Genomic DNA, 57,715 nt, shown 5'->3' with positions numbered 1-57,715 from the left:
CTTGTCCGGCAGCTAGTGGTGTGCTAGACCTACTTTAACAACTCGAAATGTGTCACGCGCTGGCAGACGCCAAATAAACGATGATCACGCCACCTAGGTAGCAAGGAAGGTGAGGATGTGTGCAATGAGTATGTAACAGGTGCAGGCAGGAGAGTGGCACATGCTCCCAGCGATATCCGAGGAACGCTGCACCTGCAGTACAGTCTTCCATCAGGTGCATGGTGGGGCCGGGAAGTGGGTTTGCGCGGTGTACCTGCTGATCCTACGTCCTCAGGTGTAACAACGCTACAGTAAGGATCCTGCATTCTGGTTGATGTACAGGTGAAAAATGCTTAATATTAGTGGCGATTTGATGCTGAGGGGAACCGATGTCAAGGGTGGTGGGGTAGGGGGTAGGATCAGGAATACCCGAAGAAAAACTGCAAGTGGCCGTCTCTGTGAGCAGGTGTCACGTCAGGAGAGGATGTATATTCCCAGGCAAAATGATACCCCAGGACTCGACGATCTGTCACAGCAGTTGTGACAAGAATGTTCAGGGAGGGCTTGTGAGCGGGCCTCAACTGTCGGTCGTGGCAAGCCCAACGAGCCTACATTCCCCTGAACGTAGGAACAGTCTCGCACTTGTCTCGGGGCGGCCGGTACTGCAGTGGCACAACACCTCTTGTCACCACTGCAGTCACAACCAAGAGATCTCTGGTTCACATCTCATGTCGGGTACGACACTTCCGGCGTTGCCCGATTGACACTTATAACCGCTAACTGCCACTACACCTGCTTCATTAGCTCAGCCAGAGGTGGACAACAGCCTATCTAATCACAAGAGCGAGAATGAACACGAAAGTAACAATTTGTTTTGTTTATTACTTCTTACTCCTCGAGAAGCATAGGGCCTCAACAACACATCTCCAGCGGACCCGGTTTTGGGCAGCCCCCACCCCTCCTCAGTTGGGCCCATGTGGTTCCGATGTCCTTTGCCTCGCTCTCTACTGTTCTTTTCCAAGTCTGCTTTGGGCTCCCAACTCGAAGGTTCCAGTCAAGTGCCTGCCTGGCAATGGTGTCGGCTGGTTTGCGCAGGGTGTGTCCTGTCCAGCCTTATTTGTGCTTTTTGATGTCTTGGCTAGTGGCATTCTGGTTGGTTCTTTTCCACAGGCTGCTGTTGAAGATCTTTTCAGGCCATCTTATTCCCAGAATATGGCGTAGGCATCGGTTGGTAAAGGTCTGGAGCTTGTTGTTGATGGTGTTTGTCACTCTCCAGGTTTCACAACCATACAGTAGGACGGCCTTCTCATTGGTGTTGAAGGTACGGGTCTTACTGCGATAGGATAATGCTCGGGAGTTTCAGATGGGGTGTAGGCTATTGAAGCATGCCTGGCGTTGTTGATGCTCCCCAGATACACAAAGCGATCTGTTTCCAGGATGTACTTCTTCGGTCTTCTTTCTGTTTCTTTCTTCTTTCTGTTGTTAATCCAGTCTTCTTTGCTTCTTCTGTTAGCTTACTCAGCTTGCTTTGTGCATGTTGCTGCTCATGAGATATGAGACTAATGTCATCTGCAAAGTCCTCTAGCTGTGTGGTGAAGGTCCACTGGATACCGGTGTTGTTGTCTTTCCCATAATCAGGAAGATTGTTGGTGAAAATATTTAACCCTGTCTTACGCCGGTCTTAATTACAAAAGGTTTACTGAGTTTGCCTTTGTGGATAACTTGGCAGGACAAGTCTTCGTACAACCCATGGATAATGTTTATGACCTTAGGTGGAATGCCATAGTGGATCATCAACCTCCAGATGACGTCCCTGTCTACACTGTCAAATGCCTTCTCGAAGTCCACAAAAGTTAAATAGAGCGAGGACTGTCACTCAATAGACTGCTCAATGATGATACGGAGTGTGGCAATGTGGTCAGTGCATGACCTATCCTGGTGAAATCATGCTTGTTCTGGTCTCAGTCTCTTGTCTAGTGCCTTCTTGTCTAGTCTCTCTTGAATTACCCTTGTCAGGACTTTGCTGGGAATGGACAGCAGCATGAATCCCTGCCAGTTGTTGCACTGGTAGAGGTCTCCTTTCTTTGAAGAACTTGACCAGGTGGCCTAGTTTTCAGTCTGTTGGCACTAACTCTTGTTCCCAGATCTTGTGTAGGAGGGGATGTAAAATTGTTGCTGTTGCTTCTGGGTCTGCCTTTAGTGCTTCTGGGGTATGCCATCCAGACCTGCTGCTTTGCCACTTTTCATGCTTTTGATAGCTTTGATGATTTCTGTCTTAGTCGGAGGGCTGATGTTGATGTGGAGTTGTTTAGTTGCTGGTGGTATGTCAGGTAAAGATGGTGGACGAGGTCGGTTCAGGATCTCTTCGAGGTGTTTCATCCAGCGGTCTCTTTGTCCTGCATCACTTGTTATGATGTTCTTGCCGTCTTTGCCTTTCACCGGCTTAAGCTCCTCTAGAGAGGAATCTTCCCGACAAGGCCCTTGTTGTGGTTTCTATAACAGCCCTCTTTTTTTTTTTTAACATGAGTAGGGTGTTACCAAAGCAAAACCACAAACCTGGAGGGCCAGGGTGCAACATTTTAGTCTGGCATTTCCCCTGACAGACCTGCCAGGAGCACGGACATAGTTCTGTGGGTCGAAAAGGCGCGCAAGCCACCGCACCACTACAAGGTAAATTGCACCAATTGGTTGTGGGAAACTAACGATACAGAAATAAAATTCATTTCAAGAAAGAAGTTAAATACATGAAACAGTCGAAACAGAGACAGGACAGTTTGTTTGTTTGTTTGTTTGTTTGTGTTTTATGCCGTGCTAGCAACTATGGCTATATCACGGCAAAAAGTAGTTATAACTTTAAAGGTTTTGGAATAAAAACTTCCTAATTCTTATAAACATGATATATTTTTAAAGGCCAACATAATAAATAACCAAAATGTAAAAAAAGTGTGGGAAAGCATTAAAAGGGGTGTTGAAGCCCAAAAAGGTTACTATCACACCAAAAACAAGACAGGACAGTGTGGCTAGCCTTGCCATCGGACGGACACCCGAGCAAACAAACACACATTGTTTTCTCCCATAGTCACAGCACGTTGATCTGTGGTTACAGTAATTTTATCGTTAAGAACCCCTTTCTAAAGTCAGCGAATAGAACATAAAGCACTAAAATTTTCTCTCGGCCTTCTCGTAACGACACCATACAGCCGACGGTCATACAGAAGCCGAGCAGTCTCAGTTTTGATGACATTTCCCTGCAACCCTTTAAGCGTGGCATAAGGAATATATATATGCCAACACAATAGCAGCTACAATGACTAAACCACGGACGTGTGTAGGTGCTGTCTGCCGAGACCAACGCTGAGTCTCTTGCGAAGTTCTTCGCTGTTAGTCTCGGCGAGCCTAAACAAAGAATGTGACTAAACCGGAAGCTTTGTACACATCTGTCTCGTTTTAGAAGTGGTTAACTGAGGGGAAAAAAATCGCCTGAAAGCAGTCCAGTAATGCAAGTTGGTGAATAAACCGCTGTCTGTACCAACAGAATAGCAGCAGTGACGTATACATAAATCACCATCTGTACCAGCAACAGCGACGTATGAATGAATCACTAGCTATAAAAACACAGTCGTGGTTTGATGAGCGAGCAGCAAACTCAGCAGCAGAAGTGATAAATGAAAGAACTTCTGTTACAACATATAGGTAGCCGATTTTAGCAACGGTTAAGCGTGTTTAATGTTATGCCTGACAATCGTTGAAAGCAAAAATGTTGACAAAATTGTTTCAATCACGTGACCATTTACTGCTGACGATTGGTCACAACCTCCTGTTTGCTCTTTCCTGCCTTCTTTTATAATTTGATTCAAAGATAAAAGCTTCAAATGTCTGTAGCCATCGTTGCAAGTCTATGCCAAGTTGAACATATATAACGATATCTCTTTTAACAAGACAGGCCAACAGATCTGCTAGTGTGAGGGTCAGCATGAAAAACAAGGGTGTGTGTGGTGACTGTGTATGCAGGGGCATAAAAAGCGTGATTTCTCTCATGTCCACTGTAGCCACTTTCATCTCAGAGACATAAGTTGTATAAGAGCAGTCTGGGTCAAGAACACGGCTAATATAAGGCTTGACCAAGCTTTATCTCTGTGGAAACAGGTAGGGGCGTCGTTGGATATTGATGCGCTGAAGGTATACACGATCCCTTTTTATCACTTCGCCCCAATGTTGAAGTCTCTTCAAACTTCTCTGTTTATTTGCTCTTTTTTGAAACTGAAAAAATAGAGACAAATACACCAGCAGGAACATATATCAAATGTGTTCCCCTACACCAGCGTTCTCAACCTTTTACTTGTGACGCCCCACCGTTTGAGAACCGCGGCCCTACACCCTGCAGCTAGACAGCCATATATGTTCTTCGTCCGATGACCGCATCCTAACTATTCCTGTCTCCAGTTCAACATACAGTCATAGCTGATTTTTAGTTATTGTGCAGCAAAACAATGGCACGCTCTCCTTTTCCCTGTCCGCCACCTATACCACCCCTAAATCCTTTAAATGTACATTAAAAACACACCTCTTCCTTGATCGTTACTCCTAACAACAGTTCCTACAATGCTCTAGTATCGTACGGGTTCTCAAGCGATGTGATTACAAGGCAGTGGCGTAGGAAGATGTTCGGCGTTGGGGGGGCAAACTCCCTGCTGACAGTGAACGGCGTTCGCACTCGCACGGTGATGACCGTCTCCTGTCTACGTTCCCCTACCTTTCTTCTGTTCTTTGCTCTTTATGAGGAATTACGTCTCAAATATTGGGGGGGGGGGCAAAAGGATATTCCTGCCCCCCCTGTATTTTCCTTGGGGGGGCGGCTGCCCCCGCTGCCCCCCTGGTTCCTACGCCACTGCAAGGGGGGCGCTAAGGTGGTCATTTTTTTTTAAGTTTCTTATACCGGTATTAGTGAAATTAGCTTACATTAATTGCTGGCTAAGGGGGGGGGGGGGCGCGGACGTACCTTTCGTCAGGAGGGCATCACAAGTAAAAGGTTGAGAACCACTGCTATAGCTAGTACATCGATCTTCAACCCCGCCCCCTCAGTTCTTGTTACCCGATTCCTCTTTGCGTTTTGTATGTTTGTCTTCTGTTGTTTATCGTTCCGTGCTGGGATCGTCTGTTGTCCACGTCTGGTCGTAGCTCAAGCACTAACAGCATGGACCCTCGACAGCGAGTATGAACTACAAAACTCACGCTTGTGTTACAATTGCTTTCCTTATCCATACATCAAAAAAAGACGATTTAAAATGCATTTGTGTAAGAAAGTAAACACAAGAGACAGACATCGGCTTACTGAGCTCGAACGAATAATATGATGAACCCCGGTACGTGGAAAATATAAATAATGCGAACATGTCGCCAAACAGGTTGTAAGGCGATCGAAGGGAGAGAACTTAGTGAGGGTAAGAAGAGTTGTGTCCCGTGTGTTATGATGGGAGTATGGGCTGCTGTGAGTGTCGTGCACAACCACCACACGGCCAGGATACCAATAAGCTTTCGTGTTTATTTACATGGTAGGTCATCTTCCATATTTTTATTGTTATTTACTTAAAAGAAGTTTGTCGAATTCGTTAATATCGTGTATTAATACTTTTCTTCATAGGTCGTTGCAAAATCGCAAAACTCAGGACACAAACAGTTCGACCGAATAGTTTCAGTCTGCAAGGACTTTCAACATGGCCACAGTGCATTATTCTAGGCACAGAAAAATAGCCCTTTGTTAAAAAGCGGGAATACATTGATGTCGCTTCTTGTTACCAATTCGCAACACCTAAAAAAGCTAACTAGTTAAACATGCTAAGAAGTTCATTTAAAGTGTACGATCTTGGGTTTTGCTCAGTGGATGACGCAGCAGTCTTGTCTTGTGCTCGAGGGTCAGTTTGATGGGCTCAAATAACTCGAGATCAGCTGGAAACATGAGCGAAAGTCCCAGGACGCAGAGAAGGTCGAGCACAGACGAAGAGCCGGACCTGCCGAGCATTGTTGCCTACTTGATTCGAAGGTTAGCTTCTTTAATACTATTCGGCCAGGTGTGGACAAAAACATTTAACTGCTTGGCGAGCAAAACGACTCGATCAGTCGCGAAAATCTTTTTCGTTTCAGGCATTTAGGTTCAACCCAAGACATATTTCTTTTTTGAATATCATGCTACTTCTTCATTTCTCCATTAAATTGACATCCGTACCTGGATTGTTAGACTGTCTCATCTTTCCGTATTCAGTTTTGCGCTTGCTCGTGTATGTGTGTGCGTGTGACACTGTGTGTGCATCCATGCATGTATGTAATCATTGGGCTATGCGCAATGAGCATTCTTCTGAATGGATACCTGCGCATTACAAATAGACATCATCATCATCAATGTGCTCCCATTGTGAGGTCAGATGTGTCTCAAATAAACAAACTCCTTGAAGATTAAATCAGGAACTATAAATGCTTCGGCAGAATCTGTTAAAATAAAAATGTTGTTTTGGCTTTAATTAATCAGCTTGAACACATAAATAACCTCATAATACTTACCTCTTAAAATATTTTACATAATGGCACTGACTATTGAATAAATGCAACATTTGACTTTCGGTCATTGTCTATTTATGCAAAATATGATCAGTATCATATAAAACATTCAGATTTTGTATGTTAGTAGTGTCTTTTCATTTTTGAGAACACAGCTTTGATAGAAGGATGTACAAATAAAACAATGTTTTTTAACAAAGTTTTTTTGTACAGGGATTAAGTATAGCAGCAATTATTGTGCCTTCTGTTTCTGTAGTCTTATTATATGGATAATGGTTACAGGCGCTAATCTGGTCCTAACCCTTTTGATCATACAAGCCTTGTTCATGCCCAGTTTTGTTCTCAGTTGATCGGAAACTTCTTGTTCACTCAGGAAGACACAAGCAAGCACCCATGACCTCCACCAGGCATAATAGTCAGGTTAAGAGCAGATTTTGTACATGGTGAATGGGCACAGTGTTATAGTCATGAATTGTTGCCTATTTATAAAAGTATGAACATTATACCCAAACCCAAATATACTTTGTCAGTCACCATGAGAACGAACTGAAAATGTTGAATATTGTTTTCCTCACTTATGAAAAGAGAAAGATATAGAGATATAGAAAAAAAATAAAAAATAAACGAAAGCAATAAAATAAAGTTTTAAAATTCAGTTCTCTTTATGTTTATGTCATTTCTACTGTTCATCCTTCTCACTTTTATTTTTCTCTCTTTTTATTTTATGGAGAATACATTCAAGTGTCAGTCCTAATCCTGACAGTATGTTTCACCTCATCTTTCTCAACTCCAACAGCCATTTGATTGCTAAGGTAGAATCACAGTCTGTGATTTCCACCCCGCCTATTTCTGTGGCAGCAATTAGGGAAGACTAACTGCATGTAAAAGTCTGCATCCCAGGTACTCCTACCTTCCCTTTCCCTGGTGAAACCATTTTAAAAACTGCCCAGAAGAAGTTCTGCCTTTAAGAAGCAATTTGCTTCTCTTGTTATAAACAAATGACACGTACAGCTGCTTTTGACATGATCTTGTATTAATAAATTCTCAATGCTCACAGAGAACAGTTGACAAATGGTATTGATTAATACTTTAATTAAGCTCAGACTATATGAGATTTCAGGGCTACCTTAGAATAATGCACCCCCACATTTGCGAAAATCTGGTGCGTCAGTTGTTTATTCTTTCACAAATGTGATTTATTTGGGGAAGAAGCACAAAAATAAAAGTCTGATGAGATATATTCAAGTATCTGCCTGCCTACTTACAGTGAACGTCAATGCAACTATGAAATTGATAAAAAAATTATCTTTATTGTTTTAATATTGGTAGGAAAAAATTAAAAAACAAGGTTGAATAAAATCCTTTAAATTGGTAAATTAGTTCTGTGGTTTCAGTAGTTACTTTTCTTGACTTTTTAGATTGGCTCAAAGTACGTAGCACTTATGTTCAAAGGTCTTAGGGTGAAACTTGATGGTACCCTACACAGTTCAGAGAGGAAAAATGCAGCATTTTTTATATCTACGAGTATTCGTTTGCTTTGGAACTGCAGTCCTTTTAAGATGTTTACATGAAGTTTTGATATTTTAAGGCCAACTGATTAGATTAAAGATTACCCTGATTACTGATTAATAATTGTTTTTGCATTCTTTGTCCTGTGCCAAGGTTTTGGGTTAGGGTTATAAAGTTATTCACAAAAGCTTTTACAAAAATTTATACAGGTATATGTATGTTTCTGTGTGTGTGCGTGTGAATGAAACGACCATTGTTAGTCATTAAAGAATGTACTGCTGAAGCAAACAAAAAGTTTGTTTGGGAAGGACTGATATAACAGAAAAAAAGCATTATCTTTTTAATGAAAACCTGGGTTTGTAATTACAAAAAAATATAAGCTGCAATATTAAAAAAAATAATTTTGGTTTCATATGATTTATTATTATTTAGAAATATTGATTCAAGAACAGAGATATCCTGTATTGTACAAATTATTGACAATTTTAGGTATAATGAAATAATGGTATATTCTAGGTCTTATGGTATATATATCCTCCACACTAATGTTGATTTAAAAAAAATTGTAATATTGTTCTACTTTACACAGCACCATATTTTTGACATCATGTGTTGTATATATATCTATAATATTTTACTCCATAGTCAGAATATTGTTATTCTATTGTTTCCTTGTACCCATAAACCTTATAGTTTTAGCGTTATTTTACTACCCATATCACTGTACTTATATTAAAGCATCAATTTATTCCACACAGCTCTATAAAGAAGTTGACCTAAGCAGCACACACACATCTGGTGCAGAGTAAGCACATAAAATGAGTAACTAGCCTTAGTGTAAGGTGTGGATTAGAGAGGTTTGCTGCAAATGTGCATTTTTCCATAATGAGGATGGACGCAGCTGTTTGACTTGGTGTTTGATTCAGGGAAGCATAGACAGAAGTATTGTGGTGCAGGAATGTCCAAGTTAGCTTCTGTAGAATGTGGGGAAAGTTGTGTTGGTTAAAGAAGCAACTGCTATGTAAACTCAGACTGTGATTAGTTGCTGACATGCTGCAATTTGCTTGATTGTGAAGTCTTCACCAGTGCTTTTAAGGTTTAGACATGTACAGAATGTATGACAAGCACACTGTGAATATTCACTAAAATTGGTATAAGGAAAGTAAGACACGAAAAAAAACAATTCTGAAGGACGAGGAGAAATTATGGCTGAATTCCAGACATATGTGGACCAGCCTTTGATGTGTGTGAAATAAACATGGAGAAAAAAAAAAAAATAAAGAAAAAATCTGGAAAAAAGATTTTTGTGGCAGCTGAAAGTGGGCAAATGGACAAGATTGAAGCCAAACAAGACCATTGCACAGAGGTTTTGAAATTAGAAGTTATGGTTATGAGTATGAGCATGAGACCTAATGTTGTGAGGGACAGTATCATTTGCTTTATTTATGAGATTCTTTTCACAAAAAAGTGATTGTTTTTTTAACATTCTTGTTGGAATATAAAGACTGTAACATCAATTCAGCAGAAATATGTTCAGGAATCAGGTGCTTAGCAAGTTGTGTGCACGGGTGTTTTCAGAGGTTGCCCTCCTTATATGTGTATGTTTTAAACTAATACCTAAAGAAGTTCTCAAGATAAAGTACAAATAGTGGCTTTTCAGTAGATAGGTGAGGAAGATTTGGCTCAACAAGACGAAAGTTTGTAATGCTCTACTGCAAAGTTTTTGCTGAATAGTTCAGAAGACATTGCTATTTATTGCAGTCATAATACCTAAGAAAAATTTGAGACATGGTAATTGTTAGATTTCATTAAACTTTTGTGACTGTAAATGTAGAGAAGGAAATGCTTGTTCAATGAAACATGGTAAGTGCAGGTCATTGAGATATGGACTGCTTGAAGAATTGTTATTAATCTTTTTGATAAAGATTATTAGCTGCAGTGATAATAAGCAAATATTCTAATCACTAAACTACTGGATGCTCATGCAGTGAGCATGTACTGAGTCCAGACTCGGCATCTTTCTCTAGATAATTTAAATTACTAGAAATATACTATTTTGATTTAATATGTGGCATCTGGAAGAAAGTTTTTAATTTTTCTCACAGTGATCGTGTGTAGGACCTATAAAATACTGTGCACCTATATGATTTAAAGTACTAGAAAATATTATTTTGATCTGACTTAAGTGACTTATAAACACGGAGTTTTGAATTTTTCCCGAAAACAAAAAACACGTAATAGAGTTAGACACCATCGTAGACTACGGGAGGCAACAAGTACGTTTTGATCACCAAGCTGAGTAATAGTTGCTTCCCTTGTTTGCCGACATGGGCATGTAGCAGACGCAAGCAGCTTTTCGGCTGAGGTACAGTGATACGGTATCAGCTGTTGTAGTGGTGACGATGGATAATGTCATTAACATACGTGCAGAAAGCTAAATACCATAGCAGCTAAGGAGAGGACAGTGCACTTTCTCTCGTGCCAATAAAGCCCCCAGCAGTGATAGGTAAACTTGATGCCGACAGAGTATCGCGAATTGATTTTAATAGTCACCCAGAAAGGTCCTTATAGCAGGATCAGATTTAGTCGTAGTACCGACACCGGCCTCGCCCCAACACTTTATACACGGCATTGGCATTGTGGGGTTTGCAAGTGTTCTGCAGACATAAAGACTGCGACCTCCTGTGTGTTGGTGATGTCTGCAGATATTTTTTTTTAACCTTTTTCGCGATTGTAGTCCCAAAGGGTGAAAGTGTTACGTGGGTACCTCTCGCTCATATAGTACTTATTTTCATGATGGGTTAATGTGCTTATTGGTGTAACTGCGTAGCCCTGCTCAACCCTTGCCGTGCCCCTAGCGGTGCACGTACCGCCGAGAAGACACCGTAGCCGCTACCGGAAGTGACCTTTGCTGGAGGTCATATCACGGCTTGACCTCAAACAGTTAATGTAAACTGTGACCCCCGTGTTTTAATAAGGTTGTGATGCATGGGAAGCTTGTAGAAGCTTGCAAAGTTGGTTTTTTGTTTTGTTTTTGCAGACAGCAAAGGGTGGTTGCGGTGTGTTGCGGTGGTTGAGGGCGAGGCCGGGTCACGCGGGGTTGTGTTGTTGTGGCCACAAGGCATATCGTGCTGCGTGCCTCGTGCACGTGGCCTCCATGCACGCGCCTCGTGGCTTGATCACTGGCAGGAACCGTGCGGCATCCGCCTGCTAGCCTTATGACAGCCGCCTGCCACTCTTGCCGTCACACCGCTGCGTTAGCCAAGCACATTTTGGTCACCGTCATCTAATTTCGTCCACAAAATTAAGTGGCTCACATATGACAAGTGTTGGCAATAAAAGCTGCATGTGTTCGCTCTAACCGAATTTTGCTCAGTACGAGGAATTAAAAATAGTGCAAATAGTGCAGACTGCAGACGATTTTTTGCCCCAGGTGTGTTGTCTGCTTACATTGCTATATCATCAGGCTGATAGCGGGCAGATAATTAACCACACTGTCCGCGCATTATCGTGTCTCGACAGAGGTCACCACCTGCAGTTGGGGTCAGGAAGAACCGATAATCTGTAGAATGAAAGGTTAGCATCACTGTCCATGGCATGATGATATCGTCTGTAGCCGCCCCGGGCCTTGACCTCTCTAATTTGCGTAAGCTGCTCGCAACTAAGGAGCACGTGTACCAGAACAGCTGATTCCGTCGTGACCCAAATTACAGCGGGTGGGGTGGTGGACAAGTGGGTAGAGACCTTGTACCTTGGGAAATCGGTGACAGAATCAGCGCAGCATCACCAGTCGTCACTGTGGGTTTTATACATCGTCGCCAGTGCATGCTGGGCCTGCGAAGCTTTGTCAAGCACCGTCACGTACGGGCGGCGTGACCAGGACTGCGTGTATCTCCGCTCGCCTCCGCGACCTGCATCAATCTTTTCTGAGCTCCTGCTTGCCACTCCACGCCTGACGGTCTTTGTGGCAAAAGGAAAAACACAAGAGAAAGTACGGAGTTTCCGTCAGGAGAGGTTGGGACCGTTGACGGACGCAAATGCTCTTGGAACATTGATGATGACGTGACGAGGTGTGCACAGGTGTCGGGTGGATGGTTGGTCAAGCGGGAGGACCCCACGGTCCACGAAAGTACGGGTTGTGCGACTGGTATTCACCTAGTCATCTGTTTCATCGCCCCTGGTGTGTGGCTGCGCCAACTCGGTGCACCGTGCATTCTCCACCTGCAAGTGCGTCACGCCAAGTCACACCGACCGCCATACGTCGCACGGAGGAGGAATTGAACTCCCCCACCCCCTTCTTGTGTCACCAGTGTCATATCTTTGAAGAGGTGGTGGTAGGGTGAAGACGGGAAGCGAAATGTCTGGCACCGGAGTGCTGGAAGGTTAATCGAAGACACCCAGACGACAGCAAGGTGAGGCGCCAGCCATGTCGGCCTCTGACAGACGATGTCGGCCTAGCCTCAGGGGGTCGGCCATCAAGTGTGGCATCGCCAGCACCGACCCCAGCGTGCAGGGAGACTGCACTGCAGCATACAGACGAAGACAGTAGGTACCCGTTCCAGTCCTTAGCAACCTTAGTCATTATTTGATGTATCTCCCTGTGTCTCGGCCTGCTGACCTGCTGTTGACAATACTTGACAGTACGTGGCCAGAGAGAGAGAGACCGCTGCTCATAGGTTGGGAAAATAGACCCCCACCAAAAAATTTACATCTAGAGTTCTAGACCATTCATATGTATACCTATGAAAACAACAACACGCACACAACTGACAATTCATCTGTGAGCAGCTGGACTGCAGATGGCTTGAACGATTTCAGGTGTCTAATGCTGCTACAAACAGGCATAGCATAACATTTACTTGAACTTAATAACACAAATTCTCCCGTTAGTGTATGTTCAGGTATTGACAAAATGCGGGAAGCTTTTCTATTTGTTGATTATACAAAAATCCCTCTGCTTGATGCCGATTATATTAGAACAGATATGAACAGTGCTGCTCAGACTGTTGCTGTCATGGACAGACAGACTGCGGAACCAGCATACAAACGAGAAAGATAAAAGACTCAATAAATGACTGATAGAAACGGCCCAATATTGCTTTGCTGACTGAAAAACTATTTATTATTTACGCAGAAGGTACATTCTTTTATCCATTTGAGCTGGCAGTCCAAAACAGTCTTAGAGAACTGCTGACTGCTGTTGATGGAGCAAACCAGAAGGGAGCCCGGGGTTTGGTAGTTTGTAGTTACCGTGGTTGTGTGTCGCTGCTGTAGCTTCCATGGTCCCTGGCATCTTGACATGACTGTGCACGATGTGACCCATTGATGCACATAGCCTGGTGTAGTCGTGATGTTTACTGCTGTCTAGTTCTTGATGCACATAGCCTGGTGTAGTCGTGGTGTTTACTGCTGTCTAGTTGTTGATCTTGATACTCATAGCCTGGTGTAGTGGTGTTTACTGCTGTCTAGTTCTTGATACACATAGCCTGGTGTAGTCGTGGTGTTTACTGCTGTCTAGTTGTTGATCTTGATACTCATAGCCTGGTGTAGTGGTGTTTACTGCTGTCTAGTTCTTGATACTCATAGCCTGGTGTAGTGGTGTTTACTGCTGTCTAGTTCTTGATACACATAGCCTGGTGTAGTCGTGGTGTTTACTGCTGTCTAGTTCTTGATACACATAGCCTGGTGTAGTCGTGGTGTTTACTGTTGTCTAGTTCTTGATACACATAGCCAGGTGTAGTCGTGGTGTTTACTGTTGTCTAGTTCTTGAACACATAGCCTGGTGTAGTCGTGGTGTTTACTACTGTCTAGTTCTTGATACTCATAGCCTGGTGTAGTCGTGGTGTTTACTGCTGTCTAGTTCTTGATACACATAGCCTGGTGTAGTCGTGGTGTTTACTGCTGTCTAGTTGTTGATCTTGATACTCATAGCCTGGTGTAGTGGTGTTTACTGCTGTCTAGTTCTTGATACACATAGCCTGGTGTAGTGGTGTTTACTGCTGTCTAGTTGTTGATCTTGATACTCATAGCCTGGTGTAGTGGTGTTTACTGCTGTCTAGTTCTTGATACTCATAGCCTGGTGTAGTGGTGTTTACTGCTGTCTAGTTCTTGATACACATAGCCTGGTGTAGTCGTGGTGTTTACTGCTGTCTAGTTCTTGATACTCATAGCCTGGTGTAGTGGTGTTTACTGCTGTCTAGTTCTTGATACACATAGCCTGGTGTAGTCGTGGTGTTTACTGCTGTCTAGTTGTTGATCTTGATACTCATAGCCTGGTGTAGTGGTGTTTACTGCTGTCTAGTTCTTGATACTCATAGCCTGGTGTAGTGGTGTTTACTGCTGTCTAGTTCTTGATAACACATACCTGGTGTAGTCGTGGTGTTTACTGCTGTCTAGTTCTTGATACACATAGCCTGGTGTAGTCGTGGTGTTTACTGTTGTCTAGTTCTTGATACACATAGCCAGGTGTAGTCGTGGTGTTTACTGTTGTCTAGTTCTTGAACACATAGCCTGGTGTAGTCGTGGTGTTTACTGCTGTCTAGTTCTTGATACTCATAGCCTGGTGTAGTCGTGGTGTTTACTGCTGTCTAGTTCTTGATACACATAGCCTGGTAGTCGTGGTGTTTTACTGTGTCTAGTTCTTGAACACATAGCCTGGTGTAGTCGTGGTGTTTACTGCTGTCTAGTTCTTGATACTCATAGCCTGGTGTAGTCGTGGTGTTTACTGCTGTCTAGTTCTTGATACACATAGCCTGGTGTAGTCGTGGTGTTTACTGTGTCTAGTTCTTGAACACATAGCCTGGTGTAGTCGTGGTGTTTACTGCTGTCTAGTTCTTGCTGCACATAGCCTGGTGTAGTCGTGGTGTTTACTGCTGTCTAGTTCTTGACGGCGAGTACGTAGTCCATAGTGTCTTTATGCCATAGTAGTTATAGGATAGTACTCTTGTGTGTAACGTTCTTACGTAGAAAGCGCACACACACACAGAACTCTTGTGATGAGTTTGGCGAGCACCTGTGCAGTGTTGTGTCCAGACTACCGTGTACCTGGCGAGTGTTGGGCCCCTCGTGGCAGGTGCAAGAGATGAGTATCGGCGACAAAGCGCGCCGTCAAGTGGGGGAAGGGGGACTTTCAGGAGAGAGGTTCTCTTTTTCTCACAGAGAACTAGGGAGACGATGGTCTGATGATTCTGACACCATGCTACCGCGCCTTTTTTTCTTTTCCGGCCCCGCCAGCCTGGCATGTGGTCTGTGTGTTGTTTAATGAGCCACTGCAGCCACTTCTACTACTATCCTGCACCGGGATTCCCTTGTCCATCACTGACATGTTGTCAGCCTGAACGTCCGCTGTCTGGGACTCCCATCGCTCACTAATAAGGAAGTTCTTCATTTTAAAATTTACCTTCTGATTAAAAAAAACCCCTTAAATAATTTAGTTCATCACAGGTGACAGGTCAGGCAGGTCATGATAAACTCTCGTGAAATACAGAATTTAACTTGTTCCGGGAGTAGGGGTGGGTGGGAAAGAACGAGGTGAGCAGTAGAGGGGTCGAGTGACATGATGAACCACACCGTTAGAGACAACAGGCATGTGCCCTTGTGACATGATGAATCACACGGCTAGAGACAACAGGCATGTGACCTGATGACACAATAAACCAGACCACTAGAGACAACAGGCATGTGGCCTGATGACACAATAAACCAGACCACTAGAGACAACGAGCGGCCCGGTGGCGCAACGGTTAGCGCTGTTAGCGCCTGTCACCAATACAGTGAAGGTTGGCTGCCCTGAGTTCATTTCTCGTCTCGGGCACGCTGTTCTTTCTCTGCACGTGGCACCTGTTTACAGGGCTGGCTGCTCTCTGCCAAGGACGGTCCCAAGCCCGGCTGAAAAAGGAGGAGGGTTGGGCGTGGGGCCAGCACCCCCACCCCGTAAAAACAAATACTTGCTACTGAAACATCGACAACAGTTAACTGTAGTCGATGGCCTATGCCCCAGGAGGGGTGAAAGGGCCTTAAAAAAAAAAAAAAACTAGAGACAACAGGCATGTGGCCTTGTGACACGATGAACCACACGGGTAGAGACAACAAGTATACATCTTCACCAGATTTCGTAACTGAATCTTTAAGCTGCAGTTTCCTCTGGCCTTCTGCTTTGCCTGCTGAGACTCTTTGAGCTTGAAGATGAAGTTGTGGTAATTCATGGAGTTTGCTGGGTGTTGTGTGGACAGGGGTAGCCTGGCTGTGGTGATCTCAGAGGTATTATAGCCTTTGACCTTCGTTAGCTGGGGGTGGGAGGTCATGTCAGTTGTCAGGGGTGGAATTCAGCTGCAAGTGTGGATCCAGCTGATCGTGGAATTGTTGGGTGGAAGGGTGATTAATCTGTTGTTATATCTGTGCTAGCGTAGTAAGGTCAGTCCACTTCCAAGTGGACGGTCGCAGGCTCCTTTGGCACTACCTTTTGACCTTGTCTTTAAGAGCAGCAGAAGTAGATTGTGATTGTTTTACCAAGCTGTACCCTACACACAGTGAATCACTTTTTTTTTCATGAAAATATTATAATAATGCTGCATAAATATTAGTTGAAAAAGATTTCAGTAAAGTTTAAAAAAGACAAAAACTTAAATAGTTGCTCCTGCTAGAATAAAAATATATTCTCTCCAATTTTATTGTGAGTTGAATGATGCATATAAAACAGAACTGATCCCATCTGTCCTGTAACTCTACAAATCTTCAAAGGTCTTCCATTACAGCTATTGATATTTCACACCTTTCTGTTGTCTTCACTATCTAGTGGCAAATGTCATGTTGAAGTAGCCACCCCTTTACCCCCCCTCCCACAAAAAAAAAAAAAAAAATGGAAGGAAAGAAATTGTCAACATTTTAAAGTAAAGGTCCAGGCTTTGAGCTTTCAGAGTCACTGTATTATCCAAGCTCTTAGGGTTTGCCACTGCCACCGACAATCAGGTCATTCCAAGAAAGGCATTTTGATAGCAGGTGTGGAGCACAAGTCCCTGTGGCATGGTAATGTGATTGTCGTGGGATGGTGTTGACACCAAGGATTACCAGAGGGTGTTGTGGTTATTGTGGAATGGTGGTTTGATTACCATTGGCCATTGAAATTGCCATAGGATGTTGCTATAATTACCATGGGGTATGGCTTCAGTAGCTGTTGTATGTTGCTGTGATTGCAGTGGGCAGTGAAAAGATTATCATGGGGCATGGTTATAATTACCATAGGATGCTGTAGTAACTGTTAGATGTTGCTGTGATTGCAGTGGACAGATCAGCTTTATGTCATCAGAAGACTTTCCCTCAGACGAGGATTCCTCTGATCCAGATTACCTGCGCTCTTCATTGCCACCAGTTCGTAAGTTGTTTTGAGTTTATCAACTCTTTATGAAAAGCTTTACTACATGGCTTCTGTTTGCCTGTAGCTTGACCTTTGTTTACTTTGTGTAACTAGTTTTTCTGAATTACTGTAACTAGTTTGTTTTTTCTCCTAAAGAAAAACAATTCATGGACTGGCTTAACTCAATCTCCAGTTTCCAGCATGCGTGTTTGGGTAGGGAGATAGTGCTGGGGATAAAAAAACCGTTATCACTGGGCAAAGTTCAGGGTAAATGATTTTGTGTGCATACCTCATCCTCAGGTTGTCTTGGGGCGCCTCAAGGGATTTTACCGTAAATTCTCTCTGTAGCTACTGTCAATGCTTGTCCCATTAATAAAACGCCACAGCAAAAGTGTAGATGCAAAGCATAGACAGATTACTGCCATTAGAATACAGAAAAAGGAAGTGTGAAAATATCACACAATATAATGTGTTGGGGTAGGTGTGCGATTGAAGCAAGATGAAGATATCAAAACTCAGGCTTAAAAACGGTAAATAAAAACAATAGTTTTATAATAGTGTAGCTTCCATCTGGCCATTTATTTTAAAAATGGCTGTTGATCACAAACTGGCAAGCAAATCCATATAGACAGTCACAGACCTTCAACAGCTGTTGATCACATATTGGCAAGCAAATCCATATAGACAGTCACAGACCTTCAACAGCTGTTGATCACATATTGGCAAGCAAATCAATGTAGGCAGACTTTCAACAGCTGAAGACCACCCTGATACCTGACCATTGATTGAGAAAACAAATACCGACAGCTAGTAGAGATTGAACTGAAGATTTGTTAGGTCTTTACCATAGTGTTTAAAATCCTAATACTCGTTCATACTGTTCTATCATCTCTGATCATATAAATGCCCCACTACAATGACCTACCATAGCAAACAACAGTGTGGCGTACATATAATTAAATTGTATATTTAAAATGAAAGTTGTATAATTTTTCTCCTTTGTTACAGAATGAATTGCATAATACTGAATTCTATAATTATAAAATAATTCTATAGGCATGGAAAAGCTGCATAACTACATAACTATCCTATAATTTTAGAATGTGTTCTTTAGCTAAAGGATGAATCATATCTATAAAGAATGGGTTCTGTAGCTATAGAGAGAATTTGCATCAAAGTTTCCTTGATGTCCCATAGGATGTAATATTACACCTAACCCTGTGGTCCAACTCCTAGTAAAACTCTTGGTGTGCATCTGCCATCCCTACCAGAGATGAGGCTCATGGGAAATGCATCTGCTGTGTGCTAGGACTAGGGACAAATATCTTGCTAAGACTGTGTGGAGGTCTGCCATTTTCACACAGTGTGCCTATCAAAAGTAGTCTGCACAGGAGATGTCACTCCGCCAGAGCTGATAGATAGCAAGGCCAAAGGTGAAAAGTCAAAAGTGCACTGTTGTAGGGCAAGCCTGCCTGGCTTGGTGCTTGTGTACTGATGCTGTATGGTGCTTGTGTGGTGCCTGCCCATTACTGCCAGAGTCTTCTCCTGTTTTCCACTCCCCTCGTCTTCTCCTTGTCTGTATTTCACACATTTTCCTTTTCTCTAATTCTCTAAATGTACAATGTAAACATTTTATTCATGCATTTGAAGTGCATATTTATACAATATAGTCCTTGTGCTTCAGTGGAGCATCTATGAATATGCGGTTGTTGACAGACGTGTAGATAAAGAAGAGATTAAATGGACACTCTAAAGTCTAAACGATGCAGTGTTGAGGGTGTATGCTTGTAAATGATAACTGTTCTCATAAAAGACTTGTTGAAGTACCCTTATTAGTTTTCAATGACTAGGTTTTTAGGAACTCAAGAGGGGCTACATTTTCATCAACTTTTTTTTATCACATCAGTTGACATACTGATAATCTTTACGCTCACTATTTCTTGTCTCGTTTGCAGAGGACCCTTCTCCTGATGTGACCAGTATTGAGGTAATGGGACAAGCATTGAAAGTACTCAGCAATAATTAGATTAGATAACAACTACAGGACAAGCATGTGAAATCGTCTTTATTTTCTCTTTATGATAGTACTGACTAATAATAAGATCAGACAGAATGTAATGACTACTTCCATATATGTAGTTCTTAACTGGGTGAGTGAAATTAAATTTGTTGTACATTCTGTCCAAACTTGTTAGCAGAAGAAAGAAACAAAAGTAAACAGAAAGAAAACAAAGAATGTTCTGCTATTGTCTTTTTTCCACTTGGTCCACTTCCATATTTTTTCTCATCATTATTGTTACTTCTGTAGCCCATGGGGATCATTCACCAGCCCAGACTATCTGTTATATCTTATATATGTGTTATATTTATCTGTTATAAAGTCAAATGATGTAAAGCAGCAGATCTTGCTGGACTCGGGACGATGGGCTGCTACAAAGCAGACCCAGTACTCCATTCCAACCTTGACTCATTTAATACAGAGGGTGAGTGTGTGGACTAGAGTTTGCAGTTCTTTCTAAGAAATGGCGACATTTTGTGAGTTGTTCAGTTTAGAACAGGACTGCAAGCAAAATATTTCTAGTGAAAAGAAGTAGACTGGGAAAACAGCAGCCTAAATTTATTGTTGTCTGGAAAGAATGCAGCTATATTTGTAATGAATGTCTGTGTACAAGATTATGGACAAGAACAGATTACAGTAGATGATACATATTAAAGATTAGAAGCTGGTGTGGAAAACTGTATGATGCAGTTTGGCATCTGTGATGGTCCAGCATTGTTATATTCTTACTGTGTGCAAGCCAGTATAGCTTATCATTGACTGGTGGGAGAAGTGTTAAATCAGCGTGTTGACTGATGCCATGTTGAGTCCGTAGCTTAGAGGATTATTCGTATGAACTTGTGGATGTAGCTGGTACATGGCCTCAAGTTTTTGACCGATTCTCAGTTCAGGGAAGGCAGGTAGGATGAAAGACTCTGTATTGGGGAAGTAACTCCTTTTAGGAGGAGAAAACAATAGTGTCCAGATATTTTAATTTTATTATCAGAGGAGGAAGATAGAGAGCTCATACAGAAGATGGATAACATTTATGGTCGTCCAGGTCAAAGGCCATCAGTTACTGAGGTTTTTTAAAAATAAATTTTCAGAGGGAGATTGGAATGGACACACATCAGCACTTTTCTGCAGGAAACTGCTGCCTCATCAACTCTAGGTAAGTACAACAATTTGTGCCCTTTTCTTGCGTGGTGTGTGTGTGTGAGAGAGAGAGATTTGGTGGGTTCTCTTTTTGCACTTTGTCGCTCACCATGCTGGTAGAGTTGTTATCTTTTGAGACTTACTGCAGATTATGCCTTCACAACGTGTACAACTGATGCAGTCAAACAGTGCACTTCACATGGAGTTCTAGAAGATTGTGTAGACTGTAGAACATACCTTCTGAAGGTCGTACACCCGAGTGACTTTTAAAAAAAAATATTATTATTATATACACTAAAGGGAGACAACTGCAGATAATAATCAGTCTGAATGTGTATTGCAGATTTTTACCAAATAAGTGTAAGCAGGTGGCCCAGCTTTATCACAAAGTCTTTTGTGGTACCTATTCACAGGACGGAAATGTGTTTCTCACAGCTTGTCAGGGTCAGTTATTTTACTTGTATTATTTTGTTAAGTTTACTTATTGCCTTACTTGTGATGGAAGGCTGAATGATGTTTGTTGTGTTTGTCACTTTCTTTCATAAATCAGAGTACACCAGCACCGTTGTGTTTGTTACTTCTGTTGGAATCAAAGTACACCTGTTTGTGTATGTCAGTTCTGTTGGAATGAAAGCACTGTAAATTAGCGCTGTTGTGTTTTCAATTCTGTTGGAATCAAAGTACGCTTGCACTATTGTGCTTGTCAGTTCTTGTCACCCCAGTACACTAGCACTGTTTTCTATGTCATATGTATGACACCAAACTGCTTTATTACTTTCTCTAGGAAATCTAGTGTGCCTGTTAATCATTGTTAAGCAGAATGATGCCTATCATCGTGACAAGAGCCTTTCACATCAATCTCATGAATCTGCTGCTCAGAACTCTGTTACTTCTTGGCATGTCGGGCTGGAACAATCATGATACCAAGACAACACTCTATTACTCTGGGCATATGTTGCTACAAGACCAGACTGGTTGCAGAGACAACTTCAAGCAGCCTTTGTCAAAGCCTCTCTTTATGAAATGTACCCTTCAAGCATCTGGTGGCAAAAATGTCCTTTCAGGGTCCGACACAATATTTGACCTGCATCCCTGGAATTCTCTTCACATGTGATTGGTCAAGTGTACCCACACACACTATTTTGTTAATTGCACTACCTAGACAGTATTTACAGCACAGACCTTTCTCTCACCCCATCCCCCAACCAGCCTGTAAAACAACAGAAGGAAGAGGAGCCACTAGCCATCAGGCTTCAAGTTCACTAAAAAGGGATAATTCCAGCTGCAATAAGCTTGAAGCTATTGTGTCCTGCACCAGGTACAGGACCCACTAGAGCTATTGTGCTTCAATGCAGACCTATAATAACGACCTAGAAGTCCTATCAAGCAGACATAACGTTCAATACTTGTCCAATGGTGGCTGACATGGGGAGATAAACAGCAGTCCTGTGATGGCCTGGCACTGCATTGTGACAACTGTATTCCTAGACACAACACCACCTCCTCACTATCTGCTATCATATCTGCCTATCCATTTGGATGCTTGCTTGCACTAACCATAAACATTGTGTGAGTGTGACACTAGTGCTACAGCTGTATGCTCAGTTATCTCATGATAATGTCAGACGGTAAACTAAATTTGCTGTGAAATCTTTGTATTTTTCCAGATCAGAATGTGCGGCTGTTTAACACCCAAGGTTCAAAGTTTGAACTGTTTAAAACAATACATGCCAGAGATGTGGGCTGGAGTGTCCTAGATGTAGCATTCAGGTAAACATGTGTGCATGTGTGTGTGTGTGTATGCATGTGTGTGTCCACTCATGACAGTAGAGATACTGCGTTTTTTCCCTATATTTTCCAAATATTTTTTGTAGGACATCTGACATTAGGTTGTGTGTGTGCGTGTGTGTTGTGTGTGTGTGTGTGTGTGTGTGTTACAGTCCTGATGGAAGCCATCTGATTTACTCCAGCTGGTCAGACAGCAGTAAGTACCTAGTCTTTGATTTCAGGCAATAAAGCTACAATTCAAAAAACAACAAGAGGAAGCATAAGATTGCATGTTAGATCTTTAAAAAAAGTGCATTCTTGACTGGTAGGAAGCAGATATCTGTATGATTAGATCGTTGGCATCCTCACTTGGAGGTGCACTAGTTCAGTATCCCCTAAGAGCTTGACCTGAGAAAAACATGGTCTCTGTTACTTCACTCCTCCCCCATCACCCTCTCCACAAAGACTGAAAGGTTAGAGAACCATCCATACTGTTACATTACCTTTCTGCAGTGGTGGTCATAGTTGTGTACCTTGGATTGAAAATATAGGATATATTAAAAGACTAGGTACAAACTAACTGGCCATTGATTTGATCCAGACTAATTAGGTGCAAACTTATTGCAAACTTATTAGGTACAAAATAATTAGCAGCTGAACTGATGCATTTACTGAAGGGTGACTTACTACATAGGTACCAATGACTGCTAGACATGTACTGGTGACTGACTAGAAATGACTGTAGGCAGTCCAGATACATACTTATGATTGACTAGATGTGGGCTGGTGACTGACTGCATACTGATGTGAGACATCCTAGTAACAGTTGCTGATGATACTGGTGACAGATGACACACACTGGTGAGCAACTAGATATATACTGTTGATAGACTTGATACAAACTGGCAACAGACTGGATACATACGGGGAAATTGAGTAGGTACATATTGGTGACTTACTTGATGCATAGTGGTGACTGACTTTGTACAGCATGACTAGATTTCTTCTGGAAACAGACTAGATACATAGTGATGACAGACTTGATAGAGAATGGCAACAGACTAGATACATGGTGATGACAAGAAATTGATGATGATACAAACTGGAAACCAGACTAGATACACTGGCAAGATATAAACTAAGTGAAGTCCTAGAAACAAAGTAACTAGTTACTGCACTTTGTACTGGTGAAAGTCTAGATGCAAACTAGTGATGTACTAGACACAGACTGGGTTCAAACTGACTGGCAGCTGACATGAGAAGATGAGGTATTTATTATGAAAGCAACTGTCCACAGTCCACCTCTGCAACATCTATGGTGACCATGATGTTCACGAGCCCTTGCCACTTCATCCAGGAGAGAACAGCTTCTGCATCTTCTCCCTTATGTTCTCCTCTGATAATCGTGAAATTATTGGCGGGTCAGTAAATTCTCCTCTGATAATCATAAAATATTGGTGGGTCAGTATTTTTTTTTGCATTCTGGCAGTGTATATGTGTGTACATGTTTATGGTTTATGTTGGTGTCATTTTTTTTTGTTTCACATAAGTTTCATTTATCTTTTGATTGCAAGCCAGGTGTGTTACAAAGAATAGGCTGAGAGGTGATTTTTATCCCTTTGTTAACTGCTTATACTAGTCGAACAGATGACCTGCTACTAATGAGGATCCAGTAATTAGTAGGCATGGGAACCGGTTTTATTAACACATGTGTATAGAAGACATACACCCATCAGTCTACCTGAAGATGCAAGATTTTCTCTCTCTCTCTCACTCACATATACACACTAAAGTATTGAGTGACAGAGTGGTGGGGAGAGCTACAGTACTGAAGAGTAAAGTTTTGCTGGGCTTTCATTCATTTGTACAGAAACAAATGGAGGTAGTTGGGTGGGAAAGCAGAGTTAATTGAAAGGTAACTTTCAGTAAGTTTGCCCTGCTCCTCCTTCACTTAGGTTGAGGCTTTTAACAGCACTAACAACAATGTAAACATTTTTGTCTTGCAGGGCCAATGATGGTTGTCTCTATGTCTATGACCGAGAAAGTAACCAGCGCACATTAAAGGTTTGAAATACTTGTAGCATTCATTTTGAACATTCCTCCTAGATCTGTTACATTAATGCCCATTCTTTGAGCAGCAAACATTGAAAAGTGAACATTTCTAATAACACAAGATGCAACTAGGACTGACAAGCTATGGACAGTTAAGATTCAAAAGCCTGATCAGAGTGTAAGCTAGATGTGACTGAGAATGCTACCTTTGAGAATTATTTATCCACAAGATGGTCACACTTGATTTTGTCTGCAGATTGAAGCACATGACGATGATGTCAATGCTGTGTGCTTTGCTGACAGCAGTTCACAGATTCTCTACAGCGGTTCTGATGATGGTCTGTGCAAGGTGAGAAAGCTATTGTTAGTGCTTAGTGCTCTGTGAATCACAGTTTCTCACACACCATAGAGACAAATGATGAGACATTTGAACAAGTGTGATAAAAAGGCATATGATTATTTGGTATAGCTTATTATCACATCCAGTCTCATGTGCACATCCCTGATTGTCTAATAAAGTAAGATATCAATAAAGACATGATGCACAGTGAAATACACATTTGTGACTTACTGATAAAGACATATCATGGACAGTGACATACTGATAAAGACATGATACTCATGGAGAAATACAGGTAAAAAATCATGGACACTGAATGACTGATGACACAGCATGAATCTGAGAGCGAAATGTTCAAGACACACTGAACTGGAGAGGGAAATGTTGAGGACACTGTGAATCTGAGAGTGAGATGATTACAGGTAAAAAATCATGGACACTGAATGACTGATGACACAGCATGAATCTGAGAGCGAAATGTTCAAGACACACTGAACTGGAGAGGGAAATGTTGAGGATACTGTGAATCTGAGAGTGAGATGATGATGATGTGAACCTGATCATGAAACACTGTTGACGGTGTGAATCTGACGGCAGAATGTCTTGATGAAAACATGTATGTAGGTGTGGGACCGCAGGACGCTTCGAGAAGACAGCCCATTGCCTGTTGGTGTCATGGGAGGTCATTATGATGGGATCACCTTCATAGACTCAAAGGTACTGAGCTTCCCATCATGCACAAGTCATGCATAATGATTTAAAGGGGTTACTCAGTGGGCCCAGATCATGACTATAATCATGGTGTGATCTTTGGTCACTCTATTTTAATGCAAAAGCAGCCAGAATTACATGTAAAGTAACCCTGGTCTGGTGAACTAAAAGCTTAACTTTTATCTCATGGTGGAGAAAGAATGGTTCAACACGAGGGAGGGAGGTAAGCATCACACGCAATGCTGGTGACCCTAGTGGTTAGTCTTCTATCCTAGTGGTCAGTTTTCTACCCCTGTCAGTCTTCATGATTTGCTTCCATCTAGCCTGACATGTACTCTCACCTCCCTCTGCGGGATAGAATATATTCTCTCCTGTCAGTAAAGGTTCTTTCTGCCTTTGAGCTCTGAAGAGATTTGTGAGGTGGCAGCAGTCAGAGCAGATGAAATGGAAAAGAGAAGTTATACTGAGTTAGGCCTTGACTATAGACCTAGTAATTCTACTGTTGCATGTACTGTGTTGTCCTTGACTTTAGACCCAGTCACTTCATACTGTTACATGTGAGTCCATATCTACAGACCCAGTGCCACACTCTAGTACTGTGCTCTGAAAGGTTAGCAGGTGAACCATTTTGCTGTATCCACATGTTGGTATGCTTCGTGTTACAGGGTGACGCTCGGTATTTTGTGTCCAACTCCAAAGACCAAACCATTAAACTGTGGGATATGAGAGTTTTTTCTTCCAAGGATGGGATTGAGGTCAGTAGGTTTTGATAGTTGGTCAGTGTGCCATTCAGCCATAACTGCCATAACTACAGCATGGCCCTGCACACAAGCTTGAGGAGCCTAAACTGTTTTTTTTTATCTTTCAGAAGATAGATTTTTATTTTCTTTTATGACTTATTTTGTGTTAGTTTACCTCCATCTTAAGTAATAAAATAAATCCATATAAAATTTTGTGGCTTTTTTTTGTCTTTAGTGGAAAATTACTGCCTCATAGTCCAGCTAAGTTTCTTTTTAAACTGATTCTTCAAGGAATATACAGAAAATACGACCAAATTATTTTGTTGACTAGGCAACAAAGAAGGCCGTTTCCGGTCAGCGCTGGGATTATCGGTGGCAGCAAGTGCCTAAACGCAGTGAGTGTTCACACCATACTCTTCAACGGGTTAGAGGCAAAGGTTGTCCCCTGACCTTTTCAGTCGTTGGGGAGTGAGGTGTTAAAGGCCTCACTTTACTGGGGGCCAGCTTTATATGAGAGGTTGCCCATCTCCTCTCTTCTGCCTTTGCTTTCCCAACCCCCTATGGACCTTATTCAGATGCAACTAATACTGTGCGCTGTACAAATGTATTATCTGATAAAGCAGTCAGACTTCTTTCTTTCGCTTGTAAGTGATGCAAATCTTTGAAAGCTTTGAACTTCAATCATTTTGGGAGACAGCAACACACACTTTCAACATACATGTTGAGTGTATGGCTGACCTGTTTTGCTTTTGAAAACTGTTTCAGTTTAAGTCAAATAACTAAAATCACAATATATAAGAATAATTGACCAACTTTATAAGAATTTAAGTTCAGATAAGGTTAAAAATGCGTTCATAAATGCATGCTTTGCTTGTGTCGTATGGTAATGTCAACCTAACTACTGCGTATAAAGACATGGTAGAACAGGGAAACATCTGCCCCTGTGTTGATTTATAGAAATTCTATGACAACAGCATTGCTTAAAATGTGTATTTTAATAATGAACCTTGTTGCTAGCTACATTGAGTAATACCTTCTGTGAATTACTATTACTAGTGACCAAGAAGCGGCGTCTAGGTGGGGACACCTCGGTCATGACATATCGGGGCCACAGCGTTTTGCACACTTTGATTCGCTGTCGGTTCTCTCCTGCCTTCACCACAGGCCAACGCTACATTTACACGGGTTGTTCCACTGGCAGTATTGTTGGTATGTAACATTGTTGCAAGTGTGTACATTAGCATGTCCCACTGTGTGTATCACTGTGTGTGTGAGTTACTGTGGTATTTGTGTGTTAAGATGTCTGTCAAAATTTTGCATTTGCTCATCTTCTGTTGTCAGCATATGCTCTTGAAGTCTTAACTTTGTCAAGCTGGGATGCCAGTGTGTACCAGTTGAAATCTTGACTTTGTCTAACTGTAATGTCAGTTTGTGTATCACTTTAAATCCTGCTGTTTGCTCATGTCTATGTTGTTGACGTGTTCCATTGTATCATGTTTATATAAGGCATTAGTGTTTATCATCATTAATTCCAAGAATTGTTAACCTAATACATTTTGAATTTGAGATTACTGTTTTGACAGCTAAACATACAGTGTGCTGACAAAGATTTTAGCAGACTGGCAGATAGAAATACAGTGTGCTGTCAGATAAACATTACAGTGTGTTGACAAATGACTCAAGAATATTTTTATTTGTGACATGCAGTGTAGCAGCTGGCAAGATGAAAGTGTATTAGCAGTCTATTTTTGTATGGTTTGTGCTAATTTTAATCACGGGTACTTGCAGTGTGTGATGTGTTGTTTATGGCGACTTGTACTTGCAGTGTACGATGTACTAACTGGCAAGGTGGTGAGGAACTTGGAAGGAGGACATAAATCTTGTGTGCGAGACATATCCTGGCATCCCTATCAACATACCATCATTAGTTCTTCTGTAAGTGTGTGTGTGTGTGTGCACACCATGCTATGGGAAGGCATGAAAACTCATCTTGAAATAAAAAAGCTTATGAGTAAAGCATACAACTGACACAGCTGGCCAGAATGCTAACAGCAGCAGTTGTCTTAGTGCAGTACTGCACCGTCAGCTATCAGTATTTTGAAAAGAAGCTGTGGGCATCACAAAATGTGTTGCTGACAATAAGGAGAAATCTAATGAGCATCAACAACAATCAGACAGCCCTCCCCTTTCCAAGCCCACATAAAATTAAGAAACAGCTGTGTCACAAAAATGGAAATTCTTCAAAGCTATAGACACACAAATTAAGAGTATTTTAAGCATGCTTCTCTCCCTTGCTCCAATTCTGTTTTACCCGTTCGTCCATGGGGCATGTAAACTAATGCACATGAGAAAGAGAAGAGCATGGAATGAGTTCATTTCAAGAGCTAGAAGACAGGCACAAGTAGGTAGAAATAGTGCTGCAAGATTTAAGAAAACCATGTTATCTTGTGCTGCAAGATGTTATTGTCTTGTGCTGGTGTGGGTAATGGCTAGATCAGTAGCATCACATAAGAAGACATGTTTCGTTAAAAGTTCAGTTGATGTTATCATCTACATTCTGTTTTATTTTCCAGTGGGATGGCACAGTAGGCCAGTGGGACTACTTTGATTACCATGCACACGAGCCTGAAGAAGGGGAGATTATCTTTCATGCTGGCAATGATTTGGGACGTTTTGCAACCATGTCCCACCAGCAGAAAGTAATAAGGAGTAGGCGAAACCTGGCAAAGATAAAAACAGACAGCTTTCGAAAACTATATGACTAAGCTTTGTGTGCTGATCAGTGACAATCAGGGACAGGCTGTGCCTGTTGAACTTTAGTGCCTCCTTATATTGGGCTGTGTAATCAGTACTTGTGAAAAAAAAAATCAATTGGCGATGGCATCATTTAACTAATAAGACAATGAAACCTTGTGATTTAATTGTCTTGCAAGTTGAAGGAAAACAGTAGTAGTTTTAATCAACATTGTGCTGGTGTGCAGAGCCATATGCAAAAATTCCTGCAGCAACAGCAACAGATGGTGGACTGTGATGATAATTTGAGTCATGACTTGACTTATGGAGACTGGTTACACAATATGTGCAGACTGGACTGTTGTGTGGACAAGCATTGACCTTGACGTGTTGACATAGGTTATAATGGCATTTACTCAGATGAAAGCATGGTAGTTATCTGATGTGGTTTAGAAAAGAAGTGCTAACTACTGTCGGACTTTCTCTCTTGAGTGATGAGCTTGTGGTATGATAATAAGACTTCTACTGGAGCTGGGTGGTGGGTGGAGGTAGATGTTGCCTATTTGTCTCCGTAACCTGGTAGATATTTCTAAGGTACTTGCATCGATCAGAACTCAGGGTAGTTTGTTAGGGTAAAGAGACTTGCTGTATATGTAAAGAATGTATTCCTTTCCCTCTGACATACTTCAACAAGTATTTCTTATTTTTTTCTACCTACATTTTTTTTCTAATCTTTATATAAAGCAGTCGTGGAACTAACGGTTGGTGCGAAGATTTGCCACAGTTAGTATAAAGATGTACCACGTTTGATGTGAAGATATGGTTGTTGTGAAGAAGTCCCATGGTTGGTCTGATGTGGGAAAGACAGGCCAATCATATTGTTGAGAAAAACTCTTTTTGTGGCTGTTGTCAGCAACCTAGAAATGTCATCTAAAAAGGGACCAACCACTAGCTCAGTGAATACTCAAAGACTAACGGTGGACCTGTGTGTAAATACTTTCTCTCCAGCAAAAATATTTTCTTGCTAGACAAATGCATGTTGAGGGCATGTTTTTGATAGAACTGATATTCCGCACAGCAGTGATAGACATAGTGCATTAATGAACGTGACCTACAAAATTCCAGCCTGTTAAGCCAGTTTGATTAGGTCTTTCAGGCTGAGTGGTTATATCTAGTTCATCTGATTATAGTTATACACTGAATAATATTGTCCTTCTGTAAGCAGCTTGTTAAGTCATGAGGATAACTGATCACTTTTTCTGTAGCTAGCTTTTGTTATTACTGTTATGCAGATCTCTATGTAACCTGAGACAGTAATCTGTGAAACAAGTTTGATTATGGTTATGTCCTGTACAGTCTTGGTGCAAGCAGTATGACCACCATATCATGATCTCCAGTCACCAGGATGAGCAGTGTCTACATCACTCTCACTGTCTTTGTAGCCAACATTTCACGGTTACTGGTCTTTGTAGCAAGCCTGACTGCACCTATGCACTTACCAGTCTCTGTGTAAATAGCCGGACAGTCACAGCTGCAGCTACACATTGTTGGTCTTTACATGCTGTCTCACTACGCAAGATTACACGGCATGTATAATATAACGTTTTCTACACACACTCATTCCCTCCTCCTTTGTTGAAAACTATGGAAGGAGATGGGGTGTGGGGGGTATGGACTTGAAACGGTTGCCATAGTAGGGGAGGAGGGACATGACATAAATTCTGTTACTGAAAGTTATCGAAGTTTTTAATTAACTGGGGGAGTGGAGAATCCCAAACACATTGGCCAGCTGGCCTTTTATTTATTTTGTTTCAGTCATCTTTTCCCAGATTTAATGTGATACAGCATGCTGTTTTTCTTTTCTGATCTCAAGTAGGTATAAGAAAACTGATTTATTCAATCAGAGGCTGTGGAGGTGGAAGTTAGTGGAGTCTGGAATTTGCTTGAGTGATTTTTGTAAGAGTCTCAGTATTAGAGATGTGTACATGGTTGGATATCATATCTTCATGAGATCTTGTGTGAGTCTGTTTCACCAGAGGCTCAGCAGCTCCAGCCATGAATCATCAGCTGAGATAATTTGGTGTTATGTGGCCTGCTGCATGAGACGTCCCACCTTTTTGAAGAGGGCTGAATGCAGCTCACTCTTACAGCCAGCTAGAAGCCTAGCCAGTGACAAACCACTGTTGACTGTGAATAAAGCCTTGGGAAAGTCTGTGCTTGTGGTTCTTGTGGCTAAAATAATTGGGTTCTTGGTGACAAGAGAGAAGGTGTCATGCTGCATATAGCTGCAAACCATTTCCTCCTCCTTCAAGGCCCTAAGCTTTTTTTTAAAAACTAATAACAGTAGAGTGTAAGAAGTGAAATTTTTGTTGGATCATGAGAGGTTTAATGTATGTTGGTTTATGTGAAGTCAGATGTATGTCAGAGTATACTCCTTCAGATAATGTTGGAGTATTTCAAATAAGAGAGATGGCAGTGTGATGCAAGCTTGTAAGGGAGATGAAAAGTTAATGAACTAGCTGTGCTGACCTAGTTGCCAGTGGATTAGTCTATAATAAAGTGACACATCACATTCACATGAGTTGAAGGAGTCTGGCTCAACCCAGTGTGTGTTGGAGATGATGCATTGATTTGTCATGTCCTTTATTCCAGCCTCCGTGGGTAGACACAATTTCAGTGTGCGAGCATGATGACATCTATTTTGTAATAAAAATTAGGAGCCACTGAGTTAAAATATTAGTTTGAGAGGATGAGCTTTGTGAGAGATGTTGTCAGTGGTTACTGGTCAGTTGCTATGGTGGGTTTTCTTGAGCGTGGGCACCAGCCTGAAGATTGCAGCAGACCGAAAGTGTGACTTAGTTTCTGGTGCTGGTACAATACTTGCAGGTGCTCAGTGATCTTCACTGCTATGTTTCATCAAGCTTAAAAGTACAATGCTGATTTGGTAGTTTATTGTAGTAGGAAGTTGCAGTGTAGGATGGAAAATTGGTCACAAGGATTGTTCACGGGCTTTTAAGTCATATTTTGTTGTTTTTATCTTTTCTTGCCTTGGTAAATCTCTTGCTCTCTTTTAAATGCATGCACACATGCGCGCATGAAAAAAACCCCCACATGTCAAGTGTGGAGAATGTGAGGAGTGGAAGAAAGTGACCACAGCTATCGACACTGATTTGTACAAAATATCAATTTTGTTTATTGGGAATCATTCTTTGTTTAAATATTTGTATGACATTTAGGCTCATCAATTTTATTTTATGCCAGCTGAAAGAGTTGCATTAACACAATTCAGTTTTATTTCTGTCATCCTGTTTGCCTTTGAATTTTTGTGAGTGTGTGACAAAGCCCTTGTATTTTGATGTACAAAATTGAAACTTTTTATCTTGACTGTGAATACTGCTTGGTTTAAAACTCAGTTTTTGTGTCAATCTGTTTGTGATTCCAGTGTGTATTTACTGTTGTACGCACTACTCACTTTATCCTCAATTACCATATACTTTGGACATTTACTGTTAGAACTGGTTATCCTTCATGTTTCATGGACCCATGAAATCTTGTTTGTGTGCTTTTCTATCAGTCTACATGCAAACAGAACACCCAGTCCAGTCCAAATGAGCAGAGACGTCAACATATTTTAAACAGTTTGTATAAAAGAGAAATATTACTGCTTGCATAAGATACCTTGTAGTATTTATGGTGTTATTATTTACAAAGAAAATTATTATCACTTGCTTTGCATCATGTTTTGCACCTGTTTGATCTGTCCTTATGCAGGTCATTGAAACTGCAATTGGCATTGTAAAGTGGACTTGGTTCTCTGTTGTTTTTTGTTGTTGATTTTGTTCATTGGGAGTTGTCTTTGTTGTTTCTCCAAGTCATCAAACTTGTTAGTGTAGAAAGTCAGACTCAAATTTTCTGTTGCTGTAGGTGTTGCTGTTTTGGTGTAGTGACTACTGTTTCCCCAATCTTGTGAGGTTGACAGCAAAGGGAAAGCAAAATGATGTTTTTGGTTAGACTGACAGGAGTCTTCCACGATGCTTTTGTGGGATTGGAGAATGGCATTTAGCTGGATATTTTCCCTTTTGTTGACTTCACGGTAAATGATCCAAAAGTAGGAAGGTCACAATATATAAATCAAAATTATACCTCTAATAATAAACACAGTGAAACCAACAACAGTCTCTTCTTGCATGGCAGGATAGTCTGAAATTCTAGCATTTTAATATGAATAATCTGAAGCAAACAGATATGTGATATGAAATGCAAGATTTGTACGGAATAGAGAAAACCAGAAACTTACATGTGCAATTAGTTTGCATGTGTTTATGTCAGGGAAAATTACACATGGGCTTATCAGTGTCAGAATGTTTGATATTTTGCACATCAGTCCAGAGAGATGTCCTATGTGTGAGGTGTGTGTGCGGGCATGTGTGTGAGAGAGAAAGAGGAGGGACTGTTGTAGAAGAAATAAATCTACAAATGGTGAGACATGCACAAAGTCACATTTGCTGTATTTCAGGTGCTTCCTCAGCCAATTTGAGTATCTCAAAATGCTAATTGTAACTGTTGTGTTAGCTGTCTGTAGCACTTTTTAAAAAAAATCAGCTGGTTCCAACAGCGTGAGTAAATACTCACAGATGAAGATGATAATGATGACGACGAAGAAGAACAAATGTTAATGCATAGAAGCTACACCATGCTGCCAATCTGGCAGTTTAATCAAGGACCGTACATGATTGATCCCCAACATAAATCCCTAGATGAGACGAAAGATGTTCAGGGGAAATAACTCGTACTAAACATCAATTCTCGGCACGCGATTATCGACCTTGTGCAGGTCACAAACAGTCAGACGTGACCTACACGCCATTCATGTATCAGTGATGTTTTAATGTATCTAACACAACACTGAAGGCGGACCCCACTAGTTTGTTGACACTTACTAGCCTGTTTGCGATGCTAGAGGTAGAGGCAAGCTCAATTCGCTGATAAGTTTCACCATCCGAGTAGCTACAACAAAGAGGCGACAGAAACGATATGCCAGCTGTTTTCTCAAAGAAAAAAAAACACAACCAAAACAAAAAACTCAGGCTAGCTGATGAACAGTTGTCGTGGAATGTCATTAACGTGTATGTTCGTTTTTTTTTTATATCGATGTGTACCCGTCATTTTTCACTTCGCCCGACAAGACGGTGTCGGACTACAATCTGAGAGGGCAGCCACCACCTGATGAGCTGTCACGTGACAACGCGAAAACAAACTTGTGGGGTGGTGTAGTCACCCATGGATGGAGGTGGGTGGAGTAGGAGAGGGGTACTGCTGGGGGTCTGCAGGGGTGTGTGTGTCAACACTCGGTTGTAAAGAGCAGAGGAGCGGATTCCTGGGCGCACCGTTACCCATCTTTCAGATGCACTTCTTCGCACTGACAAGAAAGAGCGCTTGATACACCTCCAGAATCCAACAAGTCCTTGCCAAGAGTGCAAACCCGCTTTCCTTTCACCGAGTACAAAGGCCGCAGAGACGGTTAGTGTTATACCCCGGGTTTGTTTGAAGCCTGGATGGCATTGATGGCAACATCGCGTTTTGTTTAACTTCCCTGTGAGATGTTGTCTTTGTCCGGCACTCCTGCCTTGTGTAGGGGTAAGGCAAGTTTCTAGAAGTTTAAAAAAAAGTGCTATAGAGGTAGAGGTCCTGTTAGAAACGCCTCGTCGTGAATACAAAGGTCAATATATCAACAGGCATTACTCATCTCGAAATCTCTGGAATTTAAAATAAATGTATAGGTTCTATTCTCAACTGTCACTATAGGTCAGAATCAATCAACAAACCATGCAATCCGTGTGGAGAAGACGAGAAATAAAATAAATTTCAACATTATGTGCTCGTAGACTACAGAAACTGAAAAAAAAAAAATTGTCCTTGAAAACCCTCCTCATTATGTCTGGGAAGAAAAGACGGAGAGAGCAGACGTGTGCACCCCGGAGACCTCAGTCCTCTTGAGACACTAAAAGATGTTCAGTATTTTGGACCTTTCATTCTGCTTTTGTTAAAATTGATCAAGACGGTTATAGAGGTATAAACCTAGGGACCATCTTTCATTCTTTCTCTCCTTCTTTCTATGTGTGTCGCCATCCGTCGTCTAGGCGTCCAATCCGTCTTGAGTTATTTGCTTGGTTTGTCCTCCGAGTTCAAGGATGTGTGTCAATCTGATTTTGTGTGCGTGTCCGTGATAGAGCCTGTCTGCTGTTTGTACACCGCACACATATTTGGTTTAGTTTAATTACTATTTACTGTAGAAATTAATTGTTTTACATTCAGCTCTCAGATGTGTGTCTTCCTGGATGCCAGAGCATCACACGCGTCAAGGTTCCCCCATCTTCGTTTGCCTCTTTCCCCCCTCACCCTTCTGTTTGGTTTGTATCCCCACTCCTCGATACACCCGGGGTGCAGCCCCGCCTGGTAGCGTCACGTGTCCACAGTACCCGTATGTCGCAAGTGTCATTCATCTTGCGACAGTCACTACCCCTGCAAGTTTCCTCTGCGACACCTGTCCATCTTGTCAACAAGCAGAGGGCTGCGGAGCTAGCGCCCTGTCCGTAAGTCCCACCCACCCAGGTCTGGTCTCACCTTTCCGTCCACCCTGCAAAGGGATGTTTTTCAGGGGGTCTAAATTGTAAGGAGACACCGGCAGGCGGTTAGAAAAAAGTGAACACTCGCATCCTTTTGAGCTGAACGATGTCGGTGTTTGAACGAAGGGCGGAGACAGGGGGGGAGGCTGCTTTTGTGCCTCGCTCTCCTGACTCGTCGTCGTTCTTTACCATAGTGGAGTTGGCAAACGCAGCTTCCATTCTCGGCCTGCAGGTCCCTCCTCGACCAAACAGTCGCCATTATCAGAGGTACTTACTTATCAAGTCGCTCCCTAGGGCCCGCCCATACTCTGGTGGTGACAAGCAAGGTCCAGCAGCTGCCTCCGACATCTCAGACACCAGCAACACTCGGACCAAAGCTCCACGCGAGACAAGATGGACGCCAAGAATGTCGTCTGCTTCCTGACCATGTTCGTGGTGTTAGCGACCGGCCAGCAGCTCTTCAGCCCCACGAGCGGTGAGAACTCTTTAGTAATGTCGTCTTGCAGACTAGCAATGCTGTCCTCTAGACTAGAGATGATGTCTTGTGATTGTTCCTTACTTACTCCTGGGAACGTCTGTAGAGGTCCAGCTCAGCGTCCACCCAGAGTGGTAACTGCGAGGTAAGTCGTTGCCCCGGGCAACCCGGGGAGATGGAGGGCAAGCGTCTTGTCTCCGTAGTCCAAGGCCGTGTTCGTGCCCCGGGGATGTTGCTGTGGGTTACTTTACCACAGGGTATCGTCGGCACCACTTTACAACTACGACCTCAGGAGTGAAGCAACATCTGCGGGGTCCGCACCGCGTAGTAAGACGCTTGCCCGTTCTTTTCCCATGTTGCCCCCGGGGCAATGACTTACCTTGCAGAACAAGTCTCACTCACTCATTAATATACACACACACATGCACATGCCCGCACAGAGCAGGAGAGAGAGAGAAAGAGCGGCGAAGGTGAGGACAAAAACTAAACTTTTGGAGGAAATGCAAGAACACGAAAGTTTTGTGAAGGAAACATAAGGTAACGGGCACGGGATGGACGAACTTACAGGATGGAAGGATGAGAATAATAAGTCCAACCAGAATACCGTGGCAACTGACGTGAAGGTTAGAGGCAGTCGTTGTCACTCGTTGATCAAGTGATGCCGGACACATTTGTGACAAAGACACAAAGACATACAGTGACCTATTGACCTCTCACACCTCCCATTGCGAACTGTGTGTGTGTGCTCGCACAGAATTCAGCGAGGAGACAGTACAAACTAATATCCATATACACTCATGTCCGTGGACATAACAACCCAGAGGACAGGGGAGACAACTGACCAAGGTAAGTCAGGGGACATAACCGCTCAACACAGGTCAGGGACAGAGTTGTCCAGCCCAGCAGTGGAGAGATGCGACAGAAGTGACACAAGACAGCAGAACAGCCTGCAGGTCACGTGCACACCTCGTGGCCCAGAACCAAGGACAAGAGCGCGTGACAGGTTGTCATGGCAGTGAGTGAGCGTCACGAGTGGCTCACTGTGCTCAAGAAATGTCTCACCTAGTGTTGGTGGGTGGTAAAAAGTGGAGAAAGGGATGAGATCGTGGGTAAATATGGCAAACCCTCCAGCATAAAAATGCCAAAGCAAAAAAACTGTGAGCTCAAGAACTTGACCTGCAACACGGACAAGCGTGGGAAAGGTCACAGGTCACAGGTAAAATAACATTGTACCAGAGATGGACAGGTGTTAACCACAGACTGACTGTTTACACCTGATACCTACTATTCACACAGTGTGGCAACACGCACATCGCTGGTGTCAGATCCTTGCATCTGTTTTCTGTTGACCTTTGTCTCGTGTGTTTGTGTTTGTGTGTTTGTGTGTGTTGTTATATTTCCGTTACAGAGTTCTTTTCCCGTTAGTTGAATTTCAGTCTGGTCTTCTTGTCTTACAAATGTCACGCATGAGCAGACAAAGGGTTCACGTCCAGTCTGAGGTTGCTGTAAGATAAAAAGTAAAATAATTATCTCATGTACAAAGTGTGTGTGCGTGTGTGTGTATGCGTGTGTGTGTGCGTGTGTGTGCGCGTGTGTGTATGCGTGTGTGTTTGTGTGCACGTGTGTGTGTGTGTTTGTGTGTGTGCGTGCGTGTGTGTGTGCAGGGATCTGCAGCTCCTCCGGCGGCACGTGTCGCTCTGTGGTGACTGGCTGCCAGGCTGGGGAGACCCCCTACACCAGGTTCGGGTACAACGCCGCCTCCTTTTTCATGTGCGGCAGCTACAACCTCATGTGCTGCACGCCCAACGGTATTTATGTTGTGTACACAACGTGTCAACAGTCTGGTATTTATGTATTCTGTACAGTCAAGTGTCTACTTTGTATTCTGTACATTCAGATGTCTAGTTTGTCTGTATTCTGTAGAGTCAGATGCCTTAATGTTTGTCTGCATTCTGTACAATCAGGTGTTGTGTATGTCTGTATTCTGTATGTCTGTATTCTGTAGAGTCTTGTTTGTCTGTATTCTATGCAGTCAGATGTCTTGTATGTCTGTATTCTGTACATTCAGATGTCTAGTTTGTCTGTATTCTGTACAGTCTAGTGTCTTGTATGTCTGTATTCTGTACAGTCTAGTGTCTTGTATGTCTGTATTCTGTATGTCTGTATTCTGTAGAGTCTTGTTTGTGTGTATTCTGTATGTCTGTATTCTGCAGAGTCTTGTTTGTCTGTATTCTGTGCAGTCAAGTGTCATGTATGTCTTTATTCTGTACAGTCAGATGTCTTAATGTTTGTCTGTATTCTGTACAGTCAGATGTCTTATGCTTGTATTCTCTACAGTCAGGTATCATGTATGTCCATATTCTGTACAGTCATTGTTTGTGATAGTATTCTGTACAATCAATTGTCTGGTTTGTATTCTGTGAAGTCAGATGTCTTGTTTGTCTGTATTTGTTTACCCAGTTGCCCGTACATCTTATTGTGTACAGTCAGGTGTCCTGTATGTTAGTATTCTGTACAGTCAGGTGTCCTGTATGTTAGTATTCTGTACAGTCTAGTGTCCTGTATGTCTGTATTCTGTACAGTCAGGTGTCCTATATGTTAGTATTCTGTACAGTCAGGTGTCCTGTATGTTAGTATTCTGTACAGTCAGGTGTCCTGTATGTTAGTATTCTGTACAGTCAGGTGTCCTGTATGTTAGTATTCTGTACAGTCAGGTGTCCTGTATGTTAGTATTCTGTACAGTCAGGTGTCCTGTTTATTAGTATTCTGTACAGTCAGTGTCCTGTATGTTTGTAGTCTGTACAGTCAGGTGTCCTGTATGTTTGTATTCTGTACAGTCAGGTGTCCTGTATGTTAGTATTCTGTACAGTCAGGTGTCCTGTATGTTTGTATTCTGTACAGTCAGGTGTCCTGTATGTTTGTATTCTGTACAGTCAGGTGTCCTGTATGTTTGTATTCTGTACAAGTCAGGTGTCCTGTATGTTGTATTCTTGTACAGTCAGGTGTCCTGTATGTCTGTATTCTGTACAGTCAGGTGTCTGTAGGTGACCTGTATTCTGTACAGTCAGGTGTCCTGTATGTTAGTATTCTGTACAAGTCAGGTGTCCTGTATGTCTGTATTCTGTACAGTCAGGTGTCCTGTATATTAGTATTCTGTACAGTCAGGTGTCCTGTATGTTAGTATTCTGTACAGTCAGGTGTCCTGTATGTCTATTCTGTACAGTCAGGTGTCCTGTATGTCTGTATTCTGTACAGTCAGGTGTCCTGTATGTTAGTATTCTGTACAGTCAGGTGTTGTATATTAGTATTCTGTACAGTCAGGTGTCCTGTATGTTAGTATTCTGTACAGTCAGGTGTCCTGTATGTTAGTATTCTGTACAGTCTAGTGTCCTGTATGTCTGTATTCTGTACAGTCAGGTGTCCTGTATGTCTGTATTCTGTACAGTCCATGTCCTGTATGTTTAGTATTCTGTACAGTCAGGTGTCCTGTATGTTAGTATTCTGTACAGTCTAGTGACCTGTATGTCTGTATTCTGTACAGTCAGGTGTCCTGTATGTCTGTATTCTGTACAGTCAGGTGTCCTGTATGTCTGTATTCTGTACAGTCAGGTGTCCTGTATGTCTGTATTCTGTACAGTCAGGTGTCCTGTATGTTAGTATTCTGTACAGTCAGGTGTCCTGTATGTCTGTATTCTGTACAATCATTTGTCCTGTATGTCTGTATTCTGTACAGTCAGGTGTCCTGTATGTTAGTATTCTGTACAGTCTAGTGTCCTGTATGTCTGTATTCTGTACAGTCAGGTGTCCTGTATGTCTGTATTCTGTACAGTCAGGTGTCCGTGTATGTTAGTATTCTGTACAGTCAGGTGTCCTGTATGTCTGTATTCTGTACAATCATTTGTCCTGTATGTTTGTATTCTGTACAGTCAGATGTCCTGTATGTGTATTGTGTGTAGTGTCACATACCTACAGACAACTGTATTCTGTGTACATACAGCAAGGTATTGTGTTTGTCTGTATTCTGTACACTATGATGACTTGAATGTCAATATATCAATTCTGCAGTCAGATATACATTGTAGGTTTGTATTCCGTTCCGCCAGTCACCTGTACATCTATTTCTCTACAGTCAGGTGTCACGTGTGTCAGCTGGATGCTGACGTCACAAAAGGTGACCTATGACACGACTGTATTTTTTAAAGACATGTCAAGAGTTGAGTCTCTGTCTTATGTCCGGTGACAGGCCCCAGGCTGGATGACAACTGCGGCCAGGTGGCGCCACGCAGCAGGATCATTCAGGGTCTGAACACGTCGGCCTGCGACTGGCCCTACATCGTCTCCATCCGCTCACGCATCAACAACCTCTTCGACCCCCTGACCCCCTCCAACACACAGCACTCGTGTGCCGGGGTCCTGCTGAACGAGCGATACGTCCTCACGCACCCGCTGTGCTGCTACGTGTATGTATATGTCACACTACACACACACACACATACACACCACTGTGCTGCTACGTGTATGTACATCGCACACACGCACAACACATACACACACGTACACACACGTACATCACACACACACGTACATCACACACACACACATACACACACGTACACACAAAAGTTGATGACAAGACGACCTGAGGAGAGTTAGAACTGTTCGCTGTGCTCCCCGCAGGCAGACAGGTGTCCTCGCCGACGCCCCGAGTAACCTGCTGGTTGTGGCCGGCGAGTATGACGTCACCAAGGTGGACATCGACTCCAGCACCCGACAGGGAGCCGAGCAGTACCGCCCCATCGACCGTTGCATCGTCCACCCTGGGTATCAGTCGGTCGACAGTTTGCAAAACTTCAATTTCAACGACAACAACTTGACCAATGGTTGGTAGCCTTTAGTCGTCTTCTCTTTCTTTTGTTTATTTTCATCGTCTGACGATGGTCAAACAAACCGTTGTTGACAGTTGGCATGGGAACAGTAAGATTTTGATTTGTGAGGCTGAGGATGATGAGAAGTAATCAGTCTGGCTTCATCTACACTGGAGTCAAATCTCGTTGTTGAAGGGACCAGATCACAAACTGTCGGTCGTATGTCTGCTTAGGGAGGGAGTGGTAATAGAGAGGATGTTTACACAGCGATATACATTGGTAAACAATGTAGGGGTCAGACTTATACACTACTGCTGGGGTCAGACACGCTAATGTAGGGGTCTAAAGTCCGCGTGTTTTGTTTGCGTGCTGTACACGCCTGGTGAATACAGCTCACCCCAGCCCATAGGTTGAGATGCAGTCTACTAACAAATTCACACACGTGACCTCATGTATCGCCCTCACTGATGCTGAGACTTGCGCCCCTGTTCGCCATGTGTGACCCCGTAGTTGACCTCTGTGTACCGCTCACCTGCACAGGTAACGCGGTGGCGCTGCTCCGCCTGAGGGACCCCGTCACCTTCAACACCTGCGCCAACAAAGCCTGTCTGCCCGGCGCCTCCACCTACAACGCCAGGAACTGCGACACCTTCTCCTACTGCGTCATCCTCGGCTGGGGCTACGTCGACGACCAGTTCCTGAGTACGTTTGTACCCGTCATTTCAATCACAATCCGTTTGTCAATCACAAGATGGCTGATGAGGCTAACGGCCTGTCCTGTTGTCAGAGTGTAAGATGGATAATGAGGATAATCTGTTTGTCAGTAATTATACACGACAGGTAATTACGCTAACTTCCTCTTGTTCTTTGCCTCTCAATGTCGAAATATATGAGTAGTGACGTCACGACACGTGACAAATATGTCTGCCAAATATTGGAGTGACATCGCTGTTGATGTTTTCTCAGACTTGCCCACGACGCTGAAGTACGGTCAAGTGCGCCTGTACAAAGATGACATCTGCAACTTCCTGTCCAACGTGATGGCCCCTGCATACCCTCGACCTGTGGGCACCACGTGTGACATCCCTGTGGGGGTGACGGACACCCGCTTGGTCAGTACCCGGGTCTGTGGAGCCGCCACTTTCTCCTTTCGCTCATTAAACGGTCCGATGAACCGCGAGGGGACGCGGAATATTTTATGAATGGAAAAGAAATGTGGGGCCGTGACGGAGGATAAGTCGCTTACAATGGGGAGGTCAAGGTCTTGTCCTTGGAGTTTGCACTTTCACCTTTGCTGTCACAGTCGGCGTGACTAGGACAAGCTGTAAGGTCTCTGCAAACTCAGTGACGCGTATAGCATTCAGGTATATACACATATCTTAGTAACAACGATGTGTAACCAAGGTGTGTTGTCTTGTTGCCATGGTGACGTGAGTGTTGTCTGTTGCCAGGGTGACGAGGGCGGGCCGGTGCTGTGTTACGACGGGACGCGGTTCGCCGTGCAGGGCATCATCCCCTTCAACCTGTTTGGGATCAACAACCAGGGCTACAACCCCTACGTCACGGACGTGGCGCAGTACGAGGCGTGGATCCGCAACACCATCGCCACCTACAACTGAAGCCTCCACGTTCTCCAGTTCTCTCCCTTACCTCGGGTCCCTTGCCAGGCTCAGGGGCGGGTAACTTGCGGTGACGGTTGATGTGCGTGCGGCCCTCTTGCTGTTCACGCAGCTTTGATTACAGTTAGTGTTCTGTCGGTTAGTGTTTCTTTGTTTAGTGCTGACACTAGTGTCCACCCCTCGTCCTCCACCTTTGTGATGTGTCTGACGTGACCCGCGTGAAGTAACATCTTGCAGCTAACGACTGGTGACAAGTGTCATGACATGCAGTGGTGACACCTGGCGGTGGAATAATGATGTAAAGTGACGTGTCACATCTCGCTGGCAGCCAGCACTTGTCACTTGTCACACATGGCGGGCAGCACATTCGCCGGCAGACAGGAGACAACGGCTGACTGACCACGGACACGGGGCAAGGGGAGAGGACTCACAGGGGAGGCGACTATACCATGTGACTGGGGAGCGTGTTTGCTGTTGTGTCAAAATGTTTCTCTCTCTGCTGATTGTTTCTTCGCTTTCTCCTCAATAGGCGATTAATTCCCTTGATAGAAGTTATCCCCCATTACGAGTGACGTCCCCTGACCCAATCATTTCGCGAACACGTGGTTCAGATCACTTTTCATGAGATTGTTGATCGCTGGGAAAAGGTTTTGCTAATAAAGTTGAGAAAACCTGCTCCGCCATGAGTTACAGCAACTGTTGGACGACACGTGCACGTCAGCGCGAGGGCAAGCGTGTGACAGAGTGAGTGTGATGGAGAGAGGAGAGAAATATTTTATGAGATATTACTTCCGAAAATGGGACGAACAAACTCCTTCGGTTACAAACATCCCCAGAGAGAATAAAAGGTGAAACTCAAAATATTGACAAATAAATTCGCCGTAGCTTTGACAAATGACAAATGCTTTCGTGACGTCAGCGTACCCGTGACTTTCGTGACAGTTTGGATTTGTTTCCGTTTGTAAGTGTTTAACATTGTGTTTGGTAGCTCAGCTTCTTCAAGACTGTTGAAATACGATGACTGGTGCCGCAGTTCAAACGCAGACACACACACACACACACACACACACACACACACACACACACACACACACACACACACACACACACACACACACAGACACACCCAGACACACACACACACACACACACACACACACACACACACACAGAGAAAGGTCCACAGCTGTCCACGTGATCTTAGCAAATTACTTGTAAACGCAAGCCAAGGAGCAGGTGGTAGGAGCTCCTACTCGGGCCTGCTGCCTCCCACACCTATTTTCTCACCTGCGATATGCTTCCACCCTCGCTAAACAGTAACGGGCATTTTAATACTTCGTGACGCACACCCCCGTTATTTATTATGACGTCAGGACGCAGTAGGACCACCTCGTGCACACAGCCACACGTAAGTCGATGAGAATGTTTATGATACACCTGGCGAGTTGTTGATGTTTACAAGTCACTGAGCTCCTCAGCCAAACGTCTTCCTTGTCTTTGTTAACACGACACTTCGCTATCACAGTCTACATTTTACACAAACACACACTCACTAACACGCACTCACGCAAGCACAAACACAATCACACACACAAACACACGTACTACACACACACACACACACACACACACACACACACACACACACACACACACACGCACTCACGCACATACATATTGATACTCAATTAAAAAACCCAAGTCTGTACTTGATTTTAATGTAAAGAGAATTTAAATTGTGCAAGAATAAGACAAATCACACAAAACCAAAATAGTTTGAAGAAAGAAATTAATCCCGGCAGGCGTGCAGTGATAAGGGTGTGTGTGTGTGTGCGCGTGTGTGTGTCGAGGGCTTCACCACATCTTGTATTAACTGTCGCCGAGCCCTGACCGTAACTAATGACCTTTTGTCGTCACACATCAACGAGGAGCGTCGTCAGTCGTCTTCTAGATGTAAGAAATGATGGCGCTGCCCTGGACAAACTTGTCATTTGCACACGGAGGCTGCCGCCCGGCGAGGGACAATAGACTTTGGCCGGTATAACCAGAGCCTGGAGTGTAATTGGTCAGTTGACAGGAAGAATACTCTCGGTGGCGAGACGCTGTGTGCTGACAGTCGCGTCATCCCGAGCCTCGCTCTCGCCTGCACCAGCCACCAGTAGCTGCTGTTCACTGGACACTTGGTGCAGACACCAGATGCTGGACACCACAGTCGAGCTGCACCGTGCTACGTGAGACCGAGGGACGCACCGCCATCTTTTATTCTGGAGGTATAAAAACACATTCAACTGACTTCTTACATGTTCACTGGAAGCAACAGTAGCCACAGAGACATTTGTCTGTAACACCGCAAGACAACATCGCAGCTGTGACAAAGAAGAACGTGGAATAACAATGTCTGCCAGGACAACTCTGATGTTTGTGGTGCTCCTAATGCACGCAGCAGCACCTGCACTTTCAGCGCCGCCTGTGGAAGTGAATCCATTTGGTCTGAATACACCTGAAGCAGGTGGGACTCAAAAAATTGACCAGCACGGCAAGAATGAGCGCATCGAAGAAAAGAACGAGGTTCGTTTAAATGACAAGACGTCTTCTAACGTCTTTCAAGATGGCGCTGACCGACCTCCCCCACCACGTATCCCACAGGACCCCAAGGGTCCCTCTCAGGCACCTACAGACACTCAGGTGTACAAAGGGAAGGCGGACCGGAATATTTTTCGTTTGGAGGTGAAAATGAAAGTCGAGGCCCCACAAACAATGGTTATTTTCCAGTGGGACTCCAGCAACCAAACCCAGGGTATTTCAACAGACAGGAACAATTTCCTCCTCATCGTAACCAAGGAAACGATTCACGAGCGTCGGAAGAGGGTGCAGGTCGTGACCAGCGAGGGACAACTTCCCCCCGCTGTCCGATGACTTGGATCCTCAGCGCATCAAGTTTGGCAACAACCCAGGTCCTGACACAAGAGGAGGATTCGATCCTCGAAGCCGAGTACCTCCCACTGCTCTCAAAGACTCTGTCTTCCAGGGGCTGATCAGAAGCATCCCTCCTGTCCCCGCTGGCCAGGCCTCGCGGCAGGGAGACAATCGAGTTTACGGCAACACGTCCCTCGGCGATAAGAGTGGCTTCCCTTCTGGACGACCTGTGCCCGACTCTTTTCCTCAGGTACCCCCTGGTCGAGGTGCTGTCAATGATGGCCTTGTCGATGCCTACGGCAGCAGGAACCCCTACAACGTCGACAGGACCAATGACCTGCGTGGTGTCTATCAGACAAGGGGTCCTACGGCCAAACAAGGACCAAACGACAGGGTAGACATGCTACCCGAGGTCCTCCAGGTCCAGAATCCATATGAAGCTCGTCAGGTCCAGAATTTTCACAGGGGTCAAGTCCCAGATCTCGTGAGAGGCATTGGTTACCCCGATAGTGCCTCCTCTGCAGAGGCTTTCCAAGTACCCGGAAATAGAGGCTCTGGATCAGGAAATCCTTACAACAGCCCGAATAAAGAAAGTAAACTGGAAGACACCCGCTTACAGTCACCATTTAATTTAAAAGTCCCCGATGCACGCGGGTCGGTTTATGGGTTTAGTAGACAGCTGGCTGACCGGGAGGTACCCGACCGATTGTATAACCAGCAGCAAGTCTCGGGTGGACCTCCACAGCAAGAAGACTTGCTGGGTCAGCGACTGGGCGAGACAGCAGAGAAGGCAGAGGATGGAACCTCTATCAACTTCCAGCAGGTGAGGAACCGCCAATCACACCCTTTATTCACTGGTGGCATGGCTGACATCCTCAACAATGAAGGAGGGGCTTCCATCCGGGATACCGAGCATCAGTTTGCTCCTCGTTCCCCCCACAATTTGTTGCAAGGAGGGGACAGAGGTGACCCTCGCTCGGGATTCGCCCAGACGGGACCCAGCAGCTACAACCTGCAGGCCGCCCTCCGCAGTCAGCAGAATCGACCGGCGGCCGGACAGGGGTACCCGGAGTTTGGTGGAGCGGAACCACGACCAAATCAAGCCCCGGGCTCTCCTATCTACTCCCCATATAGTGGCTCGCGTCACGTGACCCGTCCTTTGAACGTGCTGGCGGAGTCTAGAGACAAGTATGACACCGTACCGCTCGGTGGTCAGGGTTCAGTTAACGGCTACCCTGACAACTTTGGAGGAAGGAATGAGGAAATCACGAGGAATATTGCGAGTAGACAGGACGATGTCCGCAGCCGCGGCCAACAGGTCTTGACAAGGTCTGAACCGTTTGATGTGCCGCCATATTACGAGAGAGAATCGTCTGACAACTCTGGTAACCATGGCTACACTGGAGGAGGAGGGGTCGAATCTGTGCGCGACGGTCTGCAGCGTTTCGGGGGCGATCTGGGTAGAAGTTCTGCATCAGATGCTAATGACGGGTATTTCATTCCCGGTGGAGGAGCGGGCGCCTCGTTTAACCTTCCCACGAGAACAGTAGGTGCTAAGGGTTCAACATTCGTGCCCACCCCGGGTAGCAGCAAGTACGTGCAAGCACCCTTTTCCCAGAATGCCCCTTACATTCCACAGGATGGTTTCGGGTATGTTTCGAGCTCGGGTGCCCAAGACGCCAGCGCTTTCCTTCAAGGTTTCCCATCAAGCAAAAATGGAGGAGCGGTTGGCGGCAACAGCAACCATCGGGTATTCTCCCCTTACACACCCGGAGGTGATAAGAAAGTTTCCATGGTGAAGGGGAGAGAAATGTTGACCGACCCTGTACTCAGCAGGAGGGACGGACCCGGCTCGGACAACACACGGGAAGACAACTCCAACCAGCGGCCTGTGACCGACGGACCTCCGTTCCCATCACAGGGTGGCGCCATCTTCCTTGGCAAGGTGCCCGGTTCTAAGCGGGTGGCTTCATAGCAGCAACACAGGTAAAGCCATCCTGAGGTGGAGCCTGTCAGTCTGAGTACAAAGCAAGAAACTAGGAGGTGGAGCTCATCTTCAGGAAAAAACTCATCCTTCAGCATCAGTAGAGCATCCTAACGCAGTTCTACACGTGACACACTTCTCACAACTTGTAGCTTCACCTCCTACCTGTAGCACACTTTGTTACACCTGTAGCACACTTTGTGTCACACCTGTAGCACACTCTCTGTTACACCTGTAGCACACTTTCTTCTACTCTGGTGCATTGTTAGACAGCGATGTTCACCCACACAGACACGCTAGACAGTGACGTTCACCCACACAGACACGCTAGACAGTGACGTTCACCCACACAGACACACGTTAGACAGTGACGTTCACCCACACAGACACACGTTAGACAGTGACGTTCACCCACGTGACATCCTTGTGTACAGAGATTAGATTACCTGAATTAATTATTTCTCAATGAACTCTGAGTGAGAGTCCAAACCTCCAGGACTCGCTCCTGTCTTCCTTCACCAACTGTCCTTGTCAACCCAGCGGCAACTGTGAGCGGCGATTGGCTGCCAGTCCAACGAGAGGTCGTCAGATGAAAGGTCGTCACTTTGTGTCCAGTAAACATCGTCTGCAACTCGTCTCCATAGAAACAGAGGACAAACACACATCGGACTGTTCAGTTTGTGAAGTCAATGGCATCAGAGGAAGTCTAGGCGCCATGACTGTAGACCGGCAGCAGTGTCACGAGGTCACACCAACTCCTTGTCTCACCTGGCCGACGTCACCCGACAAATGTCAAGGCCACGAGACTACAGGTGCGTCACAGGTGCGTCACTCTCTTGACTAGTGTAGTCGCGCTTTGATGTGCTGTGAACTCTGTCCCAGGTATGTGATGTCAGCCCTGTATGAACATGTGTTATGAACTCTACCTGAACTATGTTATGAACTCTGTGCTATTATTAGCTCTACATGAACTCTATCTAAACTATATGATATGAACTCTATGAACTCTGATATCAACTCTATCTGAAGTATGTTATGAACTCTGTGCTATTATTAGCTCTATGAACTCTATGATATGAACTCTATCTGAAGTATGTTATGAACTCTGTGCTATTATTAGCTCTATGAACTCTATCTAAACTATATGATATGAACTCTATGAACTCTATGATATGAACTCTATCTGAACTATGTTATGAACTCTGTGCTATTATTAGCTCTGTAAATCTGTTGCCAACTGTTTGCCCGGATTAGCACCTTTATGTTCACATGTTCACATGTTATGCTAAGAATAACAGTCCTGTGGTCAGACAGCAGGTCTGTCGTTAATGACATCGACAGTTAGAAGAGAGAGTTGAATGAACATCTCGGACCTTTACTTTGTTCACTTTGTGAGATCAGAAAAGCTCCGATATGCCGAGCTATAAAAATGTTTTCATTTTAAACTGTTCACTTGACACCTTCAAATCATTCTGTAATTCTTGGAAATTTGTTGACTTCTTACCTTTGTCATGGGGGCTGAGTAATCACCTGGACTCACTGTGGCGAGCTACTCACAGTCCTGTCGCCAGGTCTCACATGGACTTTTGTCATCTGTGTCATCTGTGTCATCATGTCAGTGCTGCTGCTTGGGAAATCATTAAAATATTTCTGCCACCAACTTGGCGTGAAAACTCGCCTCACCTGTTGTCTTTGTGTTTGTGAATGCTTGTCTCACCTGTCATCTTTGTGATTGTGAAAGCTTGTCTCACCTGTCGTATTTGTGTTTGTGAATGCTTGTCTCACCTGTTGTCTTTGTGTTTGTGAATGCTCGTCTCACCTGTTGTCTTTGTGTTTGTGAATGCTTGTCTCACCTGTTGTCTTTGTGTTTGTGAATGCCGGCCTCATGTCACGTGTTACAGTTGTATTAGCTCACAGGTTGTGTTTTAAATCCAGTTTCACGGTGCAGGTGAGTGTCCACTGCTAAGGTCCTCGCAAAGAACAAACACACGAATGTTTCAAATGTTTCAACAAGTTTTGCAAAGTTTGTCATCTGTCCGTCTCACGCGCCAGGTAATAGCCATTGTTGACAGATTTCTCCACACAGTAAACCCTTGACAAAAACTAAATAAAACTTTGAGTAGAATCAAATAAATAACAAGAGGTTTGCGAATGTCACCTGGGCTAGGCAAGGAATGACTTCCTAATCACGGACTTCCGATCTTCTCTACACACGCCAGCTTCCTTCAGGTGTCATGTCAGCCAGTGTCATGTCAGCCGGTGTCATGTCAGCCAGTGTCATGTCAGCCGGTGTCATGTCAGCCAGTGTCGTGTCAGCCGGTGTCCTGTCAGCCGGTGTCATGTCAGTCAGTGTCATGTCAGCCAGTGTCGTCTGCGCTTTTTGTTTCGCTAGAGTCAGCTCCCCTTGACCAGTGTTTATTTCTACTTCACGTGTTTCACACTCGCATACACACCTACACTGCATTGTTGACAGCTTCCATCACGTAAACAATTCTCAGATCTTCTCGACCTACAGGAAAATATGTTGGCTGTCAGCCAACGACAAGCTGTCAGATGAAAGGTCTTGATGTGTCACAGTGTCATAGTGTCACAGTGTATTGTGTCACAATGTCATCGAGTATTGTCATAGTGTCATCGTGTCACAGTGTCATTTTGTTACAGTGTCACAGTGTCATAGTGTCCTCGTGTCATAGTGTCACAGTGTCATTGTGTCCTCGTGTCATAGTGTCATAGTGTCACAGTGTCATTGTGTCCTCGTGTCATAGTGTCACAGTGTCATTTTGTTACAGTGTCATAGTGTCACTGTGTTGTTTCGCCAACATGTCGGCAACATGAAGGTGGAGGTGTGTGGGTGGAGGCAGCAGTGGATGAGATGCCCTCAAGCAGACTCCCGAGGCCAGGTGACGAGGACGCAGGCGAGTGTCAGGTGTGTCAGCAGCTCGTGTCGCCCGATTTAAAAAATGCTTTAATTTCAAGGACAACCAACCGGCGGTAAACTGTTGATGTTTATTCAGGGCTTAACAATTATGTACTCACGCTGAAATCGTATTGACCAATCACAGGTCGCGTTACAAATTCGCTCTCCACTAGCGGAGCGCCGCCTGCTTGCAGTCGCTGTGCAGGTTGCAGATGGACGCTTCCAGTGGCGGAAGGGAATGTCACACCTGAGTGTCGTCATTCTTACAGCGGTCACTGCGTGCACAAGCGTTCTACTTAGTCAACCCTCGCGAGGTCACGTGTTGTCACAGCATCGGGATCGTCACGGTTCCTTCTCCTCCAGTCAAACAACAAGATGGCGCGACTGGGGGTGCACTGGAGTATGACATAGTATACTGGGTACATATGACATAGTATACGGGGTGCACTGGAGTATGACATAACGACTTCTGTACGCGCCTTTGGTTTGAAAGATACACAGCCTGCATAAAATACAAATGCCGACAAGTTGTTTTTGTTTACGTCTAGTGAAGTAAACATGTTCGTAACTCCCGCTGTGCTCAAATTATTTGATGTCAGATAATTTTGTTTACTCAAATTGTTTGTTGCTTGCTCTTGTTTTACCCCAATAATCTCTTTTCAGCCGCCGTTCTACCCAAGTTGTTTATCAAAAGATTCAGGTGTGTCTTGTCTTATAAGAGGTCCACAGGCAGGTAAGATACGTGTGTGTTGAATTTTGCGACTTGTTGCCATGACACCGTGAGTTGGGATTCCTGGCAAGGTGGGCAAACATGACGAGCTGTGCCAAATGTTAGGTTTATCTGCCTGCCTGCCTGCCTGCCATGTCTCACACTGTCTAATGGGCGCCTGGTGTGTGTTGTAAGCTTAGCTCACCGCCGCCACCCACTGGCGGGACTTTGCATCAGACGGCAAGAGTCCGCACCACGAGAGGTCACAGAACTTTAAACTCTCCGCTTGTCGAGGGTCACATCATACGCTCACCTGCTGTCGTCACGGTGCTTCGGTCTCTGACAGCGCTGACAACGGTGTGGAAATGTTGCGACAACACCTGCCGACTCTGGTGGTGGTTGTAGTCGCTCTGTCGGCATCTGGTCTGATCGCAGCTGTCCGAGGTGAGTTTTTACACGAAATATGTTGTCAGGTAGATTGTCAGGGAGATTGTCAGGTAGATTGTCAGTAAATATGTTGTCAGGTAGATTGTCAGTAAATATGTTGTCAGGTAGGTTGTCAGGTAGATGTGCTGTCAGGTAGGTAGATCACAGTGTATAGGACTCGGCCAACGGACTTGTGTGTCATGTGCTTTGCTCAGTGTCCAGAAGGTCAGCGAGTGTGTTGTTGACAAGAAAGGTGATAATAAAAATAAGAAGTTAACCTTTGACCAGTTAGAAGACAACACCGAACTCTGACCTCAGCCAAGAGAGTGTTTGTCACAGTGAACCACACAGGGTTTCCTACCCGAGACTAAGTGTCGGATGTTGTGCACTTTGCTGACACAGCGACCGCACGCGCAAACTACTCGTAGTTAGGTGCAACACGTGGCTGGCATGGAAGGAGCAGGTGTTGCCATGGCGACGTGACAGGTGAATACTGAATGCCGTCAAACGTCAACAGGTCAGGACCCTTCGTCCGGCCGGTCACTAAGCCACGAGGGTTATCGCCCCCAGTTCCCGACACCACAGCTACGGGATCCAAAGCGACAACCTCAACAACTGCCAACACAGCAAACACAACCGACACAGCAGCAGCAGCAGCAGTCGCCAACACCACCGCCATCTACACCTAACAACGATGTAACAAGTGGAGGTAACACTTCTCTTTACCTGTTACTGTAAGTATGGTAGATGAACAGACAGACAGACAGACTCATTTTGAATGGAAGTTAGCAATGAAAAAACAAATAATGAAAAGAACCGTTACTACACCCTACTTTGAACAGTGAACGAATTGTTTGACCTTTGACGTCCACATGAAGACTACCGTGTGATCACACTGTGTGATCACCTGACATAGCAGCCAATGGCCGCCCTCGATCTGGAACGCGCCATGCAGATCATCATCATCATCATCATCATCATCGCTGTGACTGGGGCGAGCGGACAACAGATGACGCGCTGGTAGCCAAGGCTGTCGATCGTTAGCGGACGCTGTACATATGACGTCATTTAGAGACTCTGACGTCAGGCGGTTTCCGACCAATGGGTCTCGATGACGTCATTTGCAGACTGCGGCACACCGCTGACCTTGCTGACGCGAATCATTGGCGGCACGGCGGCAGCAGGCGGCGCGTATCCATGGCAAGCGGCAGTGCAGCGCGGCGACGGCAGCTTCTGCGGCGGAGTGATCATCGACGCACGTCACGTGCTTACCGCCGCCCACTGCACGGTCAGGTCAGCAGAGGGGCCGGGGTCACGTGGGTTGAGTTGTTGGCTTTTTGCACCTGCTCACGCAAACTGCTCACCTTTATGTCAGGATTGCACGTGCTGCGTTACGTGTATGTCAGACGTCATACGTCACGCGCACGCACACAGACACGCACTCTACACACGCACAAACACACACATACACCCTATGCACGCACACACAGACACACACCCTACACACACGCACGCACCCCCTGTCTCTCTGTCCTCACCTGGTTGCTACAGGAAACGTCTGTTGGCAGCGGCGCCACCTACACAGTGGGAGTCGGCTCCAATGACCTGCAGGCAGCCTTGACACCTGGGGTTGGGGTGCAGGCGGTGACCGTCCACCCAAACTTTCAAAGAGCCACCCTGGGTAAGAGTTCACGGGAAAAATACTCTCGACATTGTAATCACAATTAAGCCGACACATTTCAACAGACACGTTGACACATCGATGAACAAACTGACATCTTAACATGTCCTGACATGACAAAAACACACGGACACGTCAACAAACACACGGACACGTCAACAAACACACGGACACGCAAACACACGGACACGTCAACAAACACACGGACACGTCAACAAACACACGGACACGTCAACAAACACACTGACACGTCAACAAACACACGGACACGTCAACAAACACACGGACACGTCAACAAATATGCTGGCACTACAGCAAACACGCTAAAAGGTAAAACAGCATACAGACATGTCCAGAAACACGTTGTCCTTGTCGGGGGCCAGGTTTCGAACGCACAGACACCAACAGTCGCGGTTTGTTCACTGTCCAGAGAACGACATCGCCATTCTGACCTTGAGCAAGGCCCTGACCCTCAACGACCCGGCAGTGGGCGTGGCCAGAGTGTGTCTGCCTCAGGCCGGCGCTGACGTCACCAGGTTCGCCACGTGCCACGTCACTGGTTGGGGAGCCACGTCAAGTGGGTGACAGCCAATAATTTTTCTTCTGTTCTTTCTGTATTCCCTGTTGTCATAGCAACATACACGATGTTGAGCTGTTGTTCCTCTCATTAAACCCTTGAGTTACCGCCCCTGTCTCGCAGTCCAGCAGCTGGCGACCACCAGGTGGCTACAGACGGTGAGTGTGGACATTCAGACTGACCAGACCTGTTCCTCGCTGTATGCAATGACTTTCCAGTCCAACCGCTTCTGTGCCGGCGACACCGTCAACGGATCACGTGACAGCTGTCTGGTAGGTAGCACCAAGCAGGACGCTGCCGCCATACTGCAGGGATAGTGTAGGGCTAGTGTAGGGATAGTGCAGGGATAGTGTAGGGATAGTCTAGGGATAGTCTAGGGATATCTAGGGATAGTGTAGGGATAGTCCAGGGATAGTGTAGGGCTAGTCTAGGTCTAGTGCAGGGATAGTGTAGGGATAGTGTAGGGATAGTGTAGGGATACTGTAGGGATAGCCACCGTATTTCCTTGTCGCAACCCTGTCCCATTCCTGCAGTCCATCTCCATGGAAACACGCGGTCTCTGTAATCAACAACAAAGCTCTCCCTTGAGACTTAATGACTAGAAATACTGAGGATGGTACAGGTGCGAACCTCCATCTGTGTGTCTGTGTGTCTGTGTCTGTGTGTCTGTGTGTCCACTCACCACGTCACACCCGCCATGCACCGCGAGACATGCAGACAGCAGGCAGCACAGCTAATAAGGCTAACAGGTGTATTGCAAGGGGAGAGAACACCAGCTGTGGTTAAATACACACTGGCGACATCATCCGTCACACTCTAGGTTGATGTTGGTCATTGTTACAAGCTCTTCCTGGAGATGCGCACTGAGACGCTGTCTCAATTAACTCCCCTTTACCAGCTGGTAGGAAGACAGAGTGTCTGTCCCTGACCTGACCTGACTGCTGGTCTCGAGAGAATCTGGAATTCCACAAACTCGACTGGACGTTAGGTGCTGATGACAGCTAACACCTAGACTGAAATAACGGAATATAACTGTTCATATCCAAGTCTAACCCAAGTAACCAACTACAGCTGTTAGCACATAAAGCTAACTCAAATAACTGAATATAACAGTTCATATAAAGACTTCCTCAAATAACCGAGTACAGCTGATAGTATCCAAGGCTTACTGAAATAACTTTATGTATGCAAAGCTTACTCAGTATCACTGTTTATATGCGAATCTTACTTAAATAATTTCATGTAACTGTATAAATTCCTAAAAAACTCAGGAACTATTGAGCTAGTCCTGCGTTGAGGGCTTTATTGGGAAGAAAACAACAAAGTAGACAGCGGGGTATGTTGTGCACCCTGCTCCTCTTTAAGTATTTTGTGAGAATAGTTCTTGTCACACAGCTCCGTTCCTGACGTGTCCCTCCAACTGTCAGCCTGTCATGTCATTGCAGCAGTGTACAGCTTGTCATGTCATTAACCATGTAGACAGTAATTCCTGTCATGTCACATCGCCAGGCTGTCAGCTGTCACCACACATTGTGACGATGTTGCAGGGTGACTCGGGTGGCCCGTTGGTGTGCAGTGAGGCAGGACGCTACGTCCTCTACGGGCTGGTGTCATCGGGTGTGTCGTGTGCAAACCCACGGTTCCCGGGTATCTACACTGAAGTCGCCGCCTTTGTGCCGTGGATTCTACAGAACATCTGAAGGACAGTCGTCATGTGAAGGGAGATAATGACACATTCACAGCAAATAAAATTAGCTTCACAGTCAGTCCAGGGTTAACTCGTGTAAACACGGAGTCAGAATTGTACTCAATGTACCCGTCACTGCGTGCAGCTGTACTTTGATGACATCATCAAGGAATATTAGTTGTAATAGTATGACACCATGCAGCTGTACTTTGATGACACCAACATGCAATAGTTATTTTTAGTAGCATGACATCATGGACAATGTCAGACACGCGGTAGGCTGTTATTTCGACATCAGTTCCAACAACTGACAGATTTTAAAAATGATTTTAAGGTGTGGCCCACGAAACGTCTCGGCTTTTAAAACTGAACCAATCAGAACGTCACAGAGGATGTAACGTCGCTGATGTGCACAGTGGGTAGAGTGACGTGGCTGTAGCGCAGGGCAAGTAGTTGTCATGGTCAGGTGATGTGACGTACGTGACGTTCGTCTCTCATGTGATCGTTGGTATGACTGGCAAGTGTTCATCACATTATCACTCGGGGAAAGCAGCTGTCATCGTCTACTCCATGTTGTCATCGTCTACTCCATGTTGTCCATGTTGTCATCGTCTACCCCATCGTCTACTCCATGTTGTCTACACTCACAAGGCTCCGAGGCTCACAGCTGTAGACGTGTATGCAGCTGGAGGTACATCATCTGATTTAATAGCTAAGGCCCGAGTCAAATGTGATTGGTCCTCTCTGTCTCTCTCTGTCTCTCCCTCTGTCTCTCCATTTCTACACAACCCTTTTAAAAAGAAATAAAGAGATAAAAGTTGAAGTTAATAACATCTAATCAGGTGCCAAGATTTCTTTGTCTGTCTGTTCACTCAACTACACACCAGCGCCTGTGTGCACGAATCTGTGTGTGTCCGTGTGTGTGTGTTTTCAAGAGACTGGTGTGCTGTAGTTAGTGTGTGTGTATGTGTGAGAGATATGCGAAAGAGTGGAGAGGGGGCAAAAAAAAACAAAACAACAACAAAACTGAAGAGCTTACAAAGGTGGGGAAATAAAAATAAAAGAAAATGAGAGATTTCATGACTATCAGAAGTGACATGACAAGTAGATGGACTACAGACACACGTGGACTACAAACACATGGACTGCAGACAAAGGCATGAACTACAGGCAAGCATACGAACTACAGCAAAGTCATGAACTACAAACACATGTACTATAAACAAAACAAGGACTACATCATATGGATTAAAGGCAAACACATGAACTAGAAACACATGTACTATAAACAAAACAAGGACTACAATCATATGGATTGAAGGCAAACACATGAACTACAAACACATGTACTATAAACAAAACAAGGACTACAATCATATGGATTGAAGGCAAACACATGAACTACAAACACATGCAGATAGACTACAAGCAGATAGACTACAAGCAAACACACCAACTATAGACACATAGACTATACATACATGGACTACAGACACATAGACTACAAATACATGGACTACAGACACATAGACTACAAATACATGGACTACAGACACATAGACTACAAACACATGGACTACCAACACAGACTATAAACACATGGACTACCGACACATAGACTAAAAATACATGGACTACAGACACATAGACTATAAACACATGGACTACAGACACATGACTACTGTCAAACACATAGACTACACATATATGGACTACAAACACATGGACTACTGACAAACACATGGAACACAAGGACTAAAGGCCAACACACGGACTACAGACAAATGTTTTGCTCCAGTAACTGGTAGCACCAGTAAGAGCCCAACAAATGATGTCATGATGTAAGACAGGAAGCTGAGGGAAGCAGCCACAGGCTCTCGTCAACACTCGTGTCCTCGCTGACAGTACGAACTCTTTTATACGGCATGTGACGCAATGGGTGAAGAATGTCTGGCATACCTGTTAATGCAACAATCGATCTCTGTACCCGGGAGACTGAGCGGGGTGAGAACACTCACCTGGCCACTTGAAAGCGACAGCAGAAAATGTCGAGTAAACTATAAGTCCTCTACAAACAAAAATTAACTTGCCGTGCTACCTTTCTCCCCACATCCGGGTCACCCTGTTACGACTGCACAGATTCTTATGCGTGTCCTATTTGCTGCCCAGGGACAATAACCCAGTGCGTCACTGTCTTGCGGCCATATTGTGTGTTATCTCGCACGTCACCAGGTAGACAAACACGTGCGGCGTATGTTATGTTATTTCTTATGATGTTGAGATTTGGTGTGAAGGAAACTAGAAC

At 44.3% G+C, this 57,715-nt stretch overlaps 3 protein-coding genes across 6 annotated transcripts; all 3 read left to right on the top strand.

Annotated features, from left to right (window-relative positions):
* The first annotated feature begins 5,423 nt into the window (after nt 1-5,423).
* On the top strand, nt 5,424-29,704 carry LOC112576775 (DDB1- and CUL4-associated factor 11-like). 3 transcript variants are annotated; one of them, XM_025259472.1, is made up of 18 exons: nt 5,424-5,531; nt 5,858-6,019; nt 17,319-17,410; nt 19,348-19,379; nt 19,774-19,875; nt 20,537-20,601; nt 20,929-21,029; nt 22,253-22,355; nt 22,526-22,569; nt 23,650-23,773; nt 24,359-24,416; nt 24,661-24,753; nt 25,369-25,461; nt 26,121-26,210; nt 26,527-26,590; nt 27,252-27,404; nt 28,021-28,130; nt 28,769-29,704. In XM_025259472.1, exons 2-18 carry the CDS (start codon nt 5,901-5,903, stop codon nt 28,958-28,960), a joined length of 1,635 nt encoding a protein of 544 aa, XP_025115257.1. In that variant the 5' UTR covers nt 5,424-5,531; nt 5,858-5,900; the 3' UTR covers nt 28,961-29,704. The 3 variants fall into 3 exon arrangements, with proteins under 3 accessions (XP_025115257.1, XP_025115259.1, XP_025115258.1); XM_025259474.1 differs by lacking the exon at nt 5,858-6,019 and having other exon boundaries at nt 5,441-5,531; XM_025259473.1 differs by lacking the exons at nt 5,424-5,531; nt 5,858-6,019 and adding an exon at nt 11,455-12,585.
* A 5,989-nt stretch (nt 29,705-35,693) lies between these two features.
* On the top strand, nt 35,694-43,189 carry LOC112553401 (chymotrypsin-like elastase family member 1). Its single transcript, XM_025220595.1, has 7 exons — nt 35,694-36,029; nt 37,694-37,837; nt 40,273-40,489; nt 40,707-40,909; nt 41,435-41,596; nt 41,861-42,006; nt 42,346-43,189. The coding sequence occupies exons 1-7, from the start codon at nt 35,948-35,950 to the stop codon at nt 42,511-42,513; spliced, it is 1,122 nt and encodes a 373-aa protein (XP_025076380.1). The 5' UTR covers nt 35,694-35,947; the 3' UTR covers nt 42,514-43,189.
* A 7,989-nt stretch (nt 43,190-51,178) lies between these two features.
* On the top strand, nt 51,179-56,002 carry LOC112577075 (trypsin-like). 2 transcript variants are annotated; one of them, XM_025259996.1, is made up of 7 exons: nt 51,179-51,483; nt 51,983-52,174; nt 52,593-52,758; nt 53,034-53,146; nt 53,577-53,723; nt 53,847-53,995; nt 55,271-56,002. In XM_025259996.1, the coding sequence occupies exons 1-7, from the start codon at nt 51,405-51,407 to the stop codon at nt 55,421-55,423; spliced, it is 999 nt and encodes a 332-aa protein (XP_025115781.1). In that variant the 5' UTR covers nt 51,179-51,404; the 3' UTR covers nt 55,424-56,002. The 2 variants fall into 2 exon arrangements, with proteins under 2 accessions (XP_025115781.1, XP_025115780.1); XM_025259995.1 differs by lacking the exons at nt 51,179-51,483; nt 51,983-52,174 and having other exon boundaries at nt 52,465-53,146.
* The last annotated feature ends 1,713 nt before the right edge of the window (nt 56,003-57,715 follow it).

This window comes from Pomacea canaliculata, linkage group LG12 (assembly GCF_003073045.1).
Source record: "Pomacea canaliculata isolate SZHN2017 linkage group LG12, ASM307304v1, whole genome shotgun sequence".
Lineage (NCBI taxonomy): Eukaryota > Metazoa > Mollusca > Gastropoda > Architaenioglossa > Ampullariidae > Pomacea > Pomacea canaliculata.
The sequence above is the reverse complement of the archived record's forward strand: the minus strand, read 5'-3'. Positions and strand labels throughout refer to the sequence as shown.

Coding starts and splice junctions, on each gene's coding strand:
- LOC112576775 (XM_025259472.1), top strand. CDS start 5,901: ATGGGCTCAAATAACTCGAGATCAGCTGGAAACATGAGCGAAAGTCCC. Junction 22,570..23,649: donor CTCCAGCTGGTCAGACAGCA/GTAAGTACCTAG, acceptor AACTGTCCACAG/TCCACCTCTGCAACATCTAT. Junction 24,417..24,660: donor GTAACCAGCGCACATTAAAG/GTTTGAAATACT, acceptor TTTTGTCTGCAG/ATTGAAGCACATGACGATGA.
- LOC112553401 (XM_025220595.1), top strand. CDS start 35,948: ATGGACGCCAAGAATGTCGTCTGCTTCCTGACCATGTTCGTGGTGTTA. Junction 40,910..41,434: donor CGACAACAACTTGACCAATG/GTTGGTAGCCTT, acceptor TCACCTGCACAG/GTAACGCGGTGGCGCTGCTC. Junction 42,007..42,345: donor GGGTGACGGACACCCGCTTG/GTCAGTACCCGG, acceptor GTCTGTTGCCAG/GGTGACGAGGGCGGGCCGGT.
- LOC112577075 (XM_025259995.1), top strand. CDS start 52,567: ATGGGTCTCGATGACGTCATTTGCAGACTGCGGCACACCGCTGACCTT. Junction 53,724..53,846: donor TGGTTGGGGAGCCACGTCAA/GTGGGTGACAGC, acceptor CCTGTCTCGCAG/TCCAGCAGCTGGCGACCACC. Junction 53,996..55,270: donor GATCACGTGACAGCTGTCTG/GTAGGTAGCACC, acceptor ACGATGTTGCAG/GGTGACTCGGGTGGCCCGTT.